Here is a 69,763-nt window from a genome sequence, read left to right as displayed (position 1 = left end):
AGTGTGGGTGGTCTGGCATCTGCTGCTCTGGAAATTGGAACGCTTCCCACCTGGATCAGGGGAAAATGGGATGTTTGGGGTATGAGCTCAGGGTTGGAAAGGTGCTGCCACTCCAAGCCATCCTCCTGACAACAAGGGGAGACACTGCCAGCATCCCCCCCATGTCCTGCTGAGCTCCAAGCCCTCCCTGTGGACAGCTGGCCCTGTCACCAGTGCTGCTGCAGCACAGGATGTCCCCAACACCCCCCAGGTGACCCTGGAAGCAGCACCTCATGGCATCCAACATTCCAGCTGATCCCTGCAGGCAGCAAGGACAGTGGGGGAAAACTGGTGCATCTCCAAGGCCATCACCCAGGAGTTCTCCCTGGAAAGGAACACACCAACCAAGCAAGCTGAAAAAAAAATCTACTGTAGGAGTTTGGATTTTTTTTTTTTTTTTTTTATTTTGTCAAAAGAGATAAATGTCCCAGCTCGTGCAGCAGGGAGAGATGGAAACGGCTTGACCTCCTTCATTAGCATCACTTTAGACTAGAGCAAAGAAGCTGGGAAAAGGAGTCTGGCGATTTGTTCTCCTTTAAAAATGTCCCTGTCATCACGCTCCATTATTTATACCAGCAGCACTGCTGGCACCGAGCCTGGGCTGGGAAGAAAAATAATACGGAGACATCCTGCACTCCCTGCTGCTTTCCCTGCCTTCCCTCTGAAGGAGACACGGATCTGCCTCAGGTTCTGTGACCAAAGCCCCGCCTGGGACCCTACCAGAGCTGTCCCAGCACTTGATGTGACACCTATCAAATGAATTGGTGACCTTGGGGACTCCCTGCCTGCTGGTAGAGGACACATCATGGGCACATCAGGATTGCACAGAATTTATGGGATAACACGGGAAAGGGTTGGCTGGGTCTGGGGCATGGAGCTGCAGCGGTCTCAGGATTTGGGGCAGCTCCTCCTTCCTGAGATGCCCCCATCAGCCTCACCTCTTCCCAGGCTGGTGCTTGGGAAATCACGACTTGGGGGCTTGTTGGGTTTAAAATTTGCTTTTGTGAATTGGCCTTTGGCTTCTGTTCAGGTAACAGGCAGGGTCAGGCACTGCTGCTTAACCCCAAAGCTGCTCCACCTGAGCAGCTCCACATTTTCTGAGGGTTTAACTCTAGGGCTTGGAGCTTCTCCCCACAGATTGCACCTGCCAACTGTTTTTAAGGACTAGACAAAATTAAGGACAGATGCTTCAAGCTTTTGTGCAAAACACAAAAATCCTCATTTTTTACACCTTTTTTAGCAAGAGGGAGCACTCCACCCTTTTCCCGACTCTGCCTTCACTTCTCACCCCTGCTCTGAGCTTTTCTGCTGTTAATTCCCATCGATCTCAGACCATTTTCAGGCCTTTGACAAATTCCGTCTGCTTGTCCCATGTGCAAAACTCCAGCTCTGACTTTCCACAGAGGTCACCAGGGACACGAGGACCTGATAGTTTTCCTCCTGAACTTTCTCAGCCCTCCAGAGCCAGCAGTGACTCAGCTGCTGCAATCCGGAAATAACAGGGAATGGCAGGAACACCCACGGGGAAATACCCAAAGAATCACATTTCTCTTTAAAAAACACTTTTACTGTGACCTGCTCGCCAGCACCAGTGACGGTCACCCAGCCAAGTGCTGGGCTGCATTCCCTCGTTTCCAAAGCATTAAAACAAAAACTACCTTGTCAGCTGTCCTGGCTGGGATCTGGGAATCTGCAGAGGTTTCCAAAAGCTTGGATCTCTGGTGCCTTTGCACTGAAATAGACTCACAGAATTCCAGGATAGTTTAGGTTGGAAGGGACCTTCAAAACCATCTTGTTCCACATGGGCAGGGACACCTTCCACCATCCCAGGGTGCTCCAAGCCCTGTCCAACCTGACCTTGGGCACTCCCAGGGATCCAGGGGCAGCCACAGCTGCTCTGGGCACCCTGTGCCAGGGCCTGCCCACCCTCACAGGGAACAATTCCTAATTCCCAATATCCCATCCACCCCTGCCCTCTGGCACTGGGAGCCATTCCTTGTGTCCCGTCCCTCCATGCCTTGTCCCCAGTCCCTCTCCAGCTCTCCTGGAGCCCTTCAGGCCCTGCAAGGGGCTCTGTAGTCTGTCGATTTTAACCCTTTGGAGATGGAGAGCTGGGTTTGCCAGAGGTTTGGGGAAGCTGTGGGATGGGAGGAGATAATCTGGGACAAGCCTCCACCATCACCTCCCCCCAGAGAAGCTGTGGGTGGCTTTGCAAAGGAAAAGCACAGCCTGATGAAGTGAGCTGTATTCCTTTGGGATAGCACACTTGGAGAGTAAGAGAAAGTGTGCCTGCATCCCAGCTTTTCCCAGGGAAGCCAGTAGAGCCTGATTGGAGCCATGGCCTTTCTCCCCTGAGGATCAGCCACATCATCTCCATTTGCTGCTCTCCACGTTAATTTCAAACCTTCCATGCTCCAGCAGTTTGCCAGCTCTGGATACGTGCTTTTTCTACATTTTCCATGGGGTGTGTGAAGCGCTTGTGCCCAAAAGGTGCAGCAACCTCCAGGGTCCTGCAGAAATCAGGAGCTGGACAGGGCAAGGACAAAGCCTTCTTGGGAAGGGAGCTGGGGAGGGATGGCTGTGCTGGGAGTGCTGCCTCCACCTTCCTGTCTCTGCTCCATGAAATGCTGAGGATCCATGTAAAACTCCAGAATTCTGCTGTTGGAGGCGATCTCTGCCTCAGCACAATTTAATATCAGAGCACTTGACCGTGCAGCCTCTTAATGTTCTTTTTTGCTGTTGTTTTTTTTTTTTTTGGTTTCTTTTGGTTTTTTTTTTTTTTTCCAGCAGGGAGACTCTGTAAAGCTGATGGCAAAATTGCCTCTGCTGCTGGCAATCAGGCTGCAAAACAAAGTGTCATATAAAGAGAAGGGAATGGTAATGGAGCTGCCTTTTTTTCATGTTTGTTATTGAAGCAGTCTGCAGTGTTTTGCAGGGATGAGAGCTATCCATCAGAAACAGGCACATCTGCATTTTCTGGGAACACAGGAGGTACACTGGAGCTAAGCACAGTGGTTGGGGGGGGGAAATATCAGCCCCATCCTCACTCTGCACCCTGGATGTGCAGTGGGACAGAGTCTCATCATTTCCCATTTGCCTCTCCTGCCAGCTGTACCTCCTTGGTCTCCCTCACAGGACCTTCCCCAGTCCCCTCACCTTGCCATGTGAGTATTTCATCCAAGATGCTGCTCCTCTCCTCACCACCTTCCCTGTTTGAACTAAATTATCTTGTCTACCTGCACAGTGTCATTAAAGATTTACCCTCCTCTGGTTTTGACCAGGAGCAGTGAAGGCTGGAGCTGCTCATCACAGCCAGCTCCAGCTTTCCTCCCCACCCTGCTCTGGAATTGAGATCTCAAGAGACAAGTTCAATTACTTCAAGGCGAAATCAGACTTCTCTGTACACTGTAATGAATATCAGTGGGATTTAGGCTGGTTTTTTAAATGCTATCACTCCCATCCATATGGAAACAGGATCCTTCAGTGCCTGCCTGCCCACCCCAAAGGGATGAGCTCCTTTCCACAGCTCAGGAAGGAGTGGGTTTGCAGCATTTTTGCCCCAAAGACATAATTTCTCAATCCAGTCTTGCCCCAACATTTCAGGAGGCAGCCAGTCCCTTCCCCTTGGTGTGCCACCACATTATTCTCACCACAGCACCCTCACTCCAGGGCTTCCCTGAGCCCGTACCTGCAGCACTTTGTGTCATACACAGCTCTGTCAGGAGCTGGTGGGATGAATTTTTTACCCCCTGGCCTGCAGCACTTGGCCATGAGGATTGTTGCTGGAGGTCTCTGCAAAAAAACCTGAGCTCGAGGGTGGCTCGCAGCTGCCTTGTTAGGGTGGATATTGCTTTTCACCTGAAATCAGAGCTGCTTTATTGACGTGGTGACGCCTGGCTCCCAGGCAGCCAGCCTTTAATGCATACTAATGACCAAAACAAGTGTTTTCCCCCAGAAGTGTCACGTGTTTCCCCAGACTTTCCCGCAGCTCAGCCCAAGAGATAACATCAAAGTGGTACAATTTAATGAACCTGCTCTGTTACAGAGTAGAGCATAATTTACTGGCTGCTATGCAGGGAAAGGAACCCTCACTGCTGGTGAGGCTTTTCGGTCTATTCCTCTGATTTTAATAAGTTACAACTTATCTTGTGCCATTTGGGGGAAGAATGTGAGAGATGGAATGATAAAACAGTGATTCATCCCACGCTGGGAGGTTTATTTAAAAAAAAAAAAAAAAACCACCAGCAAAACCCTGACCTTTCTGCTAGGTGTGTGGAAAGGAAGGAAAAAGCAATTCTGTTTTAAGAGATTCCTTCTATGCCAGACAAAAGGGCTCAAACCCAGTGTGTTATGAGGAAGCAGAGATCCCTGTGCACATCCCAGCCCCTCTCCTGATGTCCCTGGCCTCTTCTCCCAGGAAGAACTACCAATAACATGAGGGGAAAAGGCCTCAAGCTTCCGTGCCAGGGAAGGTTCAGGCCGGATATCAGGAAGAATTTCTTCACTGAAGGAGCAGTCAGGCTTTGGGGCAGTGCTGGAGTCACCATCCCTGCAATGTCCAAAAAATGAACAGATGTGGCCACATGATTCAGCAGGCATTGCTTAAAGGTTGGATGTGATCATCTGGGAGGTTTTTCCAGCATTAACCATCCCACTATTCCATAGCACTGTGGCCTGGGAGGCCACCAGCCCTTATCCCAGCTGCTCTGGAGGAGAGGGACTAAAGGACAGGGTGGGACAGCCCCAGCTCCTGCTCAGCACAAAAACTGCTGCTGTTTGAAGAAAACAAACATTTATCCCTGGCACATCCCTCCCAGGGCGAGGTCCCACAGCCTCACTCCAAGAAGACACCTGGCTTTGGAACCAGCAAGAGCTGAAAAGCCCCAAATGCAGCAGCCCAGCTCCTGCACAGCCAAAGCCTCCAAGAGCAGAGAGGGAGGCTCTAATTAAGCAGAGGTTTCCATGGCAACCTCCCCAATCAAATGGCCGAGCACAAGGGCTCTCTCCTCTTCTCTCCTCTCCTCCTTGCTCTCGTTTGCCTCTGGAACAATTAGGCCAGGATGAGAGCCCAGCTGTGTTGCACAGCTCTGGGCAGGCACAGGAGTGGGAGCCTTCCTCCCTCAGCTCTGAGCCCTGAGGGGGCCAAGGAGCCTGGCCTGTATTTCCACTGCCATTTCTGGTCACCTGCCTGCCCCAGAGATCCTTCCAGGGGCTGTTGGTGAAGCCAGGAGAGGCATTTTCCTCATGGAGCCATGGAATGGTTTGGATTGGAAGGGACCTTAAAGCTCATCCCATTCCACCCCTGCCATGGCAGGGACACCTTCCACTATCCCAGGTTCCTCCAAACCCCAATGTCCAACCTGGCTTGGACACTGCCAGGGATCCAGGGGCAGCCACAGCTGCTCTGGGCACCCTGTGCCAGGGCCTGCCCACCCTCCCAGGGAACAATTCCTTCCCAATATCCCATCCATCCCTGCCCTCTGGCAGTGGGAAGCCATTCCCTGTGTCCTGTCCCTCCATGCCTTGTTCCCAGTCCCTCTCCAGCTCTCCTGGAGCCCTTTATGCCCTGGAAGGGGCTCTGAGGTCGCCTTCACCCCCAGCTCTCCCAGCCTGGCCCCATTGGAGAGTTAAAGAAAGCAAACAACAAGCCAGGCCCTGATCCTCTCCCTGGGGAAATGTTCCCTGTTTTCTGGTCCCTGGGATGGTGCTCACCCTTTCTGCCAGGTTTAAGAGGAGTTGGGTACCTGTGTTCCCTTGTCCTGCTCTCCCTGAGCTGCTGGGATCCGTTGCTGGTCAGAGGGGCCCTCATGTGCTTCTGGTTTTTACTTCACGAGGAGGAGCCTGGCTTTGGAGGGGCAGGGCACTGAAACAGGTTTATAATGGAGCCATCCTTCCCTCTGGTGTGGGGAAAAAATTGCAGGAATCTCCCACCTCTCCCTTGCTCCATCCAAAGGAATTACAGCTCCTGAGGTGACATTTTAGAGCACGAGGGGAGGAGGAGGAGGAGGAAGTCATCAAGGTGGTGTCCAAGCGAAGGCATTGTTCTCTTTTCTTGGGGGCCATGTGAATGGCAAAACATTAATATTTGCTTTTCCATTTCCCTCTGGGCCCCATTGTTCGAGGCTGGGCCCGGAGACAATTTTGCAGCTCACCTCTGTTTACTCTGGGCGCTGTGGCAGGCCTGTCCCTTCCTTCGCCGGCTGGGGGGAAGGAAAGGCTGATTCCTCCGGCGTGAGGGGACTCATTGTCCCTCTCCACTGCCCTTCAAGAGCAGCTGCTCCTCTCCTATTGTGGAGCTGTGTATTTTCTTTTTCAGCAGCTCAGCACTACTTAAAAGGCAGGCCTGGCTCAAGCACAAATGGTTGGCTTGCTGTGAGGCTCAGCCCGAGTGGGAAGGGATCCAGGGACAGAGCAGGTCAAAAAATCCCACTTGGCTTCTTGCTTCACGGTTTCTGACAGCTAACCCCCTGTTTTTAGCAGTGACTGTGTGAACTCATCGTGCTCGGCCTCTTCTTGTTCTGCTTGCCTTGAAACAAGATCAATTCAAACCAGATTTTTATGTATCAAAAAAAAAAAAAAAAAATTCCAAGGACCTTTTTTGATGCTTTAAGGATGTCAGGAAGAGGTAGGGATTCCTCCTCTTTCTTTTCAACTCTTCCAGCCCCACTCTTTGCAGGTGGTGGGATCTTCAGCAGGAAGATTTGCAGGGCTGCCCCTCAGCTGAGGTTTCTGCCTCCAGCTCAGCAAGCTGGTGGCCTTTACCACTTCTTGCATACAGGTAAAGATACCATAAAAGAAAGGCCTTATAAAATATGGTTTAGGCCCTGCTACTCTAGCTAAGCTAGCAGGTAGCTTGTAACTTGCCACGTGAAAAATCACAAGAATGAAAGCAGTTAGCACAACAAACTATTCTGGTAAGAGAACCATTTGCACCTGTAATAAACAAGAAATCTGTCCCATGGGAATCAGTGAACAAAATATGTGAACTAACCAAAAATAGAGGTTTGACAGACGTCCACCCTGGCCATTTACAGACCAAGAAACTGAGTGTCAGTGTATTGTTAGCCAGTTAGGTCTAACACAGTGCCTTCTGGTATTTCCTATAAATATGAGCTTTATGAATAAAGAATTGGCTTTTCTGCATGAAGAAACTGAGTCCCAGCTGCTTTATTGCAACCTACCACTTATTAAGAATTGCACCCTGTCTGTCTGACTCGATTTTTATTCTCACTCCATAAGAGCAAAGCCATGGCACGAGATCTGCATCTTGCTGAGCCCCCCAAGCACCTTTGCTGCCCCAAAAAAGCAAAAATTTTCCCTTCATTGGAGGCAGGGAAAGCAAAGAGGCCTCTCTTGCCCAAACTCACCACCACATATTTGTTCACTGCATGATTTAACAACCACAGTTACAAGGTTGGATTGACCCTGCATCCAGGAAAGGCCCTTGCTGGCATTTCTCACCCTCGGCAAGGGAGGGAAGTTTCCCTCCTTCCCCTCACCCAGGCCCATGGCATCTGTTGGAGTTTTTTAAGCAATAAAAAGCCTCTTTGGATTTATTGTTCTGTGTCACTCTCTCAGTGCACAGATTCCATTCCTCCTTAGTCCAGCCACGGGGTTTCTGCATCAGCAACAGACCCAATCCCATCGAGATTTTAAACCTGGCATTGTGGGACTGAGGCATGGGAGCACAAGGGGGACAAGGAAGAGAACCTTTGAGGTTCAAGGGCAGAAGGGTGATGCTTTTTGCTCCATTTTCTCCATGAGTGATGCATGCCCAGGCTGGATCCAGCATCCAGAGTGCCCCAACCCCAGCAGCAAAAGCAGCAGCTCCAAGCCCTCCATCCTGGGTGGGTGTGAATGGCCCTGGAAGGTGAGTTTGGAGACCTGGACCAAAGGGCAGGTGGCACCTGTGGCATCGTTACCTCCTGCTCGTGCTTAAAACTGGGAATTGTGCATTGAGAGACAGGTGGGATCACGGCAGGGAGATGGGAACTGAGCAGAAAGGTGGGAAGAGAGCAGAGGATGGGAATGTGTCAGCAGGGAGACACTGCTCCTTGTGCCTCACCTGAAATTCCCAGCCTGCCCCAAGCACACACAGCAGGCTCAGTGCCCGGGGTGAGTTAATTGGGATATAATCCTATTAGGGCAGGACAGGCCCCAGCCCATTCACAGCACCTCTTTAAGCCTCTTCAAACAAGATGCCTGGCAAACTGGGGAAGGAGCCAGGCCACTGCTTTGCTTTTGATGTGCTACATTCAGAGCTTACTGGGAACCACTGTCAACAGCAACCCAGGGCAGAGCGGCTTCCCCACTGCAGAGCAAGCCACACTGTGTCCTGGGCTTACAAAATCAGGGAGTTGTGGAATGGCCTGGGTGGAAGGGGATATTAAAGCCCATCTCATTCCACCCCCCCTGCCATGGGCAGGGACACCTTCCACTATCCCAGGCTGCTCCAAGCCCCAGTGTCCAGCCTGGCCTTGGACACTTCCAGGGATCCAGAGGCAGCCACGGCTTCTCTGGGCTGCTGAAGTGAAGGAGAAGCAAAGACATCCCTCCTGAAGGGACTTAGAGGAGATCTGGCAGGCCAAATTTATTGCAGGCATCATGCAACTCGTTACTTTTCATTAAATGCAGCTCCTGGAGCCAAGTGGGAATCACAGCTTTTGTTAAAGGAGCTGTCGGAGTCTCGCACAAGAGGCAGAAAGCAGAGAGAGCTCAGAGCTGGAACAGAAAGCAAATAAAGCTCCAATATTTTTGCTTTGTAATGAATACAGTTAATTATGCTGAAGCTCTTTGCATAATTCCACAGTTGTCTGAGAGAGTTTGCCAGAGCAAGTAGTTCTGACACGCTGTGCACAGAAACTGCCCTTTTGACTCCACGAGGATATTGAAGATGTTCTGGTAAATATTTACATTTTTTAATCTCCACTGCTAATCAGAGCTGAGATTATTGCAGTCACAAGAGTTTATTAAAATAAACTCTGCCCTGATTGCTTGCTTTCTGCATCTGCTGGGGTTTTTTACCCCCCCCCCTCCCCACCCCTGAACTGTCCAGATGCCAAGGAAGCTGGGATTTTATCAGGGTTTGATTTGTTGGAATACTGCAGTTTCTGTAGTAGTTTGAAAGGGTTTAGTCTCCAGAGGCAGATGTTATTCCAAAATCAGATGTCACCCAAATCTTTCTTGATTCTGAAATTACTGAAATTTGGGGATTCTTGGGGTAGAAATTATTCTGCGGGGTTTTTGTTTGTTTGTTTGTTTGTTTTAGCTGCTGTTTATTGGGAAAAGTTGATTTTATCACGAGGAGGGGGCAGTGTGAGCTCTCGTGGTGTGGTCTCAGCCCATATTCAAGGTCAAGCTTCTGCTGCAGCCCCTGGAAGGGCTCCTTTGGCCCCGTTCCATGGAACTGGCCTGGGTTATCACCATTCATGCATCATCTCACCACAGAGCCCTGGGGCTGTCTCATAAATGCTCCCTGGGCCAAACTCAACACTCTGAGTGTGCAGGGGGGAAGGATTTGCATCTCTGAGCTGGGAAGACCCAGTGCTGATGGATCCCTGCTCCTTCCCAGCCCTTGCAAACCTGGGAAAAGTCAGGACAGCACCGTGTTCCCAGAGATCCTGGGGATCTCTGTGCTGCAGGGGCATTGGGATGCTCATAGCAGGGCTTCACTTGGGCTCCAGCAGGAGCCTGAGCTGTGTCTGGGAGATCTCCTCCCCAGGGGAAAGGGTTCCGTGATTTTTCTCCTGCTTCAGCTAGCTAAAAAAATACCTAACTAAAAAGCAAAGGAGAGCTCTCTCCCGCTGTCCGTGCTGCAGGCAACACAGTCCATGAGAAGGAAAGCTGAAGCTCTTCTCTCTTGTTTTTGAACACAGCCGCCTCAGACATTCCAGCCCTTCTCCTTCTCCCCCCCTTCACTCTCAGATCTAGTTTTAAAGGTGCAGAACTTATTTCTGGGCTAAATGAGTGGGGACACAATTCAGCATCATAAAGCCACCCCAGGACACTGCTCTGCAAGCTGAAAATTAAGCTCAGTCTGGGTCTGTGCTGCAGACTGCCTTGGACAGGTGCCTGGGATTTATGGGGTGATTTGTCCAACCAGGAGCCACAAAGGGTCAGGAAAAAGACCATTTTAAAAAGCAAGCAGAGTTCGGTAAATGCCCCCTGAAGCCTTGGATTTCTTGCAACAGCCGTCCTTGCTGCCAGGGCTTGCTCTGCCCCTTGCACAGCAAGATTTGTGAGAGGGGAGAAGCAGAGGCTGTGTGTCCCGAGCTGGTAAAACCAAGGACAAATAATTGCAGAGCAGAGCAGTCAGTGAGGACAGAATAAATGAGCTATTTGAAAATCACAGCAGGGCTCAGCACTGCAGCTCCAAGCTTCTTCCTGTGCCCCAGAGTCAGGGAGCTCTGGGATCTCTCCTGCCTTCAAGTGTCTTTGGCTTTTTGCTCTTTAATATCAGCCCTGCAAAGTTTGCAGCTTCTCTGGGCAGATTCTTTCAGTGCTTAGGCTCTGGGCAGAGGTGAGAAGCCCTCGGATCATCCTTAAGGAGAAGGAAAAGCATCACACTTGGTTTGACATGACCTTTCACTGGGGATGGGCCCATTAGAAATTGGGGCAGTGCCACCAAGTGAGCTTCTGGTTGAACCCTCAAACAAGCTGGGGAGGGAAAACATCACCTCAGGAACACTTCAGGAAAAAAAAAAATTAGGAAAAACTCCTATATTTCAGTTTTCTATGTGAAAGAAACAAATTGCTGCTGTCATCCATCCCCCTCAGCAGTGCCAGGCTATCTTGTAGCAAAGGCTCACCCATCTTTTTGAGTCTGTCAGATAATTTTGACCTTGCTGCAGATCAGACTGGGTGTTTGGGGCTGTCACCAGACAGGGTGAGGAAGGAGGGGAGGGAAAAACATTCGGTTCAGCGCCGTGGGAACGAGGCAGTGTGAAAAACAGGGAGCAATCCGTGAACAGATGGAGAGTGAAGTGGTGAAGACTCGCAGGCTCTGCTGCATTAATGATGTTAATAAGCAGTGAGGAGTGATTAATGAATTATATCCAACGGGCTGGGGTCAGCTGGGGACACCCCAGGGCAGTGCTGCCCCTGCTTTGCAGACAGGAATGGAGTTCTGGGCAAATGGGTGCCTCCCCACCCATTTTGGAGCAGGGAGGTCTTTCCCAGACCCTGGATAAACCCCCTGCCTGGCTGAAGTGGCTGTTACCCTTCCCTGCAGAGGGTGAAACACAGGGAGAGGAAAATGCAACAGAGGGGCTGGCCCCAGGATCTCTAGGAACACGGTGCTGTCCTGAGTTTTCCCAGGTGCAGGACACCTCAGAGCAGGCTTTGAGCGACGGAAGGTGTAGGAGATGAGCATTGGAGGGCAGGGCTGCATTTCCAGGTGCCTCAAGGATGTGCTCCTCCACAGAGGATGGGGACACAGCCACAGCCAGGCTGGGATCTGCTGGAAATCCCTTTCTCATGGAGCTTCCAACCAAGGGCTTTCAGCACTGTTGTCTCACCCTGATGAGTGCTGGGGGTCATGAGCTCAGAGCAGAGCAGGGACCTTTAATCATTGAATCACAGAATCATTAAGGCTGGAGAAGCTCTCTAAGAGTCCAACCGTTCCCCCAGCACTGCCAAGGCCACCACCAACCATGTCCCCAAGTGCCACATGCACATGGCTTTTCCATCCCTGGGCAGTCTGGTCAAGTCCTTTCAGAGGAGAAATGTTCCATAATATCCAATCTAGACCAGGTTGGACAGGGCTTGGAGCACCCTGGGAGAGTGCAAGTTGTCCCTGCCCATAGCAGGGGTGCAGCCAGATGAGCTTTGAGGTCCCTTCCAACCCATCCCAGTCTGGGATTCTGGGATTCCATACGATCCCAATCACTCACAGCCTCGCTGTCCTTCCCTGCTAAGCTCAGCTTTCCGCTCTGGCTGCCAGGCTGGGCAGAGATGTTTACTCACCACTTAATTAATCTCTGTTGCAGCCTGGAGAGCCTGGAGACGCTCAGCTGAGGCTGCCTGGTGCTCACATTCCTGCTGGGCTGCCAGGAAAACAAAGCAGGACCTCCATGGATTACATCATTTTCCCCAAAGAACTTCCTGCCATGCAGACATGGAAAAGCATCTTAAAGGAAGCTGGTCATTCCCAGAGAAAAAACAGGGATAAAGTGGATGAAATCTTCCATGGTCCCACATCAACAGAGAGGAACACACAGATGTGATTCAAAGCATCACTAAATTCACTGCTGATAAAAATGTCCACCAGTGATGGTGCTGCTGCCCAGGGTGCTCAAGGTGAGCACCAGGAGCTTTACTCCAGATGGGGGCTGTGGAGTAAATGGACATTTTCACCATCGAGCCGTGGAGTTAATGGACTTTTTGAGAGGAGGGATGGCACAGGGATCAGCGTGGGACACCCAGATCCTGCTCTCCGTGCTGCCACTGACCGTGGTGGGACACCCAGCAAGCACTTGTTCTGTGTCTCCTTTGGGGCAGATGGATCAGGGAGCATCTTCAGGCCTCCTGTCCTGTCCTCAGCCATAAGGGCAGCCCAGCTCAGAAAGCTCCAGACATCTCAGTTGGAAGAACCTCTGAGATCGAGTCCAGCCCTTCCCTCAGCACTGCCAAGGCCACCACTAACCCATGTCCCCAGGTGCCACATCCACACATGTTTTAAATCCCTCCGGAGATCGTGACTCCACCATCGCCCCAGGCAGCCTGTGTCAGGGATTGACTACTCTTTCCACAAAGAAATTTTCCCTAATATCTGATCACCAAGCAGGCAACACAACCCTCTACTCACAAAGCCAACCAGGAAAGGTTATCCATGGATATTGCTGTGACTCCTCATGGCATCTTCCAGCTCCTTTAAAGGTCCCTTCCAACCCAAACTGTTGTATGGTGACTTGAGAGAAAGAAAATTGAGCTGCAATTTCCACAGGTAACCTGAAGCTGCAACAGCCCCAGCTGTTTAAAAATAAATAAATCCTTGTCTCCAGGACAAGCTGCTCTAGTCAGGACTAATTGCAGGAGGTTTCTTGAACTCTGACCATGGTAACAGCGTTTGGCTCTGGGCTTCTGCCACCAACAGGTCTCCAGGCTCTTTCCAGAGGAAATCAGTATATTTTCCATAGATTAATGCAGGAGGAGTGACGACTCAAAACGTCCCCAAACTCGTGTCTTTGCTAGGTAACAGCCTGGGGAGGGTTCATCCCTCTCCCTCTCAGCTTTGCACCCCCCTGGGGTCTGTCTGTCTGTCTGTGTGGTCACATCTGTGCCTGCTCAGCTGCCTGCTTGATCCCACAACGTCTGCAGGACACCTGCATTGTGTCTCCCTGGAAATATTTATGGAAATCTATCCATCAGCAAGCGAGGCGCGGGTGCGGCCCAGCAGAAATTCAGCTGAAATACGGCCTTTTTCTTGGTCTCAGGAATGAATAGTTTCATAGGGGTTCAATAGTTTCGGCTGACATGCCATTAATTTCAGGCTCTCGTTAGGAAGGAGGAGTTGATGCTAATTGTGCAGGGCCAGGTGATGTTTGAAATAGGATCTGTGTGGGCATTGTTGTAACTGATCCTTGGCTGCTCGGGAAGCCTTGGCTGGGGCCTGAATGGCTCTCCAAATACAAATATTTGCCTGTGGATGGATGCCTCATTATTAATTTAAAGCCTGCCATAAATCATGAGCACAGAAATGCAGACTTAAGCTTCGCAGGCAAAAATAGATGTGGCCTCTTGCATGGGGAGCTGTTCCCGACTACGCTTCCATAATTGGATCACGCTGAAATGGATACCTTAAATTTAGTTACAAAAGGCTAACAAGAATAAAATGCCAGCAATTTATCACAGGCACGGTGCTATATTTAAAGCTGTCAGCATTCCTGGACTATAAAGTGATTATAAATCCCAGTGATTTGTAACCGGCCATAGGAATCTGCTTCCATGCTGACATCCAACGCCCAAGTTCTCCATGCTGGCAGCCCTGGATTCAGCCACGTAATTAAGCCTTCACCTCCTTTTCAGTTTAAAAACCCAGTTTAAAAGAAAAACCCTGCTGCTCTTACAGCAGCACTGCCAATTCCAGGCCCAAACTTAATTGATTTCCTTCAGTAATCAATACCTCGCTGTTGGTTTGGAGGTGGAGGTGCCAGAACGCTGCTCTCACGTCCCATTTAACTGAAATAAAGCAGTTGCCTGGCCCTGTTCTGGGGCTCTGGCAGCTCATTAGCTGACACGTGAGAGGAGCAGCAGACAAAAAACTCAGTGAAGTGTGCTTTTCCATGAGCCTTTCCGAGGAATCTTTAGAAACAGACACAAAATAATCCATAGTTTGATACCTGTTCAATCCCCGGGGCTTGTTGGCATCGCCAGCCTGCAAAAAAGGGATAAAAATCTTGGAAACAGGCAGGCAGGGAATGACTGTGCTTGGCTGAGGTTTCTTCCAGGTCTTCACTGGTTCATGCCCTGGAGCAAGGGAGTTTACCTTGTTTTAAAAACTCATTTAGAGCTTAATCTCCAACCTCTAGGCAGGTGATGGTTCACTTCTCCTCTCGTCCCTCAGTAAAGGACTTTTCCATGCATAAAAGCCATAGAATACTTTTAAATTTAAACTCGAATACACCTGCACTCCATTCTGCAGCTTGTTAGGATTTCAAAACCTTGATTTCTAAAAGTTTCCCTTCTTTGCGGGGGAGGTTACAACCAAACCCAGGTTTGTACATCAAAGATGCTGGAATTGAGAGCTGATGTCAGCTTACCAAAGTCTGAAAGTCTTACTGATGTCTTCTTACCAAAGCCAGAAATGGAGCACTGATGTCCCCTAAGAAATTCCATTAAACTAAATATTAAATTAAATATTAATTATGTTATTAAATATTTTTAAAAATATTTTTATAATAGAAACAATGTTTTATTCAAATATATTTTCACCTTTGCTTGCTGTGACATTGAGATATTTTGGCTGCTCAAGACCCACACAATGGAAAGATGTTTGCTTGAGTAATGATACAGATAATCCTGAAAGAGCCTGGAATTTGGGAAATTGGCCACAAAATAAGCCAGGGAGCAAGGCCTCTGCCTGTGGCTCTGCTCCCCTTTGTGTTTTCATTTCCTACCTTCATTCCTTCTCCCTTACATGATCTCAAACCCCTGGAATGCACTTATTTATTAGCAAGCTAAAGAACAATAAGCAAAAAAATGCAATAAAAGAAGAAACTTCTCCTAAAACTCCCTTGCCAAGCATGTGAATCCTTCGGGCAACTAATCCACTCCACAGCTCAGCAAATCACTGAGGAATGTGAGTTGTCCCATGGGATTAAAGAGCCCTCAGGAAGGCTGCTGAGATTTGGGGTGGGGAACCCCATTTCACCACTTCTGTGCTGAGTAGTTTTCCGTGTTTTCTAACACAAATTGTGGTTATCAATTTTTTTTTTTCACAGCCCAAAAGCTCTTTGTTTTCTTGCTACAAAGCCAGGACAAAGCTGGGATGCCCATGAAGTGTGGATTTGTCCCTGGAGGTCCAACCACGCTGCATCCTGGGCTGCAGTAAACCTCAGCACTATTCAGAGAACCATGGAATCTTTTCAGTTGGAAAAGCCCTCTGAAATCATTGAGTCAAACCATTAAGCCACCACCCAGTTCCAAACTTTCCACCTCACAGGAGAGATTTTTCAGGGAAGGCTTCCTGTCATGTGTCCAGACCAAGGCAAAAATCCTCTTGCAGTGAATGACTGAGCATCAGGAAAGAGCGTGGTCAAAACCAGGCCAAGTTCAGCCCTGCTCTTACTGAGGCTGGAGAGAATTTCAGCTTCCCCATCCTCTTGCTCACCTGTCATCTCAGGGGTGCTTTGGAAGAGGGCCTTGCCTTCAGACAAGGCTGAGCTCATGGGATTTATGGCTGTGAGGAGAGACAGACAATCTCCCCCAGCTGAAAACTGAGATAAGCATCTAAAGGTGTTCCAAGAGAGCTAGAAAGAGAGGTTGGACATGGGCAGGGAGTTGGACAGGACAAGGGGAAAAGGCTTCACACTGAGGGACAGTAAAGTTATACGGGATATTGGGAAGGAATTCCACCCTGTGAGGGTGGGCAGGCCCTGGCACAGAGTGCCCTGAGAAGCTGTGGCTGCCCCTGGATCCCTGGAAGTGTCCAAGGCCAGGCTGGACAGGGCTTGGAGCAACCTGGGACAGTGGAAGGTGTCCTTGCCCTGGAATGAGATGAGCTTTAAGGTCCCTTCCAACCCAAACCATTCCATGATTCTGAGTTTCTATTATTCCACTCTAATAAAATTAATTCCTTCCAGATAATCCAGCTCTTGTTCACTCCACTCCCACATCCCGTTTGATGGCCACATGTGGTTCCCACCCAATGTTCACCACTGGAGCAGAGTCCAGGAGACTCCTCCTGGCACATTGTCCTGACATTCCCTGGGCAGACGTAGGTCCTGGATGCTCTGGGTGGGATCTGGAGAGCTGCAGGAAGCCCTGTGTGGTCTTTGCCTTGACTTTGTTGGCACCCACCTTTGTGAGGGTAATCGTGCGCTTAAAGCAGAGTCAGGGGGATTGATTTTCCTAGGAATTGAGTTCCCAAGGGAAAAGTTCTGGCTATTAGTATTTCCCAAAGCTGTGCCTCAGTGTATTTCCCAAAGCTGTGCCTCGGTGACTGTTCAAGGAGGGTCAAATATATCTGACAAATGTGTGAGTTTATTTCGGTAATGCCAAAGGGACAGGGACATTTTTGGAGGGAGAAGAGGCACAGGGCTGTGTCAGCTGTGGAAACAAGGAAAAGAATGGGCAGTGGTGGTGTTCTGGTTCTTGAGCCCAAACCTTCAACATATCAGCGCTAAAGTGACTGATAAGTTTTTAACGGGACCTCTCACTTGTTTTTCTACTTATCTTCCAGGCAGAAAGGTCTGCTGCTGCTGGTACATCTTGGACAGGTTCCTGGAATTTTGCTGCCCAAGAAAGATGCTCAGCCTCCTCCCTGTTTCCTTTCCATTTGCACCCAGATCAGCCCTCACAAACTGAGCTCTGGGTTTTTAGCAGGTATTTGGCATGTCTGCCCCAAACATCAACACTTCACAGCTGACAGACGCTCCTCAGTGAAAAGACTTCTTTTTGACATCTCTTTTGCACAAAAAAAAAAAAGATAGGGAAAGCAACAGCTTCCCTTTTCCATTCCCTGCCGCCTTGCTGGCTCCTTTGGAGATTGCCGGCGTGACTCATCCACATCCAGGTGCCAATAGCAAACGGGAGGGAGGGGTGGCTTTTGATGTTCCAGGCAAATTTATGTTCCTAATAATCGTTCCTTGGACGGAGTAAAGAGGGCTCAGCCAAGCAGACATGGCAACTGCGGGGTTGATGGCTGCGAGGGACGTTTTCCTCCCTCTGTTAACTTATCAAGTATGTGGTTAATGGCAAACATTAATTAATGCAAGAGATAGCAAGTAGCAGGGTTGAGCCAGCGGGACAGGCTGTGACTTCCTTCGGGAAAGAATTTAATGGCCGTGATATCCCAAATACCCTCAGAGCAGGCAGGGGACAACCCTCAGCCTGGAGCGAGGAGATGGGACTGAACTGACAGCAGAGAAGGACCAAGCCAAGTGGCTGAGGCCTTCCAGGGGGCTATGGAACCTTCTTCTGGAAAGATCTTTCCAGCATGAAAACAAAAGTTCAGGATCCTCCTTTAAAGTGAGGTTGCTCAGCGGTGCTTTGGATGTGTCCATGTGTATTCCTGCCCGTAGAGACTTCAGAGCTGGCCTTTGAAGTTGTCCACCCTCCTCCCCTGGGCCTGCTCTGACTTTGACCCTCCCAGCCCAAAAATAGCTCCTCTCAGTCACAGAAAATATCAAAGGTGTCGGACAATGGCTGGGTCCCCATTCTCCCTGAAGGCAGTGGGAACTCTGCCACGGTCTGGAGAGAACATGATCGAACCAGCAGGGCCCTGGGACAGTCCTCCTGGTCTTGGGGTGGGGGCACGTCTCCTCTTGGGGACATGCAGCCAAACCCAGCCCCCGTGTGGTGGCCTGTGGGACGGCAGCTGCAAGAGAGGTCGCCTGGCCCAGAGAGGTGACAGCAAAGCACAGGAGCTCCTAGAGCAGTGTCACTGGGCTGGTCAGAGCCAGAGCTGCAGCAACAAGGTTGTCCCAGCCTACAGGTCCTTCTCCATTGAACCTACACATCCTGCACAACCCAACCCACACATCCTACACCATCCCAACCTACAGGTGATCCACCATTCAACCCACAGGTCCGACACCTTCCCAACCTACAGCTGGTCCACCATCCAACCCACAGGTCCAATGCCATCCCAGACTACACATCCTACACCATCCCAACATACAGGTCCTTCTCCCTCCAACCCACAGGTCCGACACCTTCCCAACCTACAGCTGGTCCACCATCCAACCCACACGTCCTACACCATCCCAACTTATAGGTCCTTCTCCCTCTAACCCACAGGTCTGACACCTTCCCAACCTACAGGTGATCCACCATCCAACCCACAGGTCCAACACCATCCCAACCTACAGGTGGTCCACCATCCAACCCACAGGTCCAATGCCATCCCAGACTACAGATCCTACACCTTCCCAACCTACAGTTCCTCCTCCATCCAACCCACACATCCCACACCATCTCAACATACAGGTCCTTCTCCATCTAACCCACAAGTCTGACACCTTCCCAACCTACAGGTGATCCACCATCCAACCCACAGGTCCAACACCATCCCAACCTGCAGCTGGTTCACCATCCAACCCACAGGCCTGACACCTTCCCAAACTACAGGTCCTTTTCCCTCTAACCCACAGGTCCAACACAATCCCAAACTTCACGTCCCTCTCCATCCAACCCACAGGTCCAATGCCATCCCAGCCTACACGCCCTACACCTTACTAACCCACAGGTCCTCCACCATCCAACCCACAGGTCTGACACCATCCCAACCTACAAATCGTTCTCCATCCAACCCATAGATTCTACATCATCCCAACCTACAGGTTCATCTCCACACAATCTACATGTCCTACACTGCCCAACCCACAGGTCCAGCACCATCCCAACCTAAGGTCCAGCACCATCCCAACCTAAGGTCCTTCTCCATCCCAACCTACAAGTCCTACACCATCCTAACCTAAGGCCCTCCTCCCTCCAACCCACAGGTCTGACACCATCCCAACCCACAGATCCTTCTCCATCCAACCCACAGATTCTTCATCATCCCAATGTACAGGTTCATCTCCACCCAACCTACACATCCTACACCTTCTAAACCTGCAGATCCTCCTCCGTGCAGCCCCACAGGTCCAACAGCATCCCAACCTACAGGTCCTTCTCTATCCAGCCCACAAGTCCCACAGCCATCATCAGAGTCACACGGGTGTCATCACCTCACATGGCTTTGCTGCGTGCCCAGCCCGACCTGAAGTTCACTGGAAGCCCCGGATTGTGAAGTCACATGAACAAGGAACAATCTCCACTCTCATTTTTTAAAGTCTAAAAGTCTTTTGGGGAAATTGCTGTCATGTACTGGGAACACTTTACTCCCTCATAATAAGACAGATCCTGTGAAAGCCCAGCCTGTCTGTCTGAATGTTTTACTTGTTTTTGGGGGCTTGAGGGTTTTTCTGGGTTAAAAAATATATTAGCTCTGCTCACAAATCTTGCCTTACCTGTGACTTGGACTATCAGAGCCACAACAGCTCTGCCATTAGGAAAAAAATCATCTTTTGAGCCTGTGGCTGGGAATACTGACAAAATCCAAACTAAGTGCCAATTTCTCTGCTGGAGCTCAGGCTCCATCAGAAGAAACTCACAGTGGTGTTTCAGTTCACAACCTTCTCTACAGGCAACACAGTCCAACTTTAGAGACGATGAGACAAAAATAAGTGGAGGAAACTCAACACGGGAACATAATCAAAGGCATTGAGCCTTTTAAGATAGCGTCTGCCCCGATGTTTACAGAGTCCTCCCTAAGTCAGGAGACTTCTTCTGGACTTCAGAGACTCAGTGTTGCTCTGTTCTTGTTTATGGCCCTGATGCCAAAGAAAATTGAGGGTCTGATAAGCACCGTGCACCCTGCCATGCTCTGTCAATGGACTCTTCCTTGGGATTAAGTGCCTGAACAACATAAAAGTGTTTTCATTCTGCTTTATGTTCTCATCTGCCTCCAGAACAATTATTTTTGGAGTTGTACAGGAACACAGGCTCAGTAGGACTTGGGTTTTGTTCCTGCTTTTCCATCAAGCTACAATAGAGAGCCCACGTGCAGTGTCTCACTCTCACTCCCAGACCATGGCATTGTCCTCATGGGCTCATCTTGGAATTGTCCCTCGTGTGGGAATTTGCTTATCTGAATCCAGAGCACGCTCCAGCCCGCCAAGAAATGGCTCCCTTTGGAAAAGTAGACATATTTAAAGGAAGCTTTCACTGTAGCCACTCGATATTCAGTCCCTTTGTGTGTCTAGACCCTAATTAGAGAAGGGAATTGTGGATCAGGAGCTAGAATTTGGTAGAACCCGAAAAAGAGTTTCACCCCAGGCTTGCAATCTCCTGGGGTTAGCCATGATTAGTAGCTCCAATCCCACTGGTTGGATACAATGGAATAGAAGCCCTCTAATTGCGTGTTAATTGCAGTTATTTGTTCACCAGGAAGGAATCCAGGCCTTCCTAGCTGATTGTGGGAAGCAGTGATAGCTGAAGGAGGAGCAGGGTCTCCATGGATGGTGGTGCTGGCAGGAGGCAGGGCAGGGCTGCCCAGGTCACCTTCCTCCTCTGCCGCCTGGGCTGAATCCAAGTGGCCACGGCTCTAATCCTGCCAGAGCTCCAGGAGCATTTGGACAATGCTCCCAGGGATGCACAGGGTAGGATTGTTGGGGTGTCTGCGCAGGGCCAGGGGTTGGACTGGATGATCCCTGTGGGATATTCTGTGATTCTAACCCTGCACTGCTCTGGCTTGCCTGGGTCTCCGCTCTGCTCCCAGGCTGCTCTTTGGCTGCTCCCATCCCTTGCTGATCAACCCAACCTCCTTGGGAAAGGGGGGCACGGACCTCCTCCTGCTTCAGACCTCTGAAACCCCCTCTTTTTTTTTTCCTTTTTCCTTGCAGGAATTCCAGACCAGTATCAGCTTGAGGCTTTGCAGGTGAGGTGGAGGGGAAGGGAGGATGAGGGGAGGTGGGGAGAGCTGGGATATGTGGTGGGAAGGGAGGATAGGTGTGCACACCCAGTGCCTGCACCGAATTCCATGGAAAATCTGCCCCCGGAGCTGGGCTGCCAGGCTGTGAGTTTGGGAGAGAACGGGAACACGGCCAGCAGAACGCAGAGCCTGAAGCAAGCACGGGCTCAGGATGAATGTGGGGGGCCGGGGATTTGGCTCTTGTGGGTTTGTTGTTGCAGGGAGGAATGCAAGCAATTCCTCGGCAGGATTTCTCCGCAGGATATTAGCATTAGAAAGGGACCCGCTGAGCAGGGATAGTTCAGATGTTGCTGGCTCAGTTCACCCTCTCTGGGGGTCTCGGTCTGCTCTGCCCTTTTCCAGTCAATACAGTCTAAGGATCAGTTGATTCCTGCACAAAAATTCCTACCCCAAAACCACCTGAGGAGGACAGCTGGCAGGACAACATCCCATTCAGCATCCCAAAACTCCTTGGTCTCTCTCTGCAGGCAGAGTGCAACCCGGAGCCTGCAGGAAAGAGGCTCCTGGCAAAGGCAGAACAACAGATTGATGCTTTCGTTCCTTTCCTGACATGATGAGGGGATCCCAAGTGAGTCTTTTTTGTCTCTCCTGGCTCTGGTCCACATTAGGAATTTAAGCCTAATGAGTCTGTGATCACATCCAGGGCACTCTGGGATGGATGGGGAATCTATACCTCAAGGACAGATATTTTTAAGGCACAAATGTGAATGGAACCCAGGGGGATATCTCCCCCTGACTACTGAATGGGGATTTTTTTTTTTTTTTGGGTGGTGGGGGGGACACCAACCTCTGTGCCTCCTTTTACAGCAAGTTGTAAAACTTTACTGCTTGTCAAGCAACATCAGTACCTGCCCCTTCTGGGAAAAGGAATTTTACTGTCATTACAGCAGATTCACCTGAGCACCTCAGGGCTCAGAGGTGCTGGGCACAAATCCACACCCTCAATCTCTTTTAACAGCACTTTGGAAAAGGCTTCTCCTCTCACCCCTCACTGCTCTGGGAAATCACAGCCCAATCCAAATGGAGCTGGGAGAACAGTTGTTCATGATCCTCCCCTCCTTGGGGGCAGCTCTTCCAATCCAGATTAGATTAAACTGAACCAAAAAGCATCCAGACTGTGCAGCTGTAAAGGAGCCAAGAATTAACGAGTTTTCATGATCCCGGGTCCATGCTGCAATTTCTTCTGCATTCCTGTGGCTGCCCACGTTGAACAACGAATGTGCCCCATTTCAGGGTCCATGGGGAGGTGAGTGAGTGTTTGTAAACTGAAAATTGCCCTTTGAGCCGCATGAAGGCAACTGGGGTGGCAGAAATGGAGGCTGGCAGCCCTTACCCACGGATAAGGAGCTATGCAGGCTCCTGGAACAAGGGCAGAGAGGAAGCAGCCTCCAGGTGTAGCCACAACTTATCCCCTTCGAGCCACAAAGTTTTGGAGCCACATTGCCACAGAGGGAAGGGGAGCAATCCTGATTTTCTTGGGAGATTCTCCTAAACCAGTGGAGAAGAGCACCCCACTGCTCCTTTGCACCAAGACACCTTTAATCCTGTGGAGATGCCATTCCTGTTCCTTGTTTGTGTGTCAGCCCTTGCTCTATCACAGGACACCGTGATCTCCTTTGGGGCTGCACAGTCAGCCCTCTTCCCACTCCCAAAAAAATTTGGGAAAAACCCCGGAGAGTTTTATGCACTCAGTAAATGATACACCAGGTCTGCCTACCAGAGAGCCAGGAGTTTTTGGGATAACGAGGGGAATGTTAATGGTGAATTAGTCAGAAAGGCCAGTGAAGCGTGACACTAATCGGGAAAGGTTATCACGCTCTGCTCAAAGTCTGTGACTGCCCCTGCATCACCCAAATTTGCTGCTCCCCCAGGGTGGTGCAGCAGGGCCTTAGGAGGCAGCGAGGCTGAGCATTGCTGAGGGTTTCACGTCTCTGACAGTTCTCTCCCGAGACTGTTTCACAAATCCTTAATGAAAATCCCCCTTGAGCAAGAGGTGGTGTGTAGGGAGCTGAATTGCTTTTTCAGGACCAAATGGAAGTCTCAAAATGAGTGACACAGGCACCTGGAAGCCCATCATGATCTTTGCCAGGTCTCAAAGGGACTCATTCTCTCCTGTCCATGAGGGTCACAGCTCCCTTCCAGGGCTGGGAAAATCCACCAGGAGATGTGTATTTGTTGAACTGGTGCTCCAGCAGGTCCCAGAGGCATTGGTTGATACCTGGAGAGTGACCAGTGACCCCAAAGAGCAAAACTTCAGTTCTCTGTTGTCGGGTTTGGCGGGGGACAGGGAGGATTTAATGTGCTTTAAAGTAAACGTGCATAAAAATCATCCCAGAGTGGTTTGGGTGGGAAGGGACCCCAAAGCTCATCCAGTTCCACCCCTGCCATGGGGACACCTTCCACTAGAGCTGGTTGCTCCAAACCCTGTCCAACCTGGCCTGGAACAATTCTACACATGGAGAATCCACAGCTTCTCTGGGCATAATATACACACACATATAACAAATACCAGTTTATATATGTTTTAATCAGCCTATCCTAAAAGTCCATGAGCCCTCAGTGTGGTAATTGCAAAATGGACCAGGGCTAAACTTCCCATTCCCATTATCCGTGCTCCTCCCACTGACATTAAGTCAGGCTTGAGTGTTTTCCTGCAGTGTGAAGCAAATAAAGAAAACAAGAGTCAAGTGAAAGGTGCCATTAAGCTGTAGGCAAACTGGCGAGCTTCCGACCCTGGGAATGATTTACTGGAGTCTTTAATGAAGCCTGAGTGGGTGAATTATGGGCAGAAAGACAGGGATGAAAAGGAGAGTGAGATGAGGGTATTTTTGTAACCTATAAATTCCTGTCAGATTTATGCTTTTCTCAAGTTTTACGATGCTTGGATGTAATTCCCGATAAACTTTTTAAAGTGGTGTTTTCATCCCAAATTTAGTTTGTGTTGTGAAAATATCTGTGACAGCCCTTTCTCATTCCAGCTCCTCTGAGATCCAGGCTACTTTTGCCTCTACCACAGCCCTGTTATCCATCTGGGATGGGTTGGGATGGATACAGGGATAAAGGATTCTACTAGCACTTGTGTGGGCCTACTTGAAAATAAAGCTATGAAGCAAAACTGAGCAATTTTGCCATAGAAATGTTTATCTGTCACCCATTCCTCACCCTCCAAGGAGGAAAAAAGAGTTTTGGACCCAAATCAAAAGGGTTGGTGGAGCTGGATCCAAATGGGCCTGATAGCTCAACCAGGCTCCAAGGAAAAATCCTTGAGCTTGGATGTGTTGACAGCATCCAGCTCCCACAATCCAAGAGTAACATAAAGCCTTGAGGTATGAAAGGCTGGGATCAAAGTAATTCCATGCTTTCCTGTTTGTCCCAGCTCCTGAAGAGCACAGGAGCTGCTGGGACTAGATAGGAGTGGTGAACGTGCTCCTGGGGAGGTGAAAGCCTTTTGAACTGAGGGCAGCGAGGCATGAAAAGCACATTTGTGCTTCCCCACTCCTCCCACCTCCTGCAAATCTTGCAGGGTGGGGAAACCTCCCTCAGTCCAAACGTTTTGCCACGAGAAAGAAATTGAGGAGCAACACTTGGATGTTCAGGGCTCTGTGTCAGCATGAGCCTGGTTCTCTCTAGAGGAAGAAATAACTCCCAGAGAAGTGGTAGCACTGGTTCTTCCAGGTCAGCTCGGTTTGCACGGCAGCATTTGGGATTAGTTTATGATTTTTAAGGCCGTCTTTGTGCCTAAGCCCTGGAGGGGATAACACCAATGTCACGCAGCCCATGAAGCTACAGCCAGCCTCTCCCTCCTTCTGGCTCTCCCCCCATTACCCTCTAGGCTCCTGAGGCTGTTGAGGGCTAAGCCATCCCTTATTAACTGTTTTTGGATCCAGGTTACTCTGTTCCAGGCTTTTCATTCCTGGTTTTAATTTTCCCAGGCAGCCAGAGCCAAATCCAGCCCCAGGGACCCCAGAGAGCTTCAACCAGGGGTGAGTTTGGCCCAAGGTGTTTCTGTCACAAAGCTGTCAAAACCAATTTCTTCTGATCAGACCGAGTTGAAATCCCATTGGAGGCAACTCATCTCCTGCTGGATGCTGGCTTGAACAGCAAATAAACATCAGAAGCAGAAGAGCCTGGCTAGAGATGAGAAATCTCATCCTGTGATGAGAGGTTATGAACCTTTCTTATTTTATCTTATCTCACCTTTCTTTATCTCTTTGCATGTCATAAGGAGAAGCCTGACCTGGCAGCAGCTCATCCCTGAGCTGGGGCCAGGGTACCTGGGGTGGCTGGGGGTGCTGCAGCCAGCTCTGCTCCCCAAGTTTGTCATGTGGGATGAGGCTGGGGCAGGAAAACTGGAAGGTCCTTGTGTCCCTGGCCGTGTTTACTCATTCCCTGGAACAGCGGGCCTGAAGGACAAGGTGTGGAGGGAACATGTCAGCATTAGAGCCACGCTGGATTGAACAGCAACCCCTTAATCTGCTGCCAAGGTGGAAGCAAACACCTGTGGGAAGGTGCCAGCCCTGGCCAAGGTCGCTCCTCCAGAGCTGCTGCCCATGCTGAGCAGCGTTTTGGGACACAGCAGTGCCTGGGAGCAAGCAGTGGAGCAGCTTCATTCCCTTCAGCTCCAGCCCAAATTGTTCTTGATGGTGATACCTCCACTGAGCGAGCCCCAGGACCCCTCTGAAGGCCACCTGTGACCACTGTCCTGGCCACATCCCTCCCCTCCATGCCATGCAAATCCCACCACCTCCCACCACAGAATTGCAGAATATTCCGAGTTGCAAGCAAACCACTTGGATCACCGAAGTCCAACCTATTCCACCTCCCTGGACAACGGGTGATTTCCCCCCTGTTTGCCTACAGCAGCTGCCACACGTCTGCAGAGTGAATTGAGCCATGGGGATGGAGCCATCCCACCCAGCTCCCACGGGAAATGGGTGTCAGAAGAATCCCTTGCCTCCCATTCCCACCCCGCTCTGCCGGCTGCCGGCGCTGCGGCAGCGAGGAGGAAATGCCAGGGCTTAAGTGATTTAGCTTGGGGAGTGAGTGAAATCTACTTACATGGGCTAATTGATAGCAAATGATTCCTTAATTAGAAATTATGGAATTGCCCCCTAATTTACGAGGAAGAACAGGACCAATGAAATGAGGAGCTGAGGGGTGTTTCCCGTGGTTGCCGGTCATTTTCCTTCTGAGATGCTCTCGCCAATTAACTTTTCATGACATAAATTTGTTTGCCTTAAAATATCCAGTTAGAAGCATTTGCAAATGCATTATTTAAGGCTTGAAAATAAATATTGGATGCAAAGCACAGACTTGTGCTTTGTGAGAGCTCTGAGCCGCGTGGCTTCTCACTCAATTATTGATTGCATTTTCCACCGTGCTGAAGATGTTCCTGTATGCAAAGGGGAAAATCCCAGCTTGTTTACTTGCTCCTTCCATGTCTCAAAGTCTCCAAAAAACTCACCCAGCAGTGGATTTGGGGATGTTTATAACTTTTACATCTTCCTCGATGTGGGTTTTCTGGTGTTTAATAAGGTATGAGCACCTTGTGCAGTTTTTTTTCCTTGCAAAGACATTTACAGATGTTTTTCTGTATAAAATTTTGCCAGGATGGATTTATCTTTGTGTCAGATCTGATTGTAAATAGAACCACAGACTCATGAAGGCTGGACAAGACCTCCAAGACCCTCAAGTCCAACCTTGAAGGCTCCTCAGAAAGTGGTGGTTTGGACTTCACCTTCAGCAAACATCAGCACAAGAGGAGTGATGAAAACTCATAGCCGAGGAGGTGAGATTTGTAACGGGGAAGGAATTGCATAAACCTCACCTGTGGAAGATTGCAGAGGGGTTTCCAGGGATATCTGGGGGCTGCCAGTGCCCAAGAACCACTCACCCTCAGCTTTGTGTCAGAAGATCTGCCAAAAATTCACAGGTGGAAAACCAGTCAGGCTGCTTGGCTCTGCAGCTGGAGCCTTGGCAGGAATGGGAATGCCAAGTCCAGGGGGAAGAAGATTTCTGCATCCCATGAAACACTCTGTCCCACAAAAAAAGCTGTTCTGAGGGTGCTTTGTGAGAGCCCCAGCATCACCCAGGATGGATCTGAGCGTTGCCAGAGGCATAAATAACGCGGGACCTGTCGGGAAGCGTTGCAGGGGGAATTCAGTTTGCATCCCAGCTCCTTCCCACATGGCAAACTGGAGCCAGAGAGCTTGGAAACCCTGCAGACTCATGGCCATAATTAATAGTACAAAGAGGCTGGCAAGAGGACGCCACCAGACAGGCTCCAGCCGTGGCTCTGACCGTCTGCAGAGCCCTGGTCGTACCGTGGCTGGTGGGGAAAGCCAGTGGGCATTTCCCTCCTGCCTTCAAAGAAACACACATTTTGCCCCAAAACCCTGCTGCTCCCATCTGCTGCTCCATCCCTGGCATGAATGGACCACACAAATCCCAAATCTTTTCCACAGGGTGCCCACCACAACAGAAGCAGCCTGATAAATGCTACCTCCCTCCAATTTGCCCACCTTTAAAATGGGAATTGTGCCATTCGTGCTGGTGGCACGCTCAGCCTATGGGTTGGTGGTCACTGTTATTGCAGGGAGGGTCTCTTAACATCCATGCTAATAATCCCATGGCACTGGGAACTAAATGAGATCCTGCCAGCTGGAAGAGAACTGGGCATTTCTTTGCCGGAGAAAAGGAGGGCGAATAATGGGCTTAGAAAAGAGAGAGTGCCAAGAAAAACACGGAGCCGAGCGCTCGCTGCTCTCCTTCACATGCTTAAAGAAAGCAATTCAGGCTCAGCACACGCAGTTATTAAACGGGGAGGAAAAAAAATATAATTCTTGTGCCTCTGTTTCTTTGCAGGGCAGCCGAGCAAACGCCTCGATCCGCCGTGACCTCGGGACATAATGGGGCATTGAAAAGCAAATCCGGCGGCACAGAAAGGAAGTGTGTTCCACCAGGCCAGAGGAGGCATTGAGGGAAGGAACAGCCAAGTGGTTATCTCTGGCTTAAATCTCAGCCAGGCAGAGTTTTGGACAAGCCAGGCTTTGTTGGGAGAGCCACGGGCAGGGCAGTGTGTGGAGCTGTACCTGGCAGCTGATGTTTAACGTCATTTTAGAATGATAAAACTCACTTGGGATGCTCTTCGTCCTTGGCAGGGTGGAAAAACCACCCAGGACAGGCACCTGTGTGGCAAAACAGCCACCACGTCCTCGTCCTTGGGGGCTGCTCCAGGGTACCTGGTGAAGTAGGGAAAGTGGTTATGGATTTCAAACCCTGCCAGGGCAAACGAGGGAAATATGAGCGTCAGCATCACTGCTTTGTCCCCCTGGTCCTGGCAATAAATGTCCCCAGTTTTATCTCGGCACAGGTTTGGGCTGAAATATTTGTCAGCCCCTCAAGCTGGGCTTGAGATCACCTGAAATCACTGGAAATACCCTGAATTATGGGCATGCTGGCAAATTTCAGCACTGTGCCCTTGCTGTGCTACATGGGGCTGATCAGAGAATCCCAGGATAGTTTGGAAAGGGATCTAAAAGCTTATCTTCTTCCACCCCCCTGCCATGGTCAGGGACATCTACCACTAGACCAGGTCGTTCCAATCCCTGCCCAACCTGGTCTGATTCCTGTCTCCTGCTTCCCTCTGCCTCTAAAAACCAGGGAATTCTTATTTTCTCCTTTATCTTTTGAGTCCTGAGCCCTTTTCCAAAGTGAATAGCAGGTAGCTGAGGGTGTTGATACTTTTATCCTCTGCTTTTATCCTGAAACACTTCCACCCAGTATTCCTGGGACGAATTTGTACAAAATGCTGCTTGTTTTGAGCTTGCCCTGTATTTGTGCCGGGGTCTTCCAGACGCCTGTCCCTGCCCCAAGCCCCACTGGTGTCTAGTGGGGACACCCAGGGCGGAAATCCAGGTGGAAATGACCACAGGCAGATCCTCTCCTTAAACGGGGCTAATGATGTGAAGCAGCTGCTCTGAACACAAGCCAGCACAGTCATCAATTCAATGAACCCCATTGATTAGTGCAGGAGCTCAGCAACAGCCATAAACGAGGCTGTTTGTCAGTGAACACGGGGAATTATTGTGCCTTAACACTGCTTAAGGAGGGAAACTTTCCCCCCCGTTTTATCACAGAGCTGCCTGGAAAGTGGAAGGGCTCTGGCAGTGATCTGGGGGAAGGGAGTAAATGATCATAACAAATAAAGGTGCATCCCTTGGCAGCACCATTCAATGGCTCTTGCTCCCCATGCCGTTGCCCCAGAGAATCTTTAGATGTGGAGGGAAAATTTGGGAATCAGCCGCCCGAAAGAGGTGGAGGAAGGGCTGCTCTGAGCCTCTGAGGGGCAGGGAAAGGCAGCCTAGGAGGATGTTTAGCTAAAGACAAAAGTATTCTTGGCTGAAAAACAGGACTTTCTGCTCCTCTAACTCCCTCCTGCAAGCCCTGGGCCTTTTCCAGGCCGACAGAAATCTGCTGGAGCCTGACTGTGGAAACCCCACAATCTGGAACCTGTTGGTACACCCAGGGAGGAGGTTGGAGCCATCTCACTCTCACGTCAAGATTCACAAGGATGCACCGACAACCCCTGTGCATCCCCCCCTCTGCCAGCCAGGGATATTTATCCATCTGGGAAGCCTTCATAACCAGCAATGATTTCCCTGTTCCCATTATCCCAGCATTCTCTCCCCTAACGATGATGAAACAGCCTCATCCTCATGGTTGGTTTTAGATAGAGCTGTCATTGAGTCTGGGATGGTTTTTTTCTCTTTTTTTTCTTTCTTTTTCTTTTTTTTTTTTTTTTTTATTTGCAGCTTCCGTGGTTCTGTTGCCAGAAGAATCTCCAGCGGGAACAAAAGCTGTTTTATGTTGTGGGACAGGACTCGAGGAGGAAAGGGAAAAAGGAGAAGAGCAGCTTTAACTTGTGGGTTGTGGGTCCTGCTGCTGTGAGCGGCCAGGCAGCCAGGGAGGTGAGGACAGGGATTCCTTGGCCTCTAAAGGGTGATGAGGTGATGAGGAAAAAGGAACTGGGTGATTTACTGGCTTAAAAGGAAGGATTTTGGCTACCAAAAAAAAAAAAAAACCCAAAGTGGCTCCAAGGGAGTCGGACAAGGGCTTTGAACAAAGGCCTGGAAGGACAGGACACAGGGAATGGCTTCCCAGTGCCAGAGGGCAGGGCTGGATGGGATATTGGGAAGGAATTGCTCCCTGTGAGGGTGGGCAGGCCCTGGCACAGGGTGCCCAGAGCAGCTGTGGCTGCCCCTGGATCCCTGGCAGTGCCCAAGGCCAGGCTGGACAGGGCTTGGAGCAACCTGGGACAGTGGAAGCTGTCCCTGCCCATGGCAGGGGGTGGGATGGGCTTTAAGGTTCCTTCCCACCCAAACCATTCTAGAATTCTAGGATTTTGGTTATTATAAAGGCCTTTGCCATGTGGAGTAGTCTTCCAGGAGGAGGGAGGTTGGTGCAAATCTCTCCAAAACCCATCCCTTCCCACAGGACAGGGTGGGATTTGTACCCTGGGATTGAGGGGTGTGATGGGGGCAGGATCTGTGTGCAAAGCTGAGGGCAGCAGGGGAAGGACACTGCAGGATTTTCCCTTAGGAGCAGAGAAGGTTCAAGACCTGTCTCTGTTCAAGCTCTTTCACCTCTCCCCTCTACCTCTTTGCTGTCCTTTGTTGCTTCACTCTCTTGGCTGATGTCAGGCAGCCAGAGATATTAAAAGCCTCTCCGGAAGCTGTGTGCTCTGCTCCGTGCACGTCCTCATCAGGCTTAAAAAACTAATCCCTGTTATTAGCAGGAAGTGGTTATTACCTGGCCAGGTGTTCCTGTCACCTCACAAACCCCATCCAGGGGTGATCACAGGTGACACCAGCCCCCTCTTCCCACAGCTTTCCCCTCCCCTTTGGCACCAATCTAGTCACAGATTTATGAATCATGGAATGGTTGGGGGTGGAAAGGGACCTTCGAGTTCATTCCACCCCCTGCCATGGGCAGGGACAGCTTCCACTGTCTCAAGGTGGCTCCCAGCCCTGTCCAGCCTGGCCTTGGACACTTCCAGAAATCCAGGGGCAGCCACAGCTGCTCTGGGCACCCTGTGCCAGGGCCTGTCCATGTTCCCAGGGAAAGATTTCTTTCCAATAGTCCATCTATCCCTGCACTCTCGCAAAAGTAGAGGCCAGGCTTGCCAATATCACAGAGGGAATTGCTGCCTTCAGCCATTGCCACGGATGAAACAGGAACAAACCCTCCAGACTCCCCACTGCAAGAGGAAATCAGGTGGAGACGGTGAAGGAGGAGTAAATCTGCCCCGCTTTAATTCCAGCCCGGCATAATGGAATTCCGTACAGGAAGCAGAAATAATCCACGTGGGGAGCCTGGCAGAGGGTTTGTTTGCCAGTTCCAAATGCGGCGAGCCTCGTTTACGAGGCCCTTCTGTGGGTAATTGGCTTTGAGGCGGGAATGTTATACCTACAGAATAAATCTTGTTGGAATTTATTGCCTTTATCCAGCTCCTAAACCCCAAGTACCTTTGAGCAAACACCTGGAAGCGCTGCCCGTGGCAGCAACGCTCCAGAGCCTCGATCCCTGCCTTGGGATGCAAACAAAGAGCTGCTGCTTCCCGGGAAGGAGTCAATAACTCAGCTTCCACAGGAGAAGAGGGACATCAAACCCTGCCAGTTATCCCTCTCTTTTGTCATTAACCATCAGGGCTGTAATTAGTTCGCAGCAAGGGGAAGATTGGTCTGGGAAGAGCTGGCCCCGGGGAGTTTGCTGGGAGTGCTGCACTAACCAAGAGTTATTAAACGTACCTTGGCAGCCAAGCACGCGCTTCCCCGGCTCCAGAAAGCCATCCAGAGCACGAGCCGGGCTCAGGGATTCGCTGCATTCCCACCAAAACTGCAGGATCATGGAAAAGCGCTCCCTGCGGCCTAGCAACAAACATGGAGCTCGGGACGTTCTGATATCCCACGTGGAAGTGGATTTGATCAGCTTCAGGTTTGGGAACGCTCCCTTCTGGAAGGTTTCGGGAGCTCAGGGTTCATGGCTGAGCTGCTGCTGTGTCTGGGAGAGCATCCCTGCCCCTGCAGGGGTTGGAATGAGATGGGCTCCAAACCATTCCATGGTTCTGGGATGCCGTGATCCTCCTGGTGAGGAGGATCCGTGCTCCAGCCCTGGGGAGGGGATTGGTGTTGCTGAGTCTGGGGCTCATCAGACCCAGGTCCGGATGTCCAGCTCCTGTCCACGATTCCCAAGGCAGCATCAGAACGGAAAGGAGCTGCTCTCTTCCCAAAAAAAAGCTGGCTGCACTCACACACCAGAACCAGGGGAATGTCACCCCGGACCAGCCCTGTTCCTAAGAACTGTCAGGAACCAACAATTTCCACCCAGATTTGTGCCCGAGAAACATCACAGAGGGGGAAAGTGCAGAGAAATGAACTTTACCACGGAGTTCCTGCAGGACAGAATCCCAGCACCACAGAAAAGCCTGGCCTCCTTAGGACATTTTGTCCAGGGCTAATTGCTCCCTGGGATCACTTCCTGGCTCAGACTTGCTCCTGGGCATTGCAAACCACTCGGAGAACAGAGAGGGATGGGAATGCTCACCCCTCCATCCCAGGCTGTGCACGAGCAACGTGCCCAAGGCACATCCTGAGCGCTGGGAAAGCTGCTGCCAGGATAAGCAACTGTTGTCACCCACAAATTGCTGGTTTTTAATGGAGTCCGAGCACGGTTTTGGCACCTGGAGATGTGGTTTGTCCCAAGGGGACACGAGGATGCTGAGCTGGAGCTGCAGATTCTCGTACACCTCCTGCAGCCCATCGGAAGAGACACTTTTGTCCCCAAAGCCACTCAAGGTGCCAGCCCAAGTCAGGAATAAATTTGGACTACCCAGTATCCAAAGAGATGGGGAATCACACTAGAGATGGAAAAGAGGAACAAACCAGCAAATGAAATACTGATTTTAATGAGAGTTTTGCAGGAGCAGAGGGACAGGAGCACCCCAGGCTTGGTGCCAAGGCACAGATGGGGGCAGCACCCAGCCCAGCTGCATCCCAGGTGCCATCCCAGTGTTTTCCACTGGCAAAACAGGATAGAAGTGTCCTGTTGCAGTTAGAGAACCGGGTTATCCGGCTACAGGGAGCTCCCCTTGGAGAAACCCCAAAGCTCCCCAAATAATGCCGCAGAAAAGAGCTCCCAAGGGTGCTTTGAAGTGGTTCTGTGTGGCTCGTTTTGGGGAGCCAGAAAAAAGCTGGGATGAGGCTGGGAAGTCCCAGCTGACCCCTGGTATGGGGTCTGGCCATGCAAGGACTCACAGCCACTCCACTTTTGTCTCAGCCCAGCCAAAACTCTGTCTCCTCTGTCTGCCGTGCTGGGCGCAGGAGGAGCCAGCACCAGGAAGAGGAAATTTAATCATCAGATCCCGATTAAACCCAGGAAAAAAACAAGGAGGGGCTGGGAAGAGCAGCGGCTCGAGTAGCCCGGACCCATCTGCTCCGGTATTTCTCACTCAGCTGCTTTTCCAAAGGGTGTTCCAGCCTTTGGGAGATGGTCACTGTGGTGGTCTTGGTGGCCACCATCTCTGGGTGCACTTCGTGTCCATGCCTGTCCTGTTGTGCTGATGCTCCTGGCAGCCCATTTCCTAACCCTGCATCCCAGCCAGGCAGCACAACCCCAGGGTGGGATGCTCCCTCAGTCTATGGGATTTTAGGGAGCACAACCCCCTTTTTTCCGGCGTTGGGTGCTGTGGGAAGTTGAAGCCGCTCTCCGACCGTGGCTAACGCAAGAAACCAGAGTTCAGCGTTTTCCTCCGCGTTTCTCCTGCCTTTCCCAGCCTGGGAGAGCAACAGGGGCGGGATTTCTGCTTTACCAGGATTTCGCAGCTTCGCTTCCGTGACAAAAACGGCCAAAAAAAAAGGTCGGGGGGGGGGGGGGCATAAACCCTCAGCTGCCCAGCGCGCAAGGTTTGAGCGTGGCCACCACGAGCGTGACCACCCTCGCTAACCCCGGGCGGGGCGGGCGTGGCTCGCACTCGCCCCCTCGCCCCTGGCCCAGGGACGCTCCCCGCCGCTCCCCCATCCCGCTTTTCCCGTCCTCCTCCCCTCCCCACGTGTTTCACACGAGCATCTCCCCCCCTGCCCGCGGCGCCCCCCGCGCTCCCGCCCCTCCGCGGGGCCACGCCCCGGCCACGCCCCGTGACGTCAGAGCGGGCGGGCGCGCGCGGCCCGTGCCCGGGAGCGCAGCGGGGCCGCTCCCGGTGCTGCCGCTGTCGGAGCTGGGCGCAGGTGAGAGCCGGGAGCTGGGCGAGCCCGGGGGCTACCGGGGACGGCAGCGGCTCCCCGCGGGCTGCCGGGGCCGCCGCGGAAAAGTTTGTAGGGAGGGCGGCGGTGGAGGGTCGGGGGTGAGGCAGCGGCGGAGCGCGGGGAGGCGGCTGGGGAGAGCGAGAGTGTGAGAGTGTTTGTGTGACACTGTGACACCGTGCGTGTGCTTGTGAGCGTGTGTAAAGTGCCCTCTGTGCGTGTGCGACTGTGTACAAGTGTCGCGTGTGGCACTGTGTGTGTGTGACACTCTGAGCGTCCTCCGTGGGGCTGTCGCTGCGTGTGTGTGTGTGTGTCCTGTCTTGAGTGTGACTGTCCTCTGTGTGCCACTTTGTGCGTGTGTCCTGGGTGACTGTGCGTGCCAAATGTCCCCTGCGTGTGTGACTGTGGCTCTGTGTGTGTGTGACTGTGTGTGTAGTGTGTCCCCTGCGTGTGTGACTGTGTGTGACTGTGTCCCCTGCGTGTGTGACTGTGTCCCTGTGTGTGTGTGTGACTCTGTGTGACTGTGTCCCCTGCGTGTGTGACTGTGTCCCTGTGTGTGTGTGTGACTGTGTGTGACTGTGTCCCCTGCGTGTGTGACTGTGTCCCTGTGTGTCCCTGTGTGTGTGTGTGACTGTGTGTGGCGTGTCCCCTGGGTGTATGGCCGCGTTTTGTGCTCGGTGTTCGTGTCCCTGCCTTGTGTCCCCACCGCCATGTGCTGTGCCAAGGTGTAAACGTGGCCGCGACACGCGTGGCTCCGTGTTCCCGTTCCTGGGGAGATGCCGTGTGGCGGGTGTGCCGTGCCCGTTGTCCCCCAGGTCCCGCTGGCGCTGCGGCGAGGGGATGGGCGCGATGGGCACGGCTCCCCGCGTTGTCACCCTGCCGGTGTCCCCGGACGCGTCCGACAGCCAGCGCGGAGGCGCCGGGCCGGGCTGGCTCCTCTTCCTTATCGGCCACGGCTGGGACGCTCCGGGGGGAGTTCGGGCTCTTTTGAGCGGCATTGCACCGGCTGTGCCTGGCATTCCTGTTCCAGGAGGGTTTTCCCAGCTCGCCGGGGGCTCGCTGACCTTTTTGCTCCTTGCTGGCTGCGCGGGGATGCTTTGGGAGCGGAGGGATGCTGCGCGGAGCTTGGTTTTCCAGCTGTTGCTCCCGGGACGGCGCTGGGTGGGAGAGGTGGAGTTGTGCAGGTGTGTGGTGTGCTGCAGCCTCGGGCTCCCGGGAACACCGATTTTCTGGGATCCCTGGCTATTCAGGAGTAGGCTCGGCATAACTTTGGTCCAAAGGGGGACAGCAGTGACCGTGAAGTTGTTCTGTGCCCAAATTAAACCACGCTGCATCAAAGCCCCAAAACCCAGAGGAGCTGTGGGATCAGGCGGATGCAAATTCCCAGCTCTGGAATGCCCATCACTGCCTTCCTCCCCTCTCCAGCCTGTGCTCGCTGCCTGATGCTCCCTGAGATTTGCAATGATTGAGTTTTGGCTGTTAATTAATATATACATTGCAAGTTAATGATTCAGTTATGCTGAATGGAGCAGCAGCTTGGGTAGGAGTTGGAGTGGGGGCTGTGTTGTGTTGACAGCTCTGTCTGGATGCTGAGGCTCTGGAATAAGGATCCATCCTGGATTTCCTCCTGCCTGACTGCACCAGCGGGATGCTTAAATTTGCCTTAAAGTAGAAAAAATTCTTGGTAGTAAGAATAGCATCCTCCTGGGATGGCTTGTAGGTGTGACATGGGTCAGCGGTGGGTTTGGCAGCTGGGTTAACACTCGGGCTTGAAGCTTTCAGAGATCTTTTCCAACCTAAATAATTCCGGGATCCTCGGAACGTTCACGTCTCCTCCTGGCTCTTGCTCCTGCCCAGCTGTGTTGGTACCAGACCCTGCAGAGGGAACAGCATCTCTGGTGGCAGCTCTTCTCTGCTGTTCTGCTTTTTCCTTCTTTCCTCCTTTTCTCTGGAGCAGCTTGCCCTGATGAGCTGGGACTGCCCCATCCCTGGAAGTGTTGGATGGGGCTTGGAGCAGCCCTGGTTTGGTGGAAGGTGTCCCTGCCCATGAGGTGAACTTTGAGGTCCCTTCCAATCCAAACCATCCATGATTCCATGATTCCCTCAGCTTTCCAGGGTCTCCATGTTCTTCCCACAGTGAGATTTATCCCCCTGGTCGCTCACAGCAAAAGAATTCCCACTTTTCTCATGAGCCCCATCCCACGGACCCATTAAGCACATCCCCTCCTGGCTGGGGAATTTTGCAGGCAGAGATGCCAGCTTTCCATGGTTATATATTTCCAAAATAACCCCGTTCAGGCTGCGGAAGGGAATGTGCTTTTCAAAAATAGCAGCTTCGTTACTTTTAATCAACCAGAGCCGGAGCAGCGTGGAGTGATTGCAGCCGGCGCTCGACATCCTAATTATGTTTGCCTTTTAATGAGAGGAAAACTATTTGCGAAGCTAAAATATTTATTTTAGCCTGGTGGGGTTGCTTGCAAGAGCTTGTGTGGATGGTAAGGAGGTGGTTTAGACACTGTGTGTGTTTTGTTTTGTTTTTGTTTTGTTTTAATGGGAAAAGCATTTAAATCTGGCAAGAGGCTTTTTGTGGCCGGGGCTGTGTGTGCGGAGCGAGCTGGCAGCTGGAGAGGTGCAGGGGAGTTTGCATCCTCCTCAGTCTCCTTATTTCCAAGGGGTCTGACAGTTGTGTCGCCTCCTGGCTCCGTGGGTGGATTTCTGCCGGCAGCTGGCGCAGGAGTGAATGCAAATAACCTCACCTCGGGTTTGGCACCTGCCTTTTCTTTCCTGCCCAAAATCTGTCCTGAAAGCACCTGAGCTTTGCGGGCTGGCCCAGAGGCTCCACGGGAGATGGTGAGGAGGTAGGATGGGTTTTTATAGAATCATGGAATTTCCTGAGCTGGGAGGAACCCACAAGGATCATCCAGTCCAAGCCCTGGCCCTGCACAGACACCCCAACAATCCCACCCTGGGCATCCCTGAGAGTGTTGCCCAAACCCTCCTGGAGCTCTGTCAGCCTTGGGGCTGTGCCCATTCCCTGGGGAGCCTGGGCAGTGCCCAGCACCCTCTGGGGGAAGAACCTTTTCCTAAAATCCAACCTAACCCCCCCTGGCACAGCTCCAGCCATTTCCTCGGGTGCTGTCCCTGGCCACAGGGAGCAGGGGATGGCAACACCCAGGAAAGTTTTGTAGCCAAGTGTTGATTTCCCCAGTGACCAGTGATGAGTCAGCTTTGAAACAAGGGATCAACCCACTGGGAAATGTATTTCTGCCTGTTAACTGGGATATTAACTAGGATATCTTAGCAACTGGGATATCTCTGGTCTGGAGCCAGGCTGGGAGAGCTGGGGGTGTTCACCTGGAGAAGGGAAAGCTCCAGGGAGAGAGTTCAGAGCCCCTTGCAGGGCCTAAAGGGGCTCCAGGAGAGCTGGAGAGGGACTGGGGACAAGGCATGGAGGGACAGGACACAGGGAATGGCTTCCCACTGCCAGAGGGCAGGGATGGATGGGATATTGGGAATTAGGAATTGTTCCCTGTGAGGTGCTGGCACAGTTTTCCCTGAGCAGCTGTGGCTGCCCCTGGATCCCTGGCAGTGTCCAAGGCCAGGTTGGACACTGGGGCTTGGAGCAGCCTGGGGTGGTGGAAGCTGTCCCTGCCATGGCAGGGGTGGGAATGGGATGGGCTTTATGGTCCCTCCAAGCCAAACCATTCTGGGATTCTCTGATGGCTGCAGCAAGGTGTTCATGGAGAGCAGGGTGTGGGTGCTGCTGGAGTTCCCTGCCCTCTGGACAATGCCCTGTCAGGATGCAAGAGGCATCTCCACTGCCAGCGCCAGCTCGGGACCCATCCAAGCCGCTCCCCAAAATTTGCAGAGTGAGGTTTGAAAGCATGGAACGCATCCCCCACCGCTTCCCTCAGCGGGAGCTGCTTCCCTGGGCTCCCTCCTGGCCAGCAATCCCTGCATTAACCCTGCCCAGGGCTTGGGCACAGGGCTGGCATTGTCTGGGGGCCCCGGCAGTGCTGTGCCAGCCTTGGCTGGGGCAGGGAGCACGCGGCTCTGCCGGCGCTGGCACAGGGAAAATCCCACTGACGGACGGGGAAGCAGAGGCTGGAGGGGCAGGAGAAACCCTGGGCTGCTCCTGGTGGAGGTGGTGGGGCCGAGCCCTGTCCCTAGAGGAGCTGAAGGGTTGGTGTCACCAGCCTGTGGGCACACCAGGGCAGCTTTGCTGGTCATTATGAGGCTGCAGGGTTTGTTACACTCAGAAGGGTTTGCAGCCCCAGCTGGCTCTGTGGCCATAGATAATGTTTGGGGTTTTCGGAAGGGGGGAAAAAGGAGAAGGCTCTTGCAGGACCTGCAGCTTTGGCACGTGCATGTCCTGACAAATCCCTTTGCTTCCCAAACAAGGCAGAGAGACTTGCTCCCAGCAGCTCAGATCTGGTTTTTAGTGCTCAAATGATGCCCCAGTTCCATTAACATCACAACCATCCACACTGAAGGATAATTTTTGAGGGTACCTGTGGCATCTCTCCCCTCTTGTGCTCCTCCTTGCAGCCTGGAGTTCTTAATTTCTCCTGGTGGTCCCTGAAGTGATTTCCGTGGATTTCTGTTTCTCTGGGCTCCTAAGGAAAAGTGTGGGAGTCTGGATAGGGATGTGTGGATGGCTCACAGCAGCAGGGAATGCAGGAGCACATGGAATCCCTCTGCTGCCTCGGGGGGGCTGCAGGTCCAGGTGTTTCCCAAGGTAAAGTTATGGATTTTCCCAGGGTAAAGTTCATGGATCAAAGAGCAGACCACAAAACTTCCAACTCTTTCGTTGTGCCCCTGGATTGGCTTCTTGTCCCTCTGCTGGGAAGTTGGCATTCTGGGTGGGTCACGTGTTTTTGGGAGGGATCGCTCGGTGTGTGTGCCACGAGCAGCATTTCCTGGCTTTAATCCCATTCTTTGGTGGCCAAGCTGCTGCCCCTCCACTGGGAGCCCCATGAGCCCACGGGATATTTCTATTTTTAACCTGCCGATTCCGTGTGGATTTGTGCAGGGGGTTATTTTCGGTGCTGGGAGGCAGCCGTTCCTATTCCTGTTCCCGTTCCCATTCCCGTTCCCATTCCCGTTCCCATTCCCGTTCCCATTCCCAGCTGGCATATCAATGGGAGAGTCACGCTCTCATTCCCCAGCTCCTGGGGCTAAAGAAATGTTCCTGCTTTTTCCTACCTGAGTGGGTGTTCCTGCTCCACCCAGGAGAGAGGTTGTGTCAAACCCAGCTGTGGGAAGATGGCACATCCCATCTCCTGTTTGTAGGATCATCACAGAATCCCAGATGGCTGGAAGGGACCTTAAAGCTCATCCCATTCCATCCCCTTCCAATGGGCAGGGACTTTCCCAATTCCTGCCTAATACCCAATTTCTTTCAGTTTGGGAGAATAACTTTGTAGCCTCAAACCTCTCTATATGAAAACACAAAGGTGGAAGGTGGCCCAGACACTTATTTGTAATTGCTCTGGTGTTTCTTCAGAATGAAAGAGAGTTTGTTTAGATGGGATATTGGGCAGGAATTGTTCCCTGGGAGGGTGGGTAGGCCCTGGCACAGGGTGCCCAGAGCAGCTGTGGCTGCCCCTGCATCCCTGCAAGTGTCCAAGGCCAGGTTGGATGGGGCTTGAAGCAGCCTGGGATAGTGGAAGCTGTCCCTGCCCGTGGCAGGGGATGGAATGAGATGGGCTTTAAGGTCCCTTCTAACCCAGACCATTCTGGGGTTGGGGGATTTTTCATCATCTGGCTGCTTTTGTGTAAATTGGAGGGCTGGTGATGCACATCTGGTTTGCAGTCCTGTTAAATCATGGGGAAAACTTTAATAATAATGAAAATTATATTAATAGTAATGTTGTGAAAGCCTTTCCTTTTCACTGTTCATTCTCTGGAGTTGCTTCCTCTCCTGCTCCGTGGGAGGGTCACCCTGGGGACCATCCCATCATTTTCAAGAGGGGAAATCACTGCCACAGAGCCAAACCAAATATTTTCTAGCTGACTCCAGAAAATCTTGACCCAGTGAAGACTCCTGCAGGGCTCTGCTGTGGGATCCTGAGGCTGCCTTGCTCAGCTCATCCCGTGCTGCACAAGCTCCCTGCTTTTCCCTCTCTCGGGGATAAATCCAGTTGCCGCCCCTCTCCTGCCCTGCCTGGTCACTGTGCCCGGATAAAGGGCTTTAGGTCATCCCTAAAAAGTGTTCCAGGCCGTTTTTGGGGGGCAGGGTCAGCGTGGTGTGTGGCCTTGTTTGAACAACGCCGGCTGTTTCCTTAGGAACAGGGAGAAAAAGGCTTTCTTGGAATTGAACAATGGGTCGGTGCAGAGGAGCAGGGCAGGAGGTGTTTTATGGGCACTGCTGCTGGAAGCTGTGATCCTAAGGGTCTTTTCCACCCTAAGTTATGAATCTGGGATAAGTCCAAGAGTGGGTTTGGTTGGACTTCTTGATGTGTCCAGGGCTGTGTGCAGAATTGTTTGGTGTGGTGGGGGAAGGTGCTCAAGCTATCCATTTAAAAACACCTCCACAGGTCAAGCGTGGAGAAAGGGAGCAGGAAAAAACCCCAGGAACTGGAGTAAGGGATGCAGTGGTCACACAGGGAGTTCAGCCCAAAGTCTCCCCAGTCTCACACACTTCTGGGACCGAGAGCACTTCAGCCCGGGCCGTGGCGTCCTGGGAGATGTTAAATCCCTAATTCCTGCCTCATTCCCTGCTGCTGCTCCGTCCTCTTGGCTCACATCCGTTCCCAGAGCAGCCGGGGGGGGGGCTCTGCTGGGTCCCTCGGTGCAGAGGCTGCCACGGCTAAAATTAAACAAAGAGAAACTTCCCATTTTTCTGTGAGCGCTCCGGCTTCCGGAAAATGGCAGCGCTGCAGGCAGGCAAACAAAACAAGGCGTCCCCGGCCAGAGAAAAAAAACCTCCTCACCTCAGAGGCATTTCCTTGCTTTCTTTCCCCCCTCTCCAGCCTCTCTCCCTCCCCATCCTGGCTGCTCCATTGAAAACCTGCCATCAGATTAGGGCTCCCGGGGTGGGGTTGCTCTGGGAAGCATTTCCCAGGCAGCAGCCTGCGTGGAAAGCCGGCCTTGGGAATCGCTCTGCTCTCTGCCCCAAATCCCCTCCGTGCTTATTTTGCCATGAACATCCTCAGTGGGGGTTTTTGGCTGCGTGTGGCTCCACTTTTGTGGCAGGTTGAGCTGTTGGAATCCTTAAGGAAGTGCAGGGAATAGTTCCCAATAGTTCCCGATGGGCCTGGGAGCAACTGGTCCTTGCAAAGGATGAGGTAGGAAAAAAAAAAGAGATGCTTGAGTGCATCCTGAAAAAAAGAGATCCGTGAGTTCATCCCACAAAAGCAGGACCTGTGTGGGTGTATCCTGCAAAAAAAAAGGAGGAGGAGGAGGTAGGGGTGCATCCTGCAAAAAAGAAGGGGGAGATGGAGGAGCAGATGTGTGGGCAGATGCAGGACAAAAAGAGCCGTGCAAGTGCATCCCACGGAAGGAGAAGGGTTTGTGTGGGTGCGTCCTGGAAGAAAGAGGTGCGAGTGTGTCCCACAAAAAAAAAGGATGAGAAGATGAGGGTATCCCTCAAAAGGAGGAGATGTGAGTAAATCCCACAAAAAAAGGGGAAGCAGATGGGAGTGCATCCCAGAAAACAAAAGAGAAGGTGCCCAAGTGCATCCCACAAAACGAAAGGAGGAGAAGGGAGGGGTGCATCCCATAGCTCCTCCTTCCCTGTGGATGCTGTTGGCTGCAGGTTCCTTGGAGCAGCCTCCCCAGGAGTGCTGCCTCTGCAGGGATGCACCCCGTGGTTGCTCAGATGGGACAAGTGGGGTTTTTTTGGGGAAAGGGGAGGAAAACCTGGCATCCCTGGCACCAGGATGGGTTATATTGGGGGTGTTTTGTGTCTTTTTTTTTTTTTTTTGATACCAGCTTCCTAGAAAGCATCTCCTTTCCAGCAGCTGAGCTTATCAGGGAGTGAGACCACAAAACAAGGCTTTCCTGGAGTCTTTGGAAGTGTTTTCCTTGGTGTTCTGGGAATGGACCATGGACAAGGTATTTGCTCTCCCCGGAGGGTGACAATTACCTCCTCAACAAAGCAGAGCCCCTGTGCTTGACCAGCTCATCATTCCAAGAGTGGCCTGGGAAGGATGCTCTGGGATAGGGACATCACTGTGGTGCTCTCCTTCCCTGCCTGGCTCTTCACATCCTGCAAAATAGGCAAAGTTTTGGGGGATTTGGAGTTGTTTTTTTCACTGGGAGTTGTTGGAGTCAGCCAGCGCTGCAGAGGAGCAGCTCGGTGCCCTCAGTGCTTCCAAGTAATTTTTTCCATCTCTCCTGCTGCTCCCAGGCTGTGGCCCCTGCTCCTCAGGGAGAGCTGCCTGAAAGTTAATCGCTGCTGAAAAATGCTTTAATTAACTCAATTAGCCAGATGGTCCATCTGGGCTCCTGCAGAGCCCAATGAGATCCCTGGAACGAGGTCGCAGCTCCACCCCGGTGACGGGGAGGACACGGGGACTCATCCAAATCCCCATGGGATGTGCTGTGCTCTCCAGAGCATCCCTGCTCCTGGACCTGCCGTGGGAGGTGTTTGACAAGGGCATGGAGTGACAGGATAAGGAGGAATTGCTTTAAACTCACAGGTTTAGAGGGCAGGGATAGATGGGATGTTGGGAAGGAATTTTTCCCTGTGAGGGTGGGGAGGCCCTGGCACCCGGAGAAGCTGTGGCTGCCCCTGGATCCCTGGAAGTGTCCAAGGAGAGATTGGATGGGGCTTGGAGCAACCTGGGATAGTGCAAAGGTGTCCCTGCCCATGGGAATGAGATGGGCTTTGAGGTGTTTCCAACCCAGGCTGTGCACCTGGCCCTGCCACGGGACATCCCTGAGGCTCCTGCCAGGGCAGAGCAGGAGCTCCTAAAACACCCACCACATCCAGGACACGGCCAGGCATGGAAAGAGTGAGCAGAGGAATGCCCTGCACGCTGTTTGAGCAGAGGAATGCGGGGCCCTGGGGCAGGGATTTGGGAAGGGGGAGTGTTTAACCCCCTGTCTGCGTTGTGACCCTTCCATCCTGCCCTCAGCTCTGCTCTTGGGCTCTGTTTTGAAGCCTGGCCTTACAGACATCCCGAGGGAAGCTGGTTTTCCTGGCTGTGCTGGGAACCTGAGTGCTGGCAGATGGAGATGCATCCTTGGGGCAAAAGGGAGGAATGTGTGTCCTGAGGGGTTTGGATACCACTGGAGAATGGTGCGGGGAAACTGAGGCACAGTATTTCTCCGTGGGAAGGTTACAGCGTGGTCCCTGCAGTCGTGGTGCCCGTGTCTCCAAGAATGGGCTCTAAAATCACTCCAAAAGAGCTCCTGGTGGGGGTGGGGAAATGAACCAGTGTGGGAGTATTTGCTGTTGGGCCTCATTTTTAAGAGATTGTGATCGCAGAGTGGTGATGCTGCATCAGATGCTCCCCTGGCTTGGAGAGGGAAGGGGAGGTGTTTTGCTCTGGGAAAGGGCAGGTAATTCCTGCTTTAAGGCAATTGAGCTTGTGAAAGTGGGACAGAGGGTAATTCCCAGTGGGAGTGCTGGCAGGGGAGGTGATGCTGCTGGGAACTACCAGGATGCAGAGCATCCTCCTTTGGGATGAGCATCCACTGCCCAGTGCTCCTGCCTGGAAAGCTCCCAGCTCATCCTCAGCTCCAAAACAGTGCAGAGTCCCAGCATCTCCCTAATTTCTTTCTTCTTCTGTGCATGGGAATCATTTGGAAGCAGAGGTCTGAGCCTGTCCATGGAAATCCCACACTCCACAGTGCTGCAAACACTTCTGCCTCACTTCTGCCTTTCACCAGAAAATCCTCATCCCTCTTCCTGCACAAAGAATATGTGAGTAATGCTGGAGAAATTTGGGATGAGGCCCAGCAAACGATCGGATATCCGGCTAAGCAGGGCTCTGACTTTTGGACTGAAAGCTCCCAGATGAACAAATGCAGCAGGAGGAATGGCAGATTTTGAAGGATTATATTTTTCTGGTGGTACTCTGTTTTATCTCTCTCTAAATCTTCACTCTGTGAAACTTGGGAATGGCTTTTTTTACTTTTTTTTTTTTTTAATCACCTCAATATATTTGTTTTATGCTCGAGTAATAACACATTTCCCGTCGTTCTGTTAAAAGCGGAGCTGATGGTGTTTAAAAATAATACTGGTGCCAGTTGTCTTGTGATGCACATCATGTGTTCTGGCTGGAAATGTTGTTTACTGGGATCATGCATGGCCAAAAAAAAAGCTGAATTCACTGCAAAAAGTGGGTTGTTGGGAGGTTAAAATGCCAGTGGATGTTGCCCTAAGGAATAATGGGTGGTGGTGGCTGTCTCCCTTTTGGTTTTCTTTCCTCCTTCTGGACCCTGCTGAAAAAGTTCCCATTTTGTTCCTGTTGATCGAGTACTTAAGTCATTCTTCTAAATATAAATCTCTCCTGATGCGTCAGCTGTGCCTGGGATTTCACTTCTTTTATGTGGCACTTCAAGCAAGTTTTAATTTAAAAAAAAAAAAAAAAAAAAAAAAGAAAGGTCCATCTGCATTGGTTTGATATTTAGGGAGTTTTTTTCCCTCATCAGGAGCGTGTCTAATTCCAGCCTGACCCTGAAAAGTCCTGCAGGCTGCATGTGGCCATCAGCTGGTTGTGCTGGAGAGCATCCTCAGCTCCTGGAAAGTTCTAGCTATGTCCTGCTTGGAATCAGGGAATGGTTTGGGTTGGAAGGGACCTGAAAGCTCACCTCATTCCAGGGCAGGGACACTTTGCACTATCCCAGGTTCTCCAAGCCCCATCCAACCTGGCCTTGGGTCCAGGGGCAGCCACAGCTGCTCTGGGCAACCTCTGCCAGGGCCTCCCCACCCTCACGGGGAGGAATTCCTTCCCACTATCCCATCTCTGTCAGTTTAAAGCCATTCCCCCTTGTCCTATCCCTCCAGGCCCTTGTAAATCATCTCCCATTCCCTGGAATTCCAGGTCTTTTCCTCAGGGTTGCTCTCAGTCAGTGCTGCTTCTCCTGGCAGGGCTGTCCCATCACTGGCACCAACATCTGCTGGATGTGACCAACAACGAGATACGGAAGAGCTTGATCCTAACAGGGAAAAAAATAATCTGGGATGTTGATGTTGCTGTGGAAGGGGCTGAGAACAGGAGGTGGTGTCTGGGCAGGTTGGTGGAGGTGCCATGGATTTGTCTTCTCCAGCCAGGAGCCTGCTGCTTGCAGCCCCATGTTTTGGGTCTGGAAATGAAAAACACATCGCTGTGGTTGTCAGAGCGGCCTCCGAGCAGAGCTGGTGGTGGGACTGAAGCTGTTTTCCACAGGAATCCATAAATGGAGGGGGCTCTGTGCTGCTCACAGGGAATGTGCCTGCTGACCCAGGGTCTGTCCCGGGACACGTGGGGATTTTTAACCTCAGTTTAGCCCTTGCTCTTTGAAAAGAGGTGTTCTTGTCGAGACAGAGGATAAGCTTTGGGGTCTGATGTGTCCCCTGTGTGGCTCTCAGTGGCTTTGTCTTGTTTCCTCTAATTTGGCCCAAGACCACCCCCCTTATCACAGTTGATAACGCTTCACCCCTAATTCAAGCTCCAAAACCCCAGAATTTAGTTCTGTGCTGTCTTACATATGGGAATTGAGCAGCCTGGTCTGGTGGAAGGTTTGTTTGCCCATGGATGGGCAAAGAAGGGTTTTAAGGTCCCTTCCAACCCGAACCCTTCTGGGATTCTGTGAAATCTCAGTGGGAATGAATGGAGCACGTGGCTCTGGGGCTCCAGCAGGGAAGCTCTGAGGTTCCTCTTGGGCCAAGAGAAGCCAGGGCAGGTTTGTCTCCTTCCAGCCTTGCCTGGGGCTGACTTCTTGGGGCCAGCAGAGAGGGAATAACTTGTCCTCTGGAAACGTTCCCTCTGTGGTGGCTCGGAGTTGTCCCTTTTTTTAGGGACACTCCTGTGTCTGATGCACACGGGGGAGGTGTCTTGTCCTTGCGAGTGCAATGCAGAGTTGTGGAGGTTACTTCACTCAAGCAATGAAGCTCTGCTTTGAGCAGGGAACCACCTGCCGTGGCTCTAGGATGACTTTCAGGCATCATTTTCATTTTGCCTGGTGACTAATGCTGCCAAAAAAAAAAGTGTTTGAGATTCAACCCTGCTCCATCCAGCAAGGAGAGTTAATTTCGAACAAAGGTTTTTGCCAGATTTGCATCAATTACTATTTTTGTGCCAGAGCATCTTGCTAAATAACGAGCATCTATCCCCAAAATGGCTGATTTTTTTGCCAAGGGTTGTGTCCAGGCCCAGAGAAGCAGCTTTGCCATCACACAGGGTGGAGGCTGCAGAGAGGAGACTTTGGCTCTCTTTGGGACCGCGTTAATCCCAGCACAGGCCTCGCGTGTTCTTAAACTGACGCAAAGCTGCAGTTCAAAGTGCGTGTCTTTGTTTGCAGATAAAGCCTGCCCATAAACATTTGGGGCTTAAAAGTGATGAAATTGGTTTCTTATCAGCCATCTGACCCATGGTCATGGGACTGAGCAGCTCTTAACCTGGCGAGACCGAAACAACAAAACCCCGGAGCTCTGACAGATGGAGGTGGGTGGTGTTGTTTTGGGTTTTTTTACCCTTCATGGCACTCCTGATGCTGTGGAAAACGCTTGGAGCCACTGCTTGGATGCTGTCTGACCTCCCTCAGCCCCAGGTTGAGTTAATTTGCAGGTTGCACGGAGTCTCTGTGCAGTCTGATGGGCTTTCATTTCGGGGTAATTAATTAAACAAGCATGCGTGGTGTTTGCTCTTGTGTTGCATAAACAGCAGCCAGTTTTGGTGCATCTCAGGCACCCTCCTGGCTGCCAGAGGTAGGTGTCTGCACCTGGAAAGCTCATTCCCACCCCTGGAGAAGCTCTAAGCAAAATTAAAGTGAGGATTTGTGCTGCTGAAAACCACCTAAAATGAGCCACGTGGTCTTTGTGTCCACGTAATGGGTGTGGTGTTCAAAGCATGCTCTGGATGGAAGCAGGAACACTTTCTGGGATGGGTCTGCAGCTGGCTGGGTTTGCAGGTGAGATCAAGCCTGAGGTCCTAATCCAGGCTCTTGTTGGTTTAGATCAGATATTAAGAAGAAAATCTTCCCTGTGAGGGTGGCAAGGCCTTGGCACAGGTTGCCCAGAGCAGCTGTGGCTGCCCCTGGATCCCTGGAAGTGTCCCAGGCCAGGTTGGACAGGGCTTGGAGCACCCAGGGGTAGTAAAAGATGTCCCTGCCCATGAGACAAACTTTAAGGTCCTTTCCAACCCAAGCCATTCCATGATTCTCTCATCTGTCCTCACATCCTCTTCCCACTTGCATCATCACCTGGGAGTTTGCTCTCCGGGTATCTCTGCCCTCTTTCTCACATGGAAATCCCTGGTTTATGAGATTGGGTCAAACATGGAGCATCCCATGATGTGACCAACCCCCATCTTTCCTTCCCATGGAAACACCATCAGCTCCAGGAAAGGGTTAAGCTGCTTAAACCCAGGTGTCCCAGGCAATCTGGTTTGAGAATGTTTACCAAAGAGGAGCTTAAAAAACCCTGCTGTTTTGAGGGAATTCTTTGCAATGTGCTGATTCTGTTTGTTTCTGCTCAGAGAGAGGAAAGAAAGGAGGATTTTGGCTCCTGTCAGCATTTTCAGCATAGCTGAGGGTGTCCTGTAATCCAGCAGCAGGGCAGTGATGGATTAATCAGGAAGATGTGCTAGAAAATTAAACCAAGGGGTGGTTTTGCCCCAGCTTGAATGAGTTCTTGGAATCCAGAGAGGTTTCATTGATCATTGCTTGGTCTCCAGGTGGCCAGTTGGGAACAAAACCACTTGTTTTCCCAAAAATGGACCTCCTGACTGAGGATACCTGGAGATGGATCAATCTTGGTGGAGTACTTGGGCTGGGAGAGCTGCATGGAGTTGTCTCTGTTGACCTGCTGGGAGCTGCCTCGTCTCTGGTGGTCTACAGCTCATCTCTGGAGCTTTGTGTTGCCCTCTCCGCACCAGCTGTGGTGGCAGCCTGTCCAGCCAGCAGCACGAGTGACTTTCTTGTGCCTGCCCTTCTCTGGTCATGCTGGTGGGACTGGTTTTCCAGCCAGGAACAAGGAGAGCACGTGGCGTTGCAGCAGCTCCTCTCCGTCAGGCAAGGGCAGAATCAGTGAAGGGTGATGGGGACAGGGCTCTGAAGTGTTGATGCAGTTAAAGCTCTGTCATCACCTCCTCTTGGGGAAGCTCAGCAGTTCAGGGACTTTGGGTTTTGACAGCTCTTGAAGGCCAAATTAGCATCCAAATTATCTGAGGAAGGGGAAGCTGCTGGGACTGCGGCTGGAGGGTGGGACGATAGCAAGCTGCTCCAGGATTTTCTCAATTAGTGCCTTTTGCCTTCAAGCTTCCAGGATTTTCTCAATTCGTGCCTTTTGCCTTCAAGCTTCCTGGATCTGGTTGATTTGAGATGGGGAGGAGGGGCTGAGTGGCCCCCCTTGGGTGATCATGAGATGGTTCTTGCAGGACCCACAGGGGTGAGAAGCTGTTTCCCCTCCTTTTCACTTCCGTGGTTTCCCTTACTCTGCTCTTTGTGGGTGTTGGCCTGAGATCTCTTGGGTAATCGTGGTGTCTGTGTGCATTGTCCTGGTGATTCTGGCAGGATCTTTTTCTTTAAAAGTATCTTTTTGTGGCTCTGGAAATCTGGGATTCATTTATCCTCCACCACCGATTGCCTGTGTGAGCTTGGGCTGTTGCCTGATTCAGCTCAAATGTGAGTTTCCCGGCTTTGAGAGATGTTTGATCCATGCTTTTGGCCCCAAGCATCCTTCAGGAGCAGTCTTGCTTTGGCTGCTGGCCAAGCTCTTGGGCTTGTGAAGGACTTTGGAGGGGCTGTGAGGGTTTGGAGGAAGACAGTTCTCTCCTGGACTCCTGTTCCATCCAAGGGTTTTAAAGCTTGAGTTTATGGCTTTTATGTTTACCTCCTGTGGGAGCACAGCACTGGATGTGACTTTGGGTTTTCATGGTTTTGTTGGTCCCCGTGGGACTTGTCTGGATTCAACTCCTTGCCCTGCCAGAGGAGCATCCATCCACAGCTCCCTGTTAAAAAGGCAGAACACCTTTGGGAGTGCCCTGCCTGAATTAGGAAATGTTTTTTTTTTTTCTCTTGGAAGAACATTGGGCAGAAGCAGGGGCAGGATGGACCAGGACTGAACTCTGCCTCTTCTGATATGAGGGCTGGTGGACATCAGACAAGAGCCTGTTCCTGGTAGAGATGAGTTTTCCATTGCCTTCCAGCCCATCTGTGCAGTTCCTTGCTGTAGGACACTGTGGAGACAAAAATGTCTGTGGGTTCAGGGAAACACTGACCAAGCCTCCCCTGGGCAAGAGGTCCAGGCGAGGCTGCAGGATGGTCCCCACTGAGGTCTCCTTTGATCTCACTGCTTCACCAAGAGATGTTTGGGCAGACACCACCTCTGGGTTTTTAACTGGCTCTGAGGAGCGCAGGAATCCGCTCTTGGGGAGCGCCTCGCTCTCCGAGCCGGCATTCCGGCAGCATCCGTTGCACTGAGGATTCTCCCACTGCTGACATCCCTCTGCCTTGGCTTTTTTGGGAATGCCTGAGGGCCTGGCTGGTCTTGCAGCCCGTGGTAGTGTTGAAACCCTGGAAGCAAGTCTGACTTTCTTTGCTTCCCCCTGTTACCAGGGTGGGCGTGCATGTGATGGTTTTGTCGCTGTGGAGCGGGAGGACCTGGGCTGTTGTCCCAGGAAAAACTTTTTTGTGTCCCTGCAAACCTCACAACGCCTCCTGCCCTGTGCAGCACCTCCAGCACTTCCAGGTTCTTTAAACCTGTGCCACACCAGCACTGTTTTCAGGGATTTGGGGTGGGCTTTGAGGTTGCTGTGGATGCTCGAGGGTGGTACCTGCATCTCCAGGACCCTCCTCTGCCATGGCATCAGTGCTGGGCACCAGCAGGAGGTCCTGCAGGGAAAACTCCCTTTTCCCACCCTCAAGACTAATTTATATTTGAGTCTCATGTAGCTGGTGATGGATATCCAGGGGGAACTCGTGCTCCAGAGTGGCTGCTATCAAAGGAAGCTCTCCCATCCTGCTTTGCCTGTGGAGGATGGCACCCCCAGCAGGGAGGCCGTGACGGACACCAGGCACCAGCACGCACGCAGCCAAAATGGCCTTCATTCCCCTCCCTTCTCCATCAAACTGGCCATGCTTGGCTTGCCCTTGCCTGGCAGCAGGAGCTGAGCCAAGCTGGAGCTCGAGGGCAGGATTTTTCTGTGGGGCTTGGCAGGGAAGCACAGGGCACGGCGCGGCGCGGGGCCGGGCTCCGCTGCCGCCGCGCTGGGTGCAGCCGTTCCCACATCACATGGTGGGAATGGGCTCCACAACAAACCCCTGGGACGTGAGGGTGCTGCAGGAGGGATGGGAGGTCCCGATGCTTCCACAAGTCCCTTCTTGTTTGCTGGAAAAGGGACTAAAAGCGCCGTATGTTGTGCTCCTGGCAGCTCCCGGGAGGCTCGTGCTGGGACAGACGTGTGAGTTCACACCAGGGTGTTCTTTCTGGTACAAAGAGCTGGTGTTTGGTGTTGTCTTAAGGGGTGGTTTTATCTTTGCTTGGCTTGGGTGGGTTTTTTCTTTTTTTTTTTTTGGAAGATGAAAGCGTTGGCTTCAGCGGTGGAGGAGGAGGAGGAGATAAGAGAGAGGCAGCGGGGTCAGGAATCACTGATGGGCATGGCTGGCATCAGGCTTGGAGAACGCTCGGGCCGACCTTCTGAGGGGAAAATCTCAACAGCAGCCAGCTCTTCCCCACCCATCCCCTCCAGCAAGGCTCATGGAAGACACCTGGATCACCGGGAGATGAGCCACAGGCTGATCTGTTCCCTGCCACCGGCCGCTTCCAAAGCCTTCCCAGCCTCGCAGGAGGCTACAGAGGACCTGCGTGGGGCCGTGCTGGTTTTTAGGCTGAATTTAAGTTGCTAGTTTCAAGGACATTGTGTTTTTTCACCTGCCTGAAGATCTGTCAGTACAAGCATGGGAAAAGGAGGGAATTCTGAGCTGGTGGGATCATTTTCCACTGGAGAGAAGCCTGTGGAGCAAGGGCCAGCGTTGTGTTGTGTCATAGCCATGAGGGAGATCTTGAAGGTGAAGAATTCACAGGGCACAACCAAGTTCCTAAAGCAGGTTGTTTACTAAAATTTGGAAGTTTTGGTCACTCTGGGGCTTTTTACATCTTCTTTTGTAGGACCTTGCACCTTGAAGTGGGTTGGTGTCATCTGGCACTCCCTGAGCAGCTCCCTCAGGGCTGGGGTGTCCCTGGGGTGTGGAGGGGGTCTCTTCTCCATCTGCTCCCATGGATTTGAGTTGCTTGGGGTTTTGTGATTGATAAGAGCAACATTGGCAGTAAATTCATTGTGTGGGACAAGCGTTGTGGGGAGCGCTGTGGCTCTGGGACATGAATTCCTCCCTAGAAGAAGTTTAAAGTTGCTCATGTCCAAGCAAAGCCGACTGTTTTTAAAAGAAACCTCCAAAAACACTTCTATGTTTGTAGAAGAGCCAGAGGACTCAACTTTGGAGAAAGAAAAAGCAAATTAAAAGCCATAAAGCAGCAAGTGCCTGGAGTTGATCTTGGCTCTGCTGTGGAGGAGAAGATGATGAGGAATTGATTGGAAGCTCCTTTTTTTTTTTTCCCCAATTTTCAGTTTGTGGCCTAGGGTACGGTGGGAGATTTCCCCTGAGCTTGCACCCCAGTCTTGTGAGGCTTTCAATGAATTTTCCAGGGAAAACAGGGGTGCAGGGTGGTCGTTATGGCAGAGTTGACCAGTCTTGTGTCACGGCAGCTCCTGTTCCTTGTGCTTCCCATGGACATGGACGTGCCCTGGTGGGATGGACCCTGCAGCTCCAGGGAGGGCTGGGAATGTGGCGTGGGCAGGGATGTGCACTGCTCTCTTTGCTGCTGGCAGCTCCTTGGCTGCACCTGGAAGGACCTGGCTCCATCTCCAGCCCTGCCGGTGCTTGGTACCGCCCAGCCCTGCCAGCCCTGCTGGCTCTTATCAGCCCAAATTCTTGGCAGCCAGGGATTTCCCCTCACTGAGGCTCCTGGAGGGGTCCTCTCCCACCTGCAGCACAGTCAGTGCTTGTTGGAGAGGACCTTCCATTGGCCAGCAGCAGATGCTGCTTCCCACCCTCAGGCTGTGCGCTCTTGGGTGTTCCCGTGGTTTTATTGCCTTTCTTTGCTCCAGGACGTGGGTTTGGTATTTTTCCTGGGATTGCTTTTCCCTGTCCAGCATGGCTGGGTGCCCGTGGTGTGTCTTTGATAGCTCAGCGTCCAGCCAGAGGTGGGTCCATCCCATAATCCCACCGGGATGAGCTTGGAATGATGGCTGGAGCTGGGGAGGACGGGGCTCTGCCTGTGCCAGGAGGTCTTGGTGGGCTCCCCGGTTGGATTTCTGGGATAAGTTGTACCAGACATTTTGCAGAAGTTATTTTTAACCTTTTCCACGCCACTGATGCTGCAGCTGGGATGCTGAATGCTGTGCGTTTCAAGTGCTGCAGGAAAAATTTGGTTTTGTTTTTAGTGAAGTTTTAGTGTGTGTGTTTTTTTGGTTTTTTTTAGTAGACGTGACACTGTCACCAGCCCCAGACCTGCTGCTGCACCGTGCCTGGTGGGACCTGAGGGAGCAGCTGGAGCATGTTTAGGTTGGGTTTTAGGAAAAGGTTCTTCCCTTCCACAGGGGCACTGACCGGGCTCCCCAGGGAGAGCTAAATCCAGGGGCAGCACCATCCGTGCCAGGAAGCTGTGAGGATGTACCCATGGAAATCTGCTCACTGGGGCTGCCCTAAAGCTTTCTCCAGCTCCCAGCAAAGCCTGCTTAGGATTTGGGAAAGAAAAACGTAACCTCTGTGGGGCCCTGATGCAGGCAGCTGGATTTGTTGGGATGGGGGAAGCAGGCAGCACGTCCCCCTGGCTCCTAGGGCTGGATTTGACCCTGCAGCATTCTCTGTCCCTCATAGGAGGGGAAAAAGCAGCGTGAAAAGCAGGTGTGGGTGTCTTTGAGGAGCTGCTGGCGCTGTCAGGGTGTGCTCTGGTCGCCCACTGGTTTCCTTCCCCCCACCATTCATTTTGGATGCTGTTTGTGGCTTTGGGTAAACAGATGGGGCTGGGTTTTTCCCTGGTCTATATTTAACCCCAGGCTAAATTTAAAGCGCTTTCAGAGGAGTTTGCAGACCATTGTCTCGGCGATTTCTAAACAAATCTTGCCCCTTCCACCCTTTGTTTCCCCCCCACTTAACCCTTTTATCCTCACACAGCCTGAATTCGAGGGTTGCTGGTTACCTCTGCATTCAGAAGCATTTTGGGTCCATCCCCAGCTCCAAAACAGGGCTCTCATCCCAAACCCAGCCGTGGGGGGCCTGGCCCCCGTCCTTCAGTGGGTGCATCCCTGCATCCAGGAGGGACAGACAGAGCCAGGATGCTGCTGTCAGGAGAGGAAATACCTTTCCATTATCTCTCGTTTGTGTGTAGATTCCTTTTGAGGCCTCAGGGTTCCATGCAGAGGGGATTTTTCCAGCTGTTTCTCCACACAGCCACATCTGTCAGAGACCTTTAGCAGGAAGCTTCCCATCTCCTTATGTAAATAGAGGGAGGGGGAGCATCCCTGCACATTCCAGGCTTGTGGATATGTCAGGGCTGGAGCTGCCATAATTAATATAAAATTCATTTGATGCTGGACCAGCAGGCAGGTGTTTCAAAAGATATTTGTGGCTTACACTTGGTTTTTTTTCCTACTTTGTGCAGAGCTGCCCAAGCAGGGGGGGGAATTTTGGGATGCCGCAGCGGTTTGATTTTATTTTTTTTTTAACAGCATTGTGTACAAGAATTGCCAAAATCGGTGAGGTGTGGGGTCTCTGGAGGGAGGCGCTGTGTGTTTGGGGTCTTTAAAGCTGCACTCCCAAATAGCATTAATGGGTGGATGGTGAATGGTGCCAGCCAAGGGGAGCATCCTTCCTCCCTTCCTCGCTTCCTGCTGGAGCTTCCTGCTGCTTATTCCTGCTTATTCTTTTGTCCTGCCCCTGGCAGCAGCTCCAGGTCCCCTCTCTTACCTGTCCCAGCTCTGATAAGCTCAGCCTTGACTCAAAGCCTGGTTTCCCTGTGTTTATTCCCTGCCAAACCCTTTCCCCTTGGATTGCTCCCAGCAGGACCCGACAGGAGGGGAGGCTCTCCTTGAAGGGGAAATGTTTGCACACAAGTTCTCCCTTCCCTTTTCTGGCTGCAGCCTGGTGCATCCCTTCCAGCCAGCCACATTCCTGGCATACCAGCCCTGGGGATGGCTTGGGAAGCATTTCAAACAGGCTGGAGTATCTCCTGCTTAGGCTCTCCCCTGCAAATTTCCTCTTGCTGCATTCCAGAAAAGGGCATCAAATCCTTCAGGACTTGCTGTTCCCCCTCACAGTGCTGGAGGAGACATCAGCTCTGTATTCCCACCTAAGGAATTTGGGTCTGGCTGTTGTTTTCTGTTGGATTTCATTTTTCAAGCAAAGGGGGGAAAAGAAGGAAAAAAAAAAAAAAGCATGGGAGGGGGAGAAAGGAAGAACAGCATTAGCAGTGGATGAAAATCCCTTTGTAAAACAAGGGATTTGGATATAACTTTTAATTAAAACTTTAATGGTTAAGGCCTGCTGGTGTTTTGCAGCCAGGCTGGAGTTTTGTGGCAGCTGTGAGGGAGCAGGAGGGAGGGGCTGAATCCAGAATTTCCAGGATGATCCCAGGTACGTGGACAGCATCCCTCCTGCCTGGTGCAAACCTGGAGTAGTAACTCATGGCTCAGCTGTGCTCCAGCCGTGCCTTCAGCCTTCCCTGCTTGTCCTGGCCCATCTGGCCACTGTCCCAGCTCCAGAGGACACGGGTGACGTCAGGGGAGCTCTTGCCCATGCTTGCATCAGCCACGACGTTGGTGGTCGGAGTGTCCTGTGGGAACGGGCTCGTTTTCCTCTCGGCTCCAGCGGGCTGATGCAGCTGCTCTTCCACAGGGGCTCTGGAAGTGTTTTTGCAAGTGCTTCTGGAAAAAAAAGGAGGAAAAATTTTATTTTTCCTTTATTTTTATTGTATTTGGTGCAGGAAGGGATTGTTGCTCTGCCTGGTTGGGTGAGGGGAGAGATACGGGGAGCAAGTGGGAAGAGCCACTCCACATTCTAGGAGATGCTGCAGTGGGAGAGAGGGATGTGACCCATTTGAACAGGGAAGAAGCCCAGTCCTGTGGGTCTTCCATGCTCCCACAGCAGCAGAGTGCTCGGTGGTTCTATAATTGTGTTACAGCAACCTGCAAATGCTTGGGAAGTGGGGAGAAGGACCAATTCACAATGCTGGGAGCAGCGTATTCCCAAAAAAACTCCTAAAGGCCAGCGGGCTGCTTCACATGGGGTTGTGTCCAGCCTCGTGCAGGACCAGGCTGTCCTTGCTCCCCAGGGGTCCGTAGGCAGTGCTGTGGTTCCTGGGAGCATCCGGGTTGTGCTCCACAATGGTTTAAGGAGGACGGGACAGGCTCTCCTGTATCGGCAGCACGGGATCAGCGTGTGGGGGCACCCGGCGCCTTTCTAACACCCTGGCCTTTGTCTCTCTCCCTCAGGCTGGTTCCCCGAGGTGACACCGGGGTCCCCATCGCCGGCAGAGGGGCCATGGCCATGTAGTGCCCGCCAGGAGCGGAGATGGCAGCGCAGAGGATCCGGGCGGCCAACTCGGGAGGGCTCCCGCGGTGCAAGTCCGAGGGGACGCTCATCGACCTGGGCGAGGGTTTTGCTGAAACCGCGCTCTGCGACGTCAAAGGTGCCTGGGGATCACCCCCCCTCCTCATTTCAGGCCTGTCCCCACCCCTGGGAGGGCTCGGTGACACCAGCAAGGTGGTGACAAAGGTGTTTCCCTCTCCCCAGCGCTGGGAGCCTGCAGGTTGCTCCTCCAATAATCCTTTTTTTTTTTTCTTTTTTTTTTTTTTTTCCCACCTTTTATTGCTTTTTTCTTTCCTGCCGTGTTTTCCTTTTATGCTGTGTTACCCAGCATAAAAGCCATGGTCAAGTGGGAGGGGAATTGCTGCTCCTCTGGCAGGAGAGCATCCCAAGAAAAAAACTCCAGGTGGAAGCTGGAGAGCGCTGAGGGCCTTGAAAGTAAACAGGCACAAAGGAGATTGTTTTTGCAGGTGTAGCACCTGAACATCAAACACTTGCTGCAAATTAGATGGGTTTTAATGCAAAACTAGAAATTGCTGCTCCTCTCCAAGGGGTTTCAGCACATCCCTGTTAACCCCTGCATGCCCAGCTGGAGGGACAAGGGAACAGCCACTTGCCTGTCTGATCTGACACCAAAAATGCTCCATCCTGCAGGATGACTGAGTTAACAGCAGCTTCCAACCTAACAGGCTGCCAAAATAATTCCCATTTAGAGTTTCTGTGCAGTTTTCCACTGGGTGAATGTCCCCACACCTTTGCCTGCTGGCAGATGAGCTGTTCAGGATGGGTACAGAACTCTTCTCCTCTGAATGCTCCATCCCCAGGCTATATTTGAAGGCCTCTCTTTGCTCAGCTGTATCGTCCCTTGCCTTGTTGTTTCCGTGGGTAAAAGAAGTGCTGCCAGCCTGGGAGTGGAGACTGCAGGGATGTGCAGTCTGAGCTCCCATCCCTTTGTCTCCCGGATTTTAAGGGCTTCCTGTGTTTCCTAAACTCCCTTTTCCTCCCAGAGAACTCTCGAGCCTGTTGAAGCAGGTGCTGTCCCAGTTCCCTTGCAGCTCCCTGTTGGTGAAAATCCAGCTTTCCTTGTTTTCTTCAGACTCTCTAGGGAGAGGTCACACATTTAACCACTGATGGAACATCATCTGCAGCTTGTTTTTAGTGCTTTTTACAGAAACACATCCTGAAAATGAGAGCAAAGCCAATAAATAGGGTGGCAGTGTAGGCTCAACCCAGCCTGGGTGTAAATTGGGATCCCCTGGCAGAAAACTCTTCCACTGGCACTTCTGCAGGGGAGGTTGAAGATGCTGCCAGGACCAGAACAGCAGTGTGGGAGGGAGGTGTGGGATTCTGTGAGGGTTCAAAATGGGTAACCTTCTGAACCACAGAATGGTTTGATTTGGGAGGGACCTGAAAGCAGGGACACCTTCCACACAGTAGCCCAGGTTACTCCAAGCCCCATCCAACCTGGCCTGGAACACTTCCAGGGATTCAGGGGCAGCCACATCTCCTCTGGTAATGTTTCAGTTGTGCAGGAGAGGGGTTACAGCAGAGCAAGAGGGCTTTTAGCCTGTAGGGAGAGTTACCTTGGGTTTGGATGAACCGTTTAGGGAAGAGAGGTGTGAATGTACCAGAAATAGTGGAGTTTTCTTGAAAAAAAATTATGAAGAAAAATACCTCCAGGCTTGAGAGGCTGCCCAGGGAATCAGTGGACCTGCAAGTGTTCAGAAAACACATAGATATGGCACTTGGGGACATGGCTTTGTGGTGGACCTGGCAGTGCTGGGTTAATGGTTGGACTCGACGGTCTTGGAGGCCTTTTCCATCTTTAATGATTCAGTGATCCCAAAGCTACCTTCATCACTTAAAACAGCGTGGAATGGTGACCTGGAAAGAAGGGCTCCAAGTCAGTGGTGGCTCTGCTGAGCATCTCTCACAGTGCTGTCTCCTCCTTGCCTCTGCAGTGCCTTCTCCCAGTGCCTTGCTGGTAGACAACCCCACGTCCTTTGGGAACGCGAAGGAAGTCGTAGCGATCAAGGATTACTGCCCCACAAATTTCACCACCTTGAAGTTCTCCAAGGGGGACCACCTGTACGTGCTGGACACGTCGGGAGGGGAGTGGTGGTACGCCCACAACACCACGGAGATGGGCTACATCCCGTCCTCCTACGTGCAGCCCGTCAACCACCGCAACTCCTCCCTCACCGACAGCGGCGTCATCGACAATCTGCTGGAGAGCCCCGACGAGGGCGTCAAGGAGTTGGACCTGCTCGGGGAGTGGACTGATGTGAAGAGAAACTCTGCCAAATCCTACCACAACAACCCCTTCCTGAATGGAGTGCAGACCAACCCGTTCCTGAATGGGAGTTTGCAAGCAGCGCCCGGCTCGGATAAAGAGTCCGACTCCAGCGTGGCCGTGGATTTGTTGCTCTTCGACACGGGGGCTCCCACGTCGGCTCTCCCCGGTTCGGCTGCCAACAGCAGCCTGGGGAACCTTTTTGATGAGTTTCCCTCCACAAACAGGCTGGATGTGGAACAGCCCGTGAGAAGGGACAATCCCTTCTTCCGAAGTAAGCGCTCCTACAGCTTGTCTGAGCTGTCTGTCCTCCAGGCCAAGTCGGACGCGCCGGCATCATCAGGTTTCTTCAGTGGTTTAAAGTCTCCCACCCCTGAGCAGTTCCAGAGCAGGGAGGATTTTAGGACAGCGTGGCTGAACCACAGGAAGCTGGCTCGGTCTTGCCATGACTTGGATTTGCTCGGCCAAAATCCTGGCTGGGGTCAGACGCAACCGGTGGAGACCAACATCGTGTGCAAGCTGGACAGCTCCGGCGGGGCCGTCCAGCTGCCGGACACCAACATCAGCATCCGCGTGCCCGAGGGCCACGTGCGCCCCGGGGAGACGCAGCAGATCTCCATGAAGGCCATGCTGGACCCGCCGCTGGAGCTGAACAGCGACAAGTGCAGCACCATCAGCCCCGTCCTGCAGATCAAACTCAGCAACATGGAAGTGAAGACCTTCATCGTCCTGGAGATGAAGGTGTCGGCAGAGGTCAAGAACGACATGATGAGCAAGAGCCTGGTGGGGCTGCAGTGCCTGCGCAGTGACATGAAGGAGGGGCCCTACACGCCGATGCAGCTGAGCTATTCCTACGGCGACACGATCCAGGTGCAGCTGGAGAACCTGGAGCCCTGCATGTACATCGCGGCCGTGGCACAGGGCCAGAATATCCTCTACCCTTACACCGTGTGGGATTACATCAGCAAGAAGATCACGGTGGGCGTCTACGGCCCCAAGCACATCCACCCTTCCTTCAAGACCGTGGTGGCCGTGTTCGGCCACGAGTGCGCCCCCAAGACACTGCTGGTCAACGAGGTCACCAGGCAGTCCCACAGCCCGGCTCCCGTCGCCCTGCAGCTCTGGGGGAAGCACCAGTTTGCCCTGTCCCGGCCCCAGGACCTCAAGCTCTGCATGTTCTCCAACATGACCAACTACGAGGTGAAGGCCAGCGAGCAAGCCAAGATCGTCCGCGGCTTCCAGATGAAGCTGGGCAAGGTCAGCCGCCTCATCTTCCCGATCGCGTCCCACGACCCCAACGAGCTGTCGGACTTCACGCTGAGGATACAAGTCAAGGATGACCAGGATGCTATCCTGACCCAGTTCTGCGTCCAGACGCCGCAGCCGCCTCCAAAAAGCGCCATCAAACCCACGGGGCAGAGGCGGTTCCTGAAGAAGAACGAGGTGGGGAAGATCATCCTCTCCCCTCTGGCTGCCACCGCCAAGTATCCGGTTTTTCAGGACCGGCCGGTGTTGAGCCTAAAGTACGGGAAGCTGCTGAAGACGGTGGTGAGGCAGAGCAAGAACCACTACTTGCTGGAGTACAAGAAGGGAGACGTCATAGCCCTCCTCAGTGAGGAGAAGATCAGGTTGAAAGGCCAGCTGTGGACCAAGGAGTGGTACATTGGCTACTACCAGGGGAAAATTGGCCTTGTGCACACCAAAAACGTGCTGGTGGTCGGGAAGGTCAAACCCAGCTACTTCTCTGGGCCGGATCTCACCACCAGCCTGCTGCTGGAGCAGATCCTGAGGCCCTGCAAGTTCCTGACCTACATCTATGCCTCGGTGAGGACTCTGCTGATGGAGAACCTCAGCAGCTGGCGCTCCTTCGCCGACGCCCTGGGCTACCTGAACTTGCCGCTCGCGTTCTTCTGCCGGGCGGAGCTGGACAGCGAGCCAGAGCGAGTGGCCTCCGTCCTGGAGAAGCTGAAGGAAGACTGCAACAGCGTGGAGAACAAGGAGAGGAAATCTTTCCAGAAGGAGCTGATGACGGTGAGTCGGAGGCCTGGCGAAGGGGGGTTTCATTCCTGCCTCTGCAGAGGGATCAGGGGAGGTGGCAGTTTCTTAATTCAGTATTCGGAGAGTGAAGTCCATCTCGAAGGTCTTCTGAAGACTGCTGGGCGCTGCCAGGCAGGAGTCCAGCCCTGTGGTTGGTGGGATCTTGGTTTGGCAGGATCGTGGCAATAATGAGGGATGCACTGAGGTGCTTGGAATTGCAGAATCACACCATGGCTTGGGTTGAAAGAAACCTTCAAAGCTCATCCAGTCCTTCCCCCTGCCATGGGCAAGGACACCTTCCATTGACCCAGGTCACTCCAAGCCCTGTCCAACCTGGCCTGGAACACTTTTCAAGGATGGGGAGCCTTGTTTTTTTTTTGGTTTTTTTTTTTTTGAATGGCACCTCTGAGTTGGGATGTCTTATGCATTACAAATGGAAATGTGTAATACATTACAAATGGAAATGTGTGACTTGCTCCATGTCCTGAAAGGAATTTGGGAGGAGCGCTGCCTGCCAGTATTTCTAGGACGCCGCTAGCAAGTAAATCCCTCACAAAATATCATCTCCACGATGGTTTCTAGCATTTCATATGAAGTGAGCCAAAGAAAATACAGGACAAAATGTCTGGGAGAGATTTGCAGCTCTCTCCCGTTCCATGCTGTCCCACAGGAGCAGAATAACTGAGTTATGGAGAGCAGCATGGTTTAAAATGTCAATTGGATTAAGGAATAGCGGCAGCCTTGCTTGGCAAAATGAAATTATGGCAAAAGGGGACTGGAGCTGGATGAAGGAGTTCAGTTCCCACACTCCTTTTAGGGAGAAGGGAGGACTTTAAGGATTGAGTAGAAGGTGTTATGAAGGGTATGGAATCCGTTGTTATTCGTGGAAATGTTGTCTGGAGAGTTCCCTGTGCCGGGTGCCACTCTGGGGCCTGTGGGGCGACATTTCAGCTTTGACTTTCAGCTTTCAGGTCATGCCACCAATGCTGCTTCTCTTGCAGGGTTCTCCTGGCCATCAGTGACCCTTTCCTCACCCAGGACTGGAAAATCCTCTCTCTGGCCCCCCTGTTTCCTCCAAGGGAGGGTTTGCTCCTTTAATCATCAGGCTCAATGATTGTTGGGATGAAATCCGTGCTGCTCTTGCTGGACGCTTCTGGGAGCTTTGTGCTGTTTGCTTTACCTATTTGCAAACCCCATGGGTGTTGTTTTTATCTCTCCCCATTGCTTTCAGGGATCCCAGGCAGTCTGTAGGTCATGGAGAATCCTCACGGGGAGACAAAGGGAAAGATAAGGCTCAAGGGAGCTGCTGACTCAAGGGGAGGGCTGGGAGCTGCAGGAAAACATCCTGCTCCCCTGTGGCTGTCAGGAGAGCAGAGTCCCAGGGCAGGTTTTATTCTCCTTGTTTCTCTAATCCTGCTCTCTGTGAGGCTGAGCCTGTGGATAAAGGATGAGCTCCCTTCTTGGTGGAGCATGATGCTGCTTCCAAACCCCTGGCTGCCGTCAAATCCTCCTTAGCCTATGGAGAAATTAGATTGAGCCTACTGAAAGAAGAAAGTAATGATGTTTCAGGGGATGGCAATGGAGCAGTAATGGATTTTATTGTGTTTAAATCTGATTTTATTTGCAACAAATGGACTGGCTTTCTGGCAAGAGGAACCAGCTGCACTAAGCTCCAGTGTGGCCATTTCAGCTGAAAGTTGGTTGTCTCCCCTCAAAAGCACCGGGAAGGGAGAAGTAGAAGCAGCTTTATCAGTGTTGAGTACACAAAACGCCAGTGGCAGAGTCGTGCACCAGCAGCCAAGCAAGGAAAAGCCTGGTCATGATGACTGGTTAATCAGTAATCTGCCTTTAATTGCTACTTCTCTAATCAGGCACTAGCACTGGGGTGTGAAGGTAACTCAGGGGGATGTGGCTCAGGAACTACTCAGCAGAGAGGGAAAGCTCTCCCTCCCTTCTCTCTGCCCCTCAGAAGCAGGCAGCACATGGATGGTTTGGATAAAAAAGCTGGGCGTGGATTCAAGAAGATTTCATTGCCCCTGGTGCTGGCCCGTGGGGTTAGACCTGCCCTGAGACACAGCTTTTCTCCCTCTCTGGCTGTGGAGAGGCTCTCATTTATCATCCTTCCAACAGACACTGCTGTTGGGAAAAACAGGGCTCTGCTGGGAATGGCCCCTGGCACGGCAGCAGGGAGCTGTGCAGAGGAAACTGTGAGCTTGTTCTTCTCCAGGCTACTTGTAAAGGTCACACAGGAGATGAGCTTGGGATATATTTTTTTTTTCCCCTCCCATTGTTTTGTTTGCTCTGACTCCCCGTATCCAGGTATCCATGTGCTGCTGCCTGTCTCCTGCCAAGAGTTTCTGCTTGTCCCTGGTGTGTGCAGTTCTCAAAGAGCTGCTGGAGGGGCTGGAGCTGTCCTAAAGTCCTGCAGGTCAGGGTGTCCATGGCTTTGGGTTGGAAGGGACCTTAAAGCCCATCCCATTCCACCCCAGGTTGCTCCATGCTCCAAGTCTGGCCTGGGACACTTCCAGGGATGTGAACCCACATCTCTGAGCAACCAGTGCCAGGGGGGCCTCACCACCCTCAGCGTGCTGAGATCCAGGTGGGCATCATGTCCAAGGGAATTACCCCATGGAGACAGTGCAAGGCTTTATGAGGTAAAAGGAAAAAAAAAAAGCAGTATTTAAGGCAGAGAGTGTGTATTTTAAACATGCGAGATGATTTTGAAGGTGCTGACAGCCAAAACAGTGAGTGAGAGAGATGTTTGATGCCCAAACAAGGGTTATTTTGGGGAACACTTGTACAGAGCCAACTTTTTTGGGTCAAAACCTGACCTGTATCCTAGAGGGTATGATGAGCCAGGAGCATCCTCTCACCCCCTGGGGCTCATGGTCTCCTTGGTGACACGAGGCCTTTATCCCCCTCCCTGTGTTTGAGGAAGTCCCAGGGGGGAGCTGTTTTCCTCCACAATGCTGCTTTCCTTTATTAGGAAATGGGATTCTGCATTTCAAAGCTGGGATGTAAATTCAGCCTCCCCTGGATGCCTTTTAAGTTGAGGTGTTTCTGCTTTGAACTGGGATTTGAATATCAAACACCCTCTTTGCTGGGCTGGCGGAACCAGTTCCTGGCTGCACCCAGGGGAATAAATAATACACAATAAATATTTCCAAGGGTTCCAGCAAAGCACAGCCCAGGTCACACCTGGGTGGTGAGGGATGGAGACACAGTGAGTGGACCCAGCTATCCTGGGAGGCTTGTCCAGGCTGAGGGAGGAGGATGGAAAAAATCGTGGCATAATCCCACTGGAGGATTAAGTCTGCTGAGCTAATCCCAGTGTCTCGCCGCTGTTTCCAGTAATATTCCCCCTCTGGCTGCCTCCTCGGCATCTGTGATGCCTCACACCCCATCCCCACGTGGCTCTGGTGCTGTCCCAGTGTCCTGTCACCTCTGCCCGAGTGTCTGGAGCTGCCAGGGCACAGCAGGTTGGTGCCCTCAGTGGGTTTCAGGGTTAACCAGACCCATCCATGTCTCCCAGAGTCGTTGTTTTGAGTGATTTTGCAGTTCTTTGATGAGGTGGCCTCCTGGGTGTTTTCCTTGCTGCTGTTTTGTTGTTCACCTGGAGCAGGAGCAGGAGAATCCATCTCCTGCAGCTCCGTCCTTCTTCACCCTGCAGTGCTCCCGGCTCCGGGCGCTGCCTCTGACCTCGGGCAGGAGCTGGGAGCAGCTCCTCATCCTGCTCTCCTAAATGCCAGGCTCTGCATGGAACTGGGATCCAGCTGCCTGGAAAGGCAGGTTTGGGGATGCTCAGTCTGCCCCTTCCTTAGGACCCTCCAGATCCCCCTCCTGGAGAGGGGGAGCTGGATCCAGAGAGGATGGAGGATCCAGAGAGGATGGAGGATGCGGAGAGGGAGCAGGATCCAGAGGGGGAGCAGGATCCAGAGGGAGAGCAGGATCCAGAGGAGGAAGATCCAGAGAGGATGGAGGATCCAGAGAAGGAGGAAGATCCAGAGAGGATGGAGGATCCCAGAGAGGGAGCAGGATCCAGAGAGGGTGGAGGATCCAGAGAGGGAGCAGGATCCAGAGAGGGAGCAGGATCCAGAGAGGGAGCAGGATCCAGAGAGGGAGCAGAACCCAGAGGGGTGCTGATCCGTGGGCTGTAGGAGAGGAGGCAGTTCTGGCGCAGGTGTGTGAGATGTAAACGCTCCTCAGTGTCCTTTTCCAAACCAAGCGTGTGCGCCTTTGGATGGGTTTTCCTTGCTTGTTTGACAAGGGGGTTTGTGGCCTCCCTGGCTCCCACAGGAAGCCGTGTCAGCACTTTGGAGGAGCAGGCACGTGCTGGGCTGCAGCTGTGATTAGAACCCAGCTCAGCTTTAAGCTGGGAGCAGATAAGGGGAAAACCAACCTGGTGCATTTGCTTTGCAAATCGCTGGAGTGGTTTCAGATGTTCCCATCTTCCCTCCCCCAGCTGTCCCCCTGCAGTCTCCAGTGGGAGGATTTAACCCTTCTTTGTCCCAGAGGCAAACCTGGATTTGCCCAGATCCCTGCGTTGGGAGAGGATGTCAGGATCCAGAGGGGCAGAAAGGTGGATTCTGGCCGCTTCAGGAACCACCTTATCCTTGTGATTTCCATAAGAACCGTCCCCCGTGCTGCTGTGAAGGAGTGGGTGGGGTCTGTTTGCTTGACTTCCACTTTTAAAAACATCAAAGCCCTCCTGAGGTTCAGGGTGGGATTTGCCCAAGGTCTGGGCTTGCTGCTGCTGGGACTGTTGTGGTCCAGAGGCTCTGGTAGAGGCTGTGGGAGCCCTGGGAAGGGGGATGATGGTCCTGGCAGTCAGATCCCATCCTCTGAGAATGAACACTGCCATTAAACCCTTCCTTTTCCAGGGCTGCACTGGGGCTTCTCCCCTACAGCAGCTTCATCCCACTCTGAGGGGATTTTAATGTGATTTGACACTTCAAGGCAGGAGCTAACCACACTCCATCCCTTTTTTGCCTGCTTAAGTCATTCCTACCTAGAAAACCCAGACTGATGCAGTTGCTCTTTCCACTTCAAAACCATTTATGGAAGATCTCAGCTTTTAGGACAATAAATGATGCAGGAAGAGGAGGAGGAGAAGAGGAAGAACATCCCAAGCTGAGCAATGGTCCTGTAGTGCCAGAATCTTCACCTGGGTCTCACCCCAGTCCACCCCCTCACAGGGCTGATGTCCAGGTCCCATCCTAGAATGTCCTGGTCGTGCCTTGCCCACTGCTCTGAAGGATCCTGCAGCTCTGGGGTGGAGTCTGGATTAGTTCTCTTGATTAAAAGCATCTTTTGATTAAAAGCATCTGTTGTCCTCAGCCCCTGGGATGCTTTAAACTGCTTAAGGTGGGGCCTGGACATCTCGGGGGCGGGGGGGCTGCCTCGAGAATGAGGCCGCAAACCCCATCCAGAGGGGTCGAGCACTTTGTCCAGTGAATGGGATTATTCCCTTGCCAAGCCTGCTGGCCTAATTGCCCCAGCTGTCGCTAAAAAGGAGGCAGGAGGAATTTTTGGGATGCTCCCGGCGAGGGTGGGGGGGAGTTCATCACCCACCCCTGGCCCTGACTCCGTGCTTGCTTTTCCCCCGTGTCCTGCAGGCCCTGCTGAAGATGGACTGCCAGGGGCTGGTGGTGCGGCTGGTGCAGGACTTTGTGCTGCTGACCACGGCCGTGGAGGTGGCCCAGCGCTGGCGGGAGCTGGCCGAGAAGCTGGCCAAGGTGTCCAAGCAGCAGATGGACGCCTACGAGGCGCCGCACCGCGACAAGAGCGGCACGGTGGACAGCGAGGTGAGAGCAGGCGCGCCCGGCCCTCCGCAGATCCGGGAATTCCTGCGGCTGGAAAAGGCCCTCAAGGCGTTGGGAGTCCAGCCCCGGGGCCGGCACTGCCAGGCCCGCCGGGTTAGTGGTTGGGCCCAATGGTCTTAAAGGCCTTTCCAACCCGAACAATTCCACGTTTCTCTGGAGATTCCTCCGGAGCGCGCTCCCCTTGGAGGATCACAGGGATCTGAGGGTGCTGGGGGGGGGCTGTTTTCCCGGGAATGTGCCCGTTCTGGGATGCTGGCTGAGCTCTGATCCCCTCCCACCTGTCCCCCGCTGTCCCCAGGCCATGTGGAAGCCGGCGTACGACTTCCTGCTGACCTGGAGCAGCCAGATGGGGGACAGCTACAGGGACGTCATCCAGGAGCTGCACACGGGGCTGGACAAGATGAAGAACCCCATCACCAAGCGCTGGAAGCACCTCACGGGCACCCTGATCCTCGTCAACTCCTTGGACATGCTGCGGGCAGCCGCCTTCAGCCCCCAGGACCACGAGGATTTTGCCATCTAGCCCGTGTTTGTCCACTTCTCCTTGGCTGGGAATTTTTTCCACCCCCCCCTCCCTTTCTTAAGCAGTTGACTTTAAGGAGAAAAAAATGGAGGTTGCTCTCCCCTGGGTTTGAAGAGGGCAAAGTTTGCAAGTTCTCCACCGGGACTGGAAATCAGCAGGAGGTATCCCACCCTGATGGGAATTCATCTGGAAGGGGATGGCTTTTCATCCAGTTAAACTATTTCTTACTTTAAAAAAAAAAAAAAAAAACAAAACAACTTTCAAGAGGGCAAGGGATGGGTAGGGGTCACGTTTTCTAGGCATTTACAAATAAAAGTCTAATTTTTGTAACGAGCAGTAAAAGTTCTGACCACGTTGGGGAGGGGTGGGGGAAGCTGTGGCTGGTTTTAGGTTGTCAAAAGTGCTGTGAAATGATGGGGTTTGAGACAAATATGAGTCCTGTAAATATATATTTCAAGAGGAAGCACAGTAAATGCCCTTCCCCCCCACCCCCCCCAGGTTTTGGGCTACCAGCTGTGACTAAAGCACCACAGGAACTTGGGCTGTCCTCAAATTTGGGATGTGCTCAGCCCAAGCAGCACCTTGCACCAAAAAAGACCTTTTTTTTCTTTTTTTTTTTAATTTTATTTTCTTTTATTCACAGACCCTATGAGCATTTTGGTTGGTTTTTGGGTTATTTTCATGTCTCTGCAGACGTGGATTTTCTTGTTCCTGGCCAGGGAGTTGCCTGTTCCTGTTTTTTAACCAGGAGGAGCTTCTTCCCTCCTGCGTGTGGTGCAGGAAGAAACTGAGATTTGGGGCTTGCCAGAGACCTCAGGAGATGGATCAGGAGGATGGTGAGAGTGAATCAAAGTCCCCAGGTGCTCCTGCTCTGGGGAAGAGGCCAGAAAGGGGGAGGAAATTGTTGCCATCCAGATAATCCCTCTAGAGGAAAGAAAAAAAAATAAAAATTAGGGACACGAGAGACTCTTTCTCCTAATTTGAAATCTGAGCTCACTGGGGATGTTCCAGGTGCTCTTTGCCATTGATTTCTAATTCTTCAAGGCTCCTCAAATCCAGTTGATCTTGTAAATAATCTTTGCTATAAACCTGGTGCCAGAAAATTCAATATTTGTGTCACCCAGTGCCCATATTATTTTTCTCCTCTTCCTTTTAAATCTGAGTTTTTTTGAACACTTCCTTTCCTCTCTCTCTGCTCCCCAGCTTTCCGATATTTCACCTAGGAGGGAAACAGAAAGATTATTTTAAGTGCAAAGGCTCCTTTTAGTGAAAAGCTGCTACCAGAGGATGTGTAAAGGTTCTTAAAGGGTGATTTTTTTTTTCTTTCCAGGTTAATTAAAAAAACAGTGGAAGAAAAAGAGTAGGAAAGGCATCTGGTGGAGGGAATGGTGTCTTTTCCTCTTCCCAAAATCCCATCCTCAGAAGTGATCGCTCTCCATGGACCCCACAGTAGCACCTTAAATTTCTCCTTTAGGGCCTTTAAGGGGTTTCCTGTGCCACTCCCCATAGCCCGGCGGGTCTGCCAGCAGCCCAGCCCCTTTCCCCCTCCCTGGTTTTCCATGCAGGAGCTCCAATCCCTGGTCAGTGAGGGCGACCTCCAGGTGCAGGCAGCAGGAAGCCTTTTACCCAAATCTGGGCTTTTTTTTTTACTCCCCCTTGGTTTTTCTATCTACCTCAGGTGCTCTGAGTACCCACCTTGGCTGCCTCAAGCACCCTGGGCTCAGCTCCTCACCACCCTGTGCCCTCCCCAGACACTTGGGACCACGGCCAGCACGTTTTGGGGCCTGTGGGATGAGGCTGCATTAATTTCTTCCCATTTTTGGTCTGAAATCCACTCCTTCCTCCCGTGCTGGGACTGGGAATGTGTCCCTCAGGTGCCTTCTGAACTAAACATCAAGGCCTTCTCCCAAAAATCTGTTTGGGTTTTGCATTGCCAGCCTTGTGCAGTAACTGGTTTTCGTTCTTATTGTTAATGGTCCTTTTTTTAAAGAATTTTTTTGGGAAAAACCCATTCCAATTGAAGCTGTTAGCCTCCAGTGGTCCTGCTCAGATGTCACCTGCTGTTGTCTCTTCATCCCAAAGCAGAGTGGGATTGATTTAGTGGGGTTCCCACTGTGCCAACACCCAGAGCCAGTGGTCCTCAATCTCATCTCCTCCCTCAGCCTTTCCATCCCACTGTCTCCAGGGTGGCTGGAAACGATCTCACCTCCCAGACTGCTGCTGATGCTCAAGCTCTAGGCAAGGAACTTCCCAAAGTGGGGCAAGGTGGGGTTGCAGGATTTGTTTTGGCACAGAGGAGTTTTCCTGGTTGTTTTCTGGCTGGAGAAAACACCCCTGTGTTCAGCCAAGGCTGTTGTGGTGCTCCCAGTCCCAGTGGAGGTCAGATCCCAAGCCAGGGAAGGGAAATACTCAGGTTTCTGCTGGGGCTCTCAGGCCCCTCCTGCCCTGCCCCAGCTCTGTGGTGTGGGCACAGGTGATGCCCCACCATGGATACCCTGCTCTGGGAAACAGGGACAGCAGCCAGATGATTTGGGGAGTTCCCCCTTGGCTTCTCCCCTGCTGCCTGGCTCCCTGGAATATTTCAGCTTCAGGGAAAGAAAGGATTTGGCTTTTTATTCCTCAGGGAACCAAGTCTTCAGCACGGGTCACCTTGCAAATGCATCCCCACAGCATTTTCTCCTCTGCTTCAGCCACCACAAGTGAAGGATCATCTTCCATGGGCTCATGCAGCACCAAAGGGCTGAGGGAGAGGTGTCGGGAGCGGAAGGGAGAGGAAAGTCACCCCATGGTTATCGGGGTCTCCACACAAAGCGGAGT

The 69,763-nt window shown here is 52.1% G+C and overlaps 1 protein-coding gene across 2 annotated transcripts; it reads left to right on the top strand.

The window, feature by feature from the left end:
- The first annotated feature begins 34,433 nt into the window (after positions 1-34,433).
- On the top strand, positions 34,434-68,175 carry SH3BP4 (SH3 domain binding protein 4). Of its 2 annotated transcripts, none has more exons than XM_053948024.1 (5): positions 34,434-34,518; positions 56,178-56,374; positions 58,233-60,595; positions 66,217-66,405; positions 66,722-68,175. In XM_053948024.1, exons 2-5 carry the CDS (start codon positions 56,257-56,259, stop codon positions 66,944-66,946), a joined length of 2,895 nt encoding a protein of 964 aa, XP_053803999.1. In that variant the 5' UTR covers positions 34,434-34,518; positions 56,178-56,256; the 3' UTR covers positions 66,947-68,175. The 2 variants fall into 2 exon arrangements, with proteins under 2 accessions (XP_053803999.1, XP_053804000.1); XM_053948025.1 differs by lacking the exon at positions 34,434-34,518 and adding an exon at positions 47,099-47,132.
- Positions 68,176-69,763: the final 1,588 nt, after the last annotated feature.

The sequence above is a fragment of the Vidua chalybeata genome, chromosome 7 (assembly GCF_026979565.1).
Source record: "Vidua chalybeata isolate OUT-0048 chromosome 7, bVidCha1 merged haplotype, whole genome shotgun sequence".
Lineage (NCBI taxonomy): Eukaryota > Metazoa > Chordata > Aves > Passeriformes > Viduidae > Vidua > Vidua chalybeata.
Note: the sequence above shows the minus strand (reverse complement) of the source record. Positions and strands in the feature narration are given on the sequence as shown.

What these genes read in the sequence shown, in the direction of transcription:
- SH3BP4 (XM_053948024.1), top strand. Translation starts at nt 56,257, where the DNA reads ATGGCAGCGCAGAGGATCCGGGCGGCCAACTCGGGAGGGCTCCCGCGG. An exon ending in CGCGCTCTGCGACGTCAAAG is followed by an intron (nt 56,375 to 58,232) that starts GTGCCTGGGGAT and finishes TTGCCTCTGCAG; the next exon opens with TGCCTTCTCCCAGTGCCTTG. An exon ending in GCGGCACGGTGGACAGCGAG is followed by an intron (nt 66,406 to 66,721) that starts GTGAGAGCAGGC and finishes CGCTGTCCCCAG; the next exon opens with GCCATGTGGAAGCCGGCGTA.